The following is a 70,044-nucleotide window of genomic DNA, read 5'->3' as shown; positions in this document are numbered from 1 at the left end:
TAAAGAATGATCCGTAGATCCGGCCTGTTTGGGCTCTGAGTTTGAGCATACTGGCCTCATACAAATTTCGATCCAAGTAAAAATTAAGGATTTCAGGCATTTTTCAATGGCTCAAGTACAATGACTTTCAAATTTTGATACTTTTGTTTTAGATGTACGTAATATAACATAAATTAGGAAATTACTATTTCTACCAACTTTTTTCTCCCAACTTTATTCATAAATTAAAAGACATGATCCCCAGAAAAGTAGGAAACTTAACTAAAATACCCACAAGGAACCAAAGCACAAGTTGAAGCACGTACGCATGATTAATCTCTTAAACAAGTATACATCATGGAGATGCCAGAAAGTTTTCCCTAATCTGCTTAAAGAGGACCAACATTTTATCACGGTCAGGAAGATTGTCTTTGATTGCAGGCACTTGTTTGAAGTTGTCAGTCCATTCCTGCAAGTGAGGAAATGCATGGGCTTCCAATAGCTTCACCCCCATCACATCTTCAAGGACTCCAAGCCAATGAGCAATCCATCCAAAGGCTATATCCACCATTCCAATGTTGTCTCCACCAAAAAATTTCTTCTTTCCAAGTGTACCCGCGTGCTCTTCTATGGCTCTCAGCACCTCCAAGCTCTCTTTCTTGGCCTTCTCTTGTTTTTCGCCCGTGGTTTGGAAGACCATATAAACTGCAGGACTCTACTAGAATCAGGAAAGTAATTGTTATAGGATTAATAATGAGGATAATCACCTCTTACCAAGGTATCTAGCATATTATTTTGTCAGACCATGTATATATGAGCTAAATGTTTAATTAGATATTATAAATACTCATGTATTTCAGCACTTAATAACTTAAGCTTTTAGGATTAATACTTAGTACTGATCCTATATATCTAAAAAAAATTCAAAACCGACCTTTTGCCAATAGATCCACCAATACATCCAAATAAGAAATCAATTGTTGACAGTTTAACAAAATATCGTACCTATCAAACTAGTATATAAAGAGATCATCTTCTTTTATAGTCGATCTATATATAAACATCTGTTACACTTTTAGCACCTTATTGTTGGAATATTTTTGATCTAATTGAAGGGTCAAAAGGTAAATCAATATAAAATTATGGATACTATAGTTGTTGAATGTGCACATGTACCTTATCTTCAGCAAATTTAACCCAGAACCGAGCTATGGCTCTCTCATAAGGGTCAGTGGGCAGCAAGGGGTAGTGTGGCCATGTTTCTTCTATGTATTCGATGATGATCATGGACTCACAAACTGGGTTTTCTCCATGAACCAGCACTGGGATCTTCTTGTGGACTGGATTGTATTTCAGAAGTTGGGCACTTTTTTTGTGAAGATCTTCCTCTATGTAATCATATGGTATGCCCTTCAGCTTCAGAGCCCATATCACCCTCCAACTAAATGGACTACCCCATACTCCATGTAGCTTCACCCCAGCCATCTCTGAACTATATGTTTGACTCACTAACTCATTACTTTTATATATGCATGTGGTTAATTTAGCAAAATAGAAAAATGAAAATCATTAAGAATTTGTCAGTAGGTTCAATGGCTTGGGCAATAAGCTTTACAATTTTGATTAAACAACTAAAGGGTTGAATTCAAATAGCTTGTCATGCACCTTTTCCTTTTATATTGTTTGAGAGCATTGGTTTCAAATTGCCACTTTGATTAACCCAAAGACTGGCACAGAAGTCTACAGACTCTACAATAACTTAAAAGTGATTATTATTTTATATCATTTTCATAATGGTCATTTTAACTCTTGCCCAAAGATTACATTTTTTTTTTAACATTTTCCTCTTGATCTTTGTAATTCTTGTCTTTTTTATTGTACGACTTTAAAGTTTTGAATTAAGGCAAGGATAGTGCTAAGTTTTGAATTAAGGCAAGGATAGTGCTAAGTTTTGAATTAAGGCAAGGATAGTGCTAATAAAGAAAGATCTAAAAATTAGCCAAGTGATAAGGGTAAATAAGAGAATGAATTAAGATTAAAATAAATTTAGAGTTCATTATTTCAATCATTCAATGTAACAAAAAGAAAATCCAACTTAGTTTGATCATACTCATATATATTTCAGGATTATTCTCCTTTGTTTTTTCTCTATAACATTTCTAGTTTAATTTGGGGCCCAAGTTTTTGGCTTTTATCTATTTATTATAAGAAGAAAATCGAAACCCCCATAAATGATTAACCAATTTAACCAATAGGAAGAAAACAGAAAAAAACAAGAAACAAAACGTTAAGCAAATCCAAATCGATTTGTAATGCCAAACTTGCCCATTGCGGTTGGCCAAAAATTGAGCACTCGAGCTCCAATTGGCACTTGCCTTCTGGCTCATATACGCTACGCTGTCGGTCTACCAAAACAACACTACACCTCTCTCTCTCTCTCTCTCTCTCTCTCTCTCTCTCTCTCTCACAGTCACACTCACGCACAGAAATGAAGATGAAGAAGTGCAAGAAGAGGAAAAGAGAAAGAGACCCAGAAGAAGAAGAAGGTAAAGAAATAGAGGTTCTCTTAAGGGACCCATTGGAGGTCTTTGGTATGGACATAATGTTAATGATACTGAGCAACCTCGACGCGCGCAGCGGAGCACTCTCTCTCCTTGTCTCTCATGCTTGGAACGGTGTCGCTTTCAGTGATAGCATTTGGAGTTCCAAGGTCCCTTCTCTCTCTACCTTCATTATCTTTTCTTTTTTTGCTATTACTTTCGAATTTGGCTTTGACTTTCACTATGGTTACTGGGTTTGGAAATTTGAGAATTGGGTTGTGATTTTTCTTTTTTGCTTGTTTTGCTCCTGATTGGGATTTCTGTTTGAATTTTGGTTCTGTAACCAAGTGGGGTTCTTGGAGTCTTAATTCCTGCGTGTACTTTATGAATTTTAACTCTAATTTGTAGTGGGAAGTTTGCATGACTTCAATTGTGTATCTTTTTGGGCTGTGTTTAAAAGGAGGTGAAGAATTGAGTTCCATCTTGTTACAAATAAGGCTATGCCAAGTTGTGTTTTGTAGTGACATTCATATTATTTGTGTTACTGCATAGAAATAATTAATCTCAACATGTTTGGAGATTTTCGTAAGGCACTTGCTTGAATTTGCATATTCCGGGTTAAATACATATTGGGGCTGTTTTCTAAGTTAATTAAGGTTGTGTGTGTCAAGTGAATAGGTATTTGAATGTTGTGTTCAAGAAGAATATTTTTCATGTCAGCAAATATAGTGCTACAAATTTGTGTTGGCTGAGTGAATTTAATGGCCAATGCCACCCCTACACTATACAGCATACAAGAAAGTGTTTAAACGATTGAATTACCATGAGGTTCTATAGTGGCTGAGGGCCTGAGGCTGAAATATATTATTAGGTTCTATAAAGTTTTTTTTTTTTTGTTTTTTGTTGTCTTTTTATGATGTATGGAAAGGACTCGTAGGACCACAGAACTAATAGTGAGCCTCCTATGAAGTGTTTGAGGTGGTAACTGGTAAGTGGTTCTCATGGTGCAACTTTTGCACTTGAATGTGGTTTTGAAAACTCCTTTAAAACCAGCCTTTCGGCTTTCTGATTTCTAAACAAAAAGCAGGCATTGTTATGAAAGATATAGAGTGCTGCAAGTTTACAATCCAAAAGTGAGGATACTTAGAAGTCTAGAACACAAGGTAAACACCTCAGAGCAAGAGCAGAATTAACATTTAGTCCTGCATTTTTATACAATCACCTACTAATGATAGTGGGAGCTTCTAGCAGCTTTGAGGAAGTGAATAATAGTTTAAGGATTTTTGTCTATCTCTAGTATATGCTGCTTTCATCTTCTCTAATATTTTTCTGTCATGTTGAATATTTATTTTTTAAGATTTTAATTACTCAAACCAGACAGGGTTGGCAACTGGCGAAGCCTTTGTCAATATGAAAACCTAGCCATCTCAATTTTCACTCTAGAAGCCAGCTTATGCTGCTTGCTGCATAATTAGATTTCATCATTTACGAAGATGTTGCACTCAATACCACTCTTTCCTGGGTAGACACAATAAGGAATACTGATTTTATTTTTTTCTTTTTACTTCTTTAGTATGAGGAGTTGTGGCTTGGGAAAGCACACATGCCTCGCTTGTTGGACATCCAAGGATTGTCAAAGTTGGCCGCTTATTCATTATCTGTCGTGGATGGCAAGCGTGTAAGTAACTGCAGATTCTCTCCCTCTCTCCCTCTCTCCCTCTCTCTCTTAAGACTCTTACACAAATTCACACATGATCATGTACGCACCAAAATGTCTCTTGAGGGCAGTTTCCAATTGGTCTGGTCTTTGTTTGTCAGGCACGCATAGTGAGGGATGATTTGTGTGACCATGTTTGGGAGTTCCATTTTAACAAGGTATGCTCACCTTGTGTTTAGTGTGTCAACTATTATTAATGGCACGCTTGACCAATCATGTATGTAACTAATGTAGGGATCAATTTTTTGTGTTATTGCGTCCATTATGGAAATTTTGAAAGTGTGATGCTCAAGTATGCTCACTCTCAACTATCTTTATTACATGCTACCTTACAGAAGTTTCAAGGACTTTGAAGAGAAAAGGGCATTATTTCTCTTTTATGTTAGTGAGGAGAGTTTCCTGCAGATTTATTAAAAAATTCATACTACTATTGCCATTAATCTCTCTCCGATGGCAAATTATTGTATTTTCATTGTGACAGAGGAGACAACTTTCTAAGCTGCATTACCTTTTTACCTCCAAAGTATTTGGACAAGGCTCATGCAAGTTTCTACTACCTTAATAACGCTCTAATCATTTGCAAATTGGTTATCATGGTTCGCTGTCATGAATAGATTCGAATTTTCCATGTTTTCTAACAATTGTTAACCCGACAAATCTAAGATATACGTCCAGTAATAGCCAACTGATGAATCTCACTTTGCATGAGCCAATTAACCCTCTCTTTTGTAGATTTGACAAATGAATCTGAAAAAAGTATTTTTCCCTCAGACGGCACCAGAATACTGGCGAAATCTTGATCCTTATTGGAAGGGCATTGGCCCTCCCATGCGCCGCTACTTCCACCCTGATGGGAGCCAAACTGCAGATCATGGTGACGAAGTATGGGGCGGCCATGAATGCTGTTATTGCACTGTGACTAGTATTATTGGAAATGGACAAATCAGGGAACACTATGTAAGGATAAACAGATGGCCGAGGTTGATAGTGTCCAGAAAGAAGGACTGGAGCTGGGAAATGTCCAATGACCTCTATTGCTACTCCAGCATCCCCAACGCTGATAAAAAGGGTGGGACTGGACCACTGTTTCCAGTCATGTAGAAAGATTTTCTTCAATTGTACATTTTGTGTAGGGTCTGTTAAATATGTATCAGCTGCAGAATGGTATACCTATCTTCCAAAATATGATTTGCAGTTAGTTGTGTAAGCATTCATGTACAGAACATATTTCTTAGACATTATTGTGCTGGAAATTTTTTTATTAGTAAGAGGGTTTCATAAATGATAAATGTTGGGTTTTGTACTTTTGTACTTTTGTTCAAGCAGAGTGCTCTTTTGTTGTTTTTCATAGCAATCAATTGCGTACTTTTTTTTTCTTAGGAACAGTAATAACGGTAATTGATGCTGGTAGTTGATCAACCTATTTAATTGGGGAAAAAAGAAATGAACACATGTCAAATTGTGATTGGTTTGTAATTTCTCATAAGGAACTAAGCATTTTTCTTCTAGATATTAGACCATTTAGTAAAGATCCTTTTAAATTTATAATGAAAAAAGCTTGGAAACAAAATCCAAGCATTACTAAGTCATACAAAAGCCTAGAAGCGAATTCCTAAAGGAAAAATATTATTTCATTGAAAAAAAGAACTCAAGCGAATTTGAAAGTTCAATCAATAAACCCAGAAGCACCCGTTGTATTAACCTGTCCACCAACACTCGAATGTCCAAACTGGCATTCCTGCTTTTGGTCTCTTTCTATGAAATTGATAGTTGCTATGGCTTATAAAACCTCCTTGCTCTTCAGCTCTTCAGTTCAGATTAGACCATAACACCATGTCTTGCATTGCAAGTCACTGTTCTGTCACCTTGGTTGTAGCAGCAACCTTGACATTAACATTTGCTGCAGCAACATCCATTCTAAAAATGCTACTAATCTTGGCTGAAAGTTCAAGGTCCATGTCATCAGTGGCTTCACCAGTGACGATAAGCCACTGATCGATTATACACTGCAAATCCAAGGATGATAATCTTGGTGAGAAGACCCTTTGGAAGAGTCAAGAGTTCAATTAGCAATTCAAATTCAACTTTTGGATGACCACTCTCTTCTTCTGTGATTTCAAATGGGATACACAAGAGAAACACATTGACGCTTTCTACATTAATTTGGTACAACCCATTGAGTGCTTTGCAGCTACAAAGTGCTTTTGGTTGGTGCAAGAATCTGGTTTCTATCTTAGTGATGATATTAAAAATTGGGTTAAAAAGTTCGAATGGCAATAACTAATTAATTATAATATGCCATCAGAGTGTTGTGGTGTTTGAAAATTTAAATAAATATTTGAAATTATGGTAGTGGTGAAATTAGTTATTCTATCCTCTTTTTCAATTTTGATTTTCTTTTTCTTCAGAATATTTATGGAATATCAAAGTAAGCTATTCTTTTTTAGGTAACTAGAAAAAAATCCTTACACCCACTCTCTTATCGGGTATAAGGTTCTGAGGTAAACTGGATACGTATAATTGCTCGCATACCGCACCTATCAAGTAAAGTAGTGAACTCAACTTACTGATCAAAATTCTGTAGTAATTCCTTTGCCGCTTCCCCAAGAAACCCCATCTTCTGCCAATTGAGTAAATTTAAGAAATGAAATAGACTCTCATTAATTTTGTTAAGCTTTTCACCAACTCCAAATTCTGTTAATTCTGTTTCTATCTCAGTGATGATAATGTAAATTGGGTTAAACAGCACAATTGGCACGATTGATGCCATCAAACAAAATGTTATGGTGTTTGAAAGTTTAAATAAGTGTATATATGAAACTGTGGTGGTGGTGCTGCTGAAATTAGTTATTTGCGCCCTACTTTTATTCCTATTATCCTCTCCCAAAGTTCTAAGGTAAACTTCAAATATGCGCAATCAACAAGATTGTTCGCATTCATGAGATTTCAAATCTAGAATGTCTAAGTTTAGGTCTCACTTTATGTTCATCATTATCTAGGGGTCGCAAACTATTTTTTCCTTTATCCTCGGAAGTCCTGAACCAGTAATTATCCATCTTAGTAAATATAGGCTAGTTTGGAACCTGCAGATTTTTGGCCCTTGTGCTGGTGAAGGTTTATGACTAGTTTTCGAGATCTCCAAAACTGACACTTCAATCCAGAACATTTGGCATTTCTCCAAAAATATAGCTCTGAATCAAGGTTGCCTGTAAGTAATTTGATGCCTCGCTATCTCTCAGTCTGCTACTTTAATAGTTTCTGAGCACATTATGGAACTTTATTTCTATTTTGAATCAACAGATTTTTGGCAGATTTGCTTGTGATTATGACTTCAATTTTACAGTAATATCAGATTTCATAAAGAATTCCTTTTATAACACAATGAACTAAAATCAATGCTGGTAAACTTTTCTATCTGATTGATATCATCAAATAAAGTGCCACAGGCGTTTTAGGCATTTTCAAAATACACGGATGGTTAACAGTCCATCCCATAAAAAGAGAATGATATGAAGGAAATAAAATTAGTCTTACTGTTGTATTTGCAAACATATAAAGGAGGTTTCCTGGTGCATTTTTATTTCACAATAACAGGGCTATGAACCAATAAAAACATGCATTATGAGAACAAACCAACAGGAGTCAACCACAAATGTAACTGTAGTTGAAAACGTATCACCAAACTTCCGGACGCAGCTCGCCAGTTGCTGGGGGCATCCATCTCCCTGAGTTGTAGACATTCTCACCAACTTTCCAATTGGGCACGTCCTGCATAACTTCAGCCTCATATTCAAGATACTTTTTCCACTCTTTGACAAATCTAAAGAAACAGAACAGACAGACATGGAGATGTTCAGGGAGATGAATATTAGAGGCATGACACATGAATGGAAGAGGACAACCAATAATATTATCCATTACCTTTCATCTTCTTCAGCTTGATCGAAGCACCGGGAGTATTGCTCTACGAGCAGCATACTTTTCTTCCTTAAGAGCCCAACGGAACACCAATTTTTTGAGCAAATCATACATCATATATCAAGGAAACCCCTAATTGAAACAATCAACAAATAGTTGTCTCCCCTTACCCAGATAATCATTCACTTTTCACCATGAAAGGATAAGAAAAAGTATTAGTGCACCAACAAAACCAAATTGCACACATCCTGCTAATATTTCTATCTTCTACTCCAGTCCCACACCCACCCAAAAACGAAAGCCAAAGGCCTGTAAAAAATTCATGTTCAAATAAAGACAAAACAGTAACTGCTATATTGTCACAAAATAGGACCATATCATAATCCTATCCTATTAAGAGATCAAGTATAAAAATCTCTCTCCCCTCTATTACCACCAAGTCATTGAAATTTTTCCACCAATCAATAAGACTTAGAAGCTCATTAATTATATCATTGTCATCCCAAGGAACTATGATCACTCCTGAGGAACCATGAATACCATCTCATGGTCCCCCAGAGTAATCATAAATTATAAGAGGCACATATCCTCTGCTTACTTTGTTGCATATATATGACTTTCGGAGAGACCTTCAGGATTCCTTCTTCAACATAGACTACACGTACTAACCTAGAGATGTAACCAAGCCGAAGGTTCAACTTCAAAGGAATTAAGCTTTCAATTAGCAAGACTAAATGCTGTGGAAGCTGCCTGGCAAGGAAAATGGATCAAAAACATAACCAAGAACACATGCCACTTGGCTCCAAAGAATTTCAAATCTAGGGATTTCATATACATGGATTTCTTTTTTGACCAATCATATACATGGATTTCAAATGCATAGATTTGAAATCTAAATTCAAGAATCCATAGGGGCCCTTAGTGTGTACTCACCCATTTCAATCCCCAGAGTATATATTTTGTAGCCATCCGATCCGTCTGCATGCCATGTGTCAATATCAGAGTACGTAGTTGTTTGTGTAAACAATTTTTGGCCACCAGATCAATTGAGCGGCTGGGATTGATTGCTGCTATACATATATTTGTTTAGTCAGATACATATATATCGTCAGCATGCAGGTCACTTTGTCAAAATCCCTCTCAATTTGTCCAAGACAAGGTAAATTCACTGGGTTTTGCAGTCGAGATTTCAAAGTTTGCAACTCTTTTTTTTTTTCCTTGCTAAGCATCTGACCGGAATATAAATTGCACCTGTTTTACTTCCTGATATCTAATTGGTTTGAAAGTTGCATCTCCTGTTTCTTCTTCTTCTTCTTTTTATTTTTATTTTTTTCAATTTCCCAGATATCTAACTGGTGGTTTAAAGATTGCATCTTTTTTTGTTTAGCACATATTGTTCAAAATTTACATCAATTTCCAGATATCAAACTAGTACAGAAATCCCACCTGTTTAACATCCCAAATATCTAATTAGTTTGAAAGTTGCATCTTCTGTTTCTTAACTGGTTTAAAGATTGCATCTTTTTGTGTTTCTCATATCTAACTTGTACACAACTACACATCAATTTACAGGTATCAAACTATTATAAAATTGCACCTTTTTGTTTATTTTAATTTCCGGGATATCTAACTAGCTGGTTTAAAGATTGTATCTGTTTTGTTTCCCACATATCTAACTTGTTCAAAATTTGCATCAATTTCCAGATAGCAAACTAGTATAAAACTTGCACCTTTTTTTTGTTTGTTTTTAATATCCCAGATATCTAATTAACTGCCTTAAAGATTGCATCTTTTTTTCCCCACATATCTATCTTGTACAAAGTTTGATCCTTTTTTCTTTCCTGATACATAAGTGCGTTCTTGTTTGGTTTCCTTTTAGTGTCATCATTATTCTTGTTATGCTTTTTGTAAATAAAATTTATTAACCTAATGGAATTATGAAATTAAAAACATAAGATTACCCTGCAACATATCCTCCCTCTTTACTCGATCTTTCTATGTTTTGCTCTTTCATTGTTTTTTTGTTTCGTTGGTCAATTCATGTATAATTAGATGAAGTCTCAGTACAACTTGGGAAGGAGACGCGGAGCAAAAAGAAAAACAAATAACAACTTGGGAAAAAATAAGGGTGAGTACTACTTGGTGGACCGAATCAGTCAGTTGCCTGATGAACTTGTTGTTAGTATATTGTTTCTCTTGCCACTAAAGGAAGCCGCAGCTACTAGTATCCTTTCTAGGCGATGGCAGTATGTGTGGGTGTCTACCATGAATCTCAACTTTGATGCTAGATTTGATGTTGGTAATACTTATTCCAGCTTCTATAAACTCACACCAGAACTAAGAAACCAGGAAAGACATAGATACGTCAATTGGGTAAATCGTGTGGTGGAACAGCATACAGCTGGCACAACCATCAAACGATTCAGGGTTTGCTTTGATGTAGATTGTGTTTTTAAAAGCTCCATTGATAAGTGGATTCAATTTGCAATGAATAAGAGAGTTCAAATACTTGAGTTGGAGTTTCGTATAGAAAGTGATGATCCTTATCCATTTTCCCAAGAATTATTAGGCCTCGAGAAAGAGTCTGCTTTGAAGCCAAAGCACTTGGATCCGGAAATTCCAAGTCTACACTCTTGTGGATACAATATTGGATTTAAGTTCCTCAAAGTTCTTCATTTCCGACAAGTTGGTGTGACTGGAGAAGTTCTCGAGTACTTCTTGTCTAACTGTCCAGTTCTTGAACGATTATCAGTGAATTGTGCTACCGAAAGTTTGGTTAGTTTAAGAGTTGTCGGACCCTCGGTTGCGTTGAAGTATCTAGCTATAATATGTTGTTACGACGTCAAAAGCATTGAGATTTGTGATGTAAATCTTGTTTCATTTATTTATGAGGGAATGGCTATAAACCTGCTTCTCAGTAATGTACCGTTGCTTGTGGAGGTATCCATTTCTGAGATGCCTGTTGACTGTATCTTCTGGCATAAATCCATAGAGCTTCCCTTTACCCAACTTTCATGCTGTCTTTCTCAGCTAGAGATTCTCACGGTGGATATTGATTTAGCGGTTAGTATATGTTATGATGTGCTGGTTTTCTTTTCTTCTTTTTGGATCATGTGGTTCCTTACTCCATGTTTGGCTTTGCAGGTCTACAATCAGAATTATGTATTTCCTATATTAGCAAATCTCAAGCATTTGGAATTAATAGTTCAAGCAAATTATCTTGAGGATCATCGTCATTTAGCTTCTTTCCTGAAAGCATCTCCTTACTTGCAGAAACTTGTGTTGAAGGTATGTATTCGTACTTAGTACATTACATTGGTAAAACTTGGTATTTTAGTGAGCACTTTAGGGGATTTTGTTCATCTTCTATTTGTTCTATTACCAATTTTGAAGAAAGAAAAGTCCAAACAGAAAATTAAAAGGTTAAATTTTTCTGCGGGGGATTGAAAAAACATGCTAAATAGACTTAAATGGTCCTTGCGGTTCTTGTTGCGTATACAGTAAATTGTTTCCTTGGTGATGCAGGTGGAGTTGAGTAGTATACCGTTTAAGAAAAGTGAACTAGAGAGGGTTTCCAAATGCCACCATAATTACATCAAGGTAGTAGAAATAGTAGGGTACCGCGCTCGTCCATCTGTCGTTCAACATGTCATGTTCCTAATAAAGAGTATTGCTGCACTGGAGAAAATTGTTATTGATCCTGTCCGGCGTTGGTGTTGGCCTGATGGAATGTATAGGGGAATTGAACAAGTCAAAGAGGAGGTGGAAGCAAGAGACCATGCTATGCAACACCTAAAAGTAAAAGTGCCTTCAACCATTGAATTTGTATGCCTGTAGTAAGTGCAGTGCATAAATTATCTAGAGATTGTGTTGGTATTATTCAAGTGGTACGCTCTGATTTATTGATGTTTTATGGGGTGAGCAAACAAACTCAATTTGAGACATCAGACATGGGATCTTTGTTTTTATTTATATATCCATGTTTTTTGTGTCGTTCCGAACCGTTCATTTTTTACATCTTCATTAATAGATCATCCTTTAAAAAAAATTAGCTAAATCGGAAACAGTTTATCCGTTTGTTAAGCGGTCAAAGTTTAGGTGTTTATAGAAGAACAACAAGTTCGTCTATGTGTTAACGGTATTCGATTTGATTAATTTTTTGCATGAATAATTTATCAATGGAGATGTAAAAAGTGAACGGTTCAAATCGACAAAAAACGACTCGTGTGGACCCTATAAGGGATCTCTCATTTAACACTAATGAGGGATCCCTATTGGAAGCTACCAGTATATATATAGTCCTTCTTTAGAGAAGATATCCGCATTTTTCAAAATTTGCAGATGTCGACACAGTGTCGACATGGGGTAAACAATATGTTGACACGAAATTCCAAAACTTGCTGCAGCACATCATCTATGTTGACACACTGTCTACCACATGTTGGCACACACTCGACATCCGCAAATTTTGAAGAAAAATTATGTATATATATATGTATCTCTCTCTCTCTCATTTAGTTGTATGTTAATTTTGCTTTGGTCCATGGGGTGCTTGTTAAGACCAAAGGTCGGATCACCAATTCACCATATTGTCACTCAGTAGTCAGCAATGCACTTGCCACTTCGGCACGAAACCCGAACAGGAGTAGTTGATAATGAGGCCCCTTGTAATAGTCCGTATCCATCCGTATGTACATAACGGATGTGGGACTCGATACGATCGAGGAAAACTTGGGGTGTGATGAAAGAAATGATATTACCCTATGCACAACGAGCTAGTGTGGATTCATAGGTAGGTAAATGCATGGTTATGTCTTACATCAAAAGGTTGTCCATGTTTAATATGTGTGGCTCTTCTCTTGGTGAACATTAAGGCATAAAAGAGGGGAGATTGTGATACAAATGAAACTTACATGCATCGACTATGCAATCATGGATTGATTTTATTTTAAGAAAGGTTAATCACGATTGAAACGACATGGGTTTTCGGTTGATTTTAGTTACAACAATAAAGAGTCGAATAATAGGGTGACATATATAGGGTTGAAGGCACAAAAAATAGATTTACAATATTTGAATTTTAAAAAAACGCTGATTAGGAAATATATATATGTGTGTGTGGAAAGTTGGTGAGCTGGCAACCATGAAAAAAAAAAAGTGGGTTTTAATGGAAGAAATATAAATTTGTAGGGGATTTCCAGCCCTAATTGTTTATATTTTTTTTTCGTTTATTTCTTAATTAGTTTATTGGTCTTTTTAAAATGTGTTGTCCAAAATGTTGGTCTTCGATCTTATTTTTAAAAAGCCCACAAACTACAATGACTATTCCACCCGACCCACTTTTAAAAAATCTGGAGTTACAATAACGATGATACTATAGCGTGCTACAACATTTTTTGAAATGCAATTTTGTTTAATGCAATTTTTTTCTTTCTTCTTCAATTTTTTTTCTTCATTTCAATGCCAATTGGTACACAAACTACTAAAAAAAATCATAATTTAGATATTTTTCATTCCATAACATGTTAAATCAAGATGATGAACAATCACCTATTGCTACTGTCTGACAGTGACAATAAGATATTGTTATTGTTTGATAGTAACATATTTGCTCTCTCTGATACTATGAAGGAATCTAGACATTCATCTCAAAATCAATTGGCAATGGGAAGAGTAGCTCAAACTCTTATAAGCCACTATGCAAGGTTATACTTTTCCAATGTGGGATAACACTCCACATTCTCACAATTAACAGAGGCGGCAAAGCTAATCTTGCTTAACTAACTTCACAGCTAAACAAGCTTAGCTGTCTAAACTAATTAACTAGGCTGAGTCGACATTAGTCAACACCCTCCTTCAAGCTCATGCTTGGGGTCAAGCATGAGATTGGACCTTAAAAATCTAAGTTGAGAAGAATGAAGAGCCTTAGTACATCAGCTAGCTGTTCATTGCTGGAAATGAACTCAAGCCTCAAATCTCCTCGAGCTACTCTCTCTCTCTCTAACAAAATGGTAATTGATTTCTATATGTTTGGCTTTGAAGTGATAAATTAGGATTAGTAGAAAGGGCCATAGTTGATACATTATCACAATGCATCACAGGTAGAGATGCCAGAAACAAATGCATATCACACAATAGTGCACTGTCTAATCCAAGCTAACTCAGCTGCTGTGTAAACCATTGCCCTGTACTCAGCTTCTGTAGAGGACCTTGACACTGTTGGTTGCCTCTTAGAGCACTAGGAGATGGGATTATCGATCGCTAAGAAAAACTACATGTCTTGTTGTTGACCTCTTGCCATCAAGATCTCCTCCCCAATCTGCTATGAATAAGGAGATTGAAGCTCTCATGAAACAAGCTAGGTACATGGACTTTAGTTCCAGTCTCACTATGTCCTCCATGACTAGGTATATTTTTTTTTATTAATTAATAAAATTTATGCATACATGCAATTAAGGTTTTTTTTAGCCCCCCAAGTTCTAAATCATGGATTCGTCCTTGATCACGATTAAAACGACATGGGCTTTTTGTTGATTTTTTTTTTAGAGAAAGAAAAACAAAAGTGTGATCGCTTTCTTTTTGGTGCACTCGATCTCTCTTCGTTTCTCTCCCTTGGTAGTTTGTTCCTATATATTAAAACAGCCATCGAATTCGAGGCTTATATATCCACAAATTCACAATTAGCTACTACATGATCCATACCTTAATTTTGGATCTGCATGAAGATTTCAACTATTAATTAATTGTTAATTGTCATCAACTGGAATGAATCAAACAGAAAGCCCAAAGTTTAGTGCTATTTGCTTGGAAAAATTTCAGGCAAAACAACAACACTCCATATATATGGACCTCACTTTTCTCAAATAGCATAAAGTTAAAATCTATAGCTATTTTCAATCTAGTTATCGACCAATAAAAAGAATCTTGTCATGGCAACTATAAAGTGGATCATGTTGTCGCAAATTCCAACAACTAAAAAACTCAAAAAAAAAAAAACAATAATAAATAAACCAACAAAAAGACAAACTCTTATTAATTATTTATTGAAAATGTGAAAGTTTAATTTAGGTGGTCTATTCACTCAATTAACTTGATTAATTTCACTTTCAGTGATCGGACCCCAATTTTTGGTTTATGTGATCACTCACGAACTAGTCAACCAAACACAACTCAGACAGTCCAGTAACAAAAATATGAAACTCCACATTGACTTCTAAAAACCAAAAATCACTTCAGTAAACAACACAAATCAAACACACCAAGGATCAAGTGACATCCTATACACTCAGAGGATCCATCACAGTAGGCATCCCAGTGTTATCCACAACTACAGTAGTGTGTGATTGGCTAGACAATTAAATAAGGCATATATCAATTTCCAGCAAATAGCTACAGTACCGATTTGTGTTTAAATGTTGAGTGAATCAGTAATCATAACAACACAAACAAGGAAGACAAATGCACACAAGATGTTTACCCAGAAAAACCACAAAGGGTAAAAACTGGGGATCTATCCAGCTGACCAGGCAATCCAATAAATCAGAAGTTCAATACAAAAGAGGGCACTCAGCACACAAGCTCAATCACTAAGTCCTAGACTAAGTGGCAGCTATCTTACCCCTTTGTGCAACTTCCATTAGCAAGGCAATCGGTCATTCATGAAGAAGGCAGCTCCACTCCAAGCTCATCAACCCATGGCACCAATTCGCACCAAGCTCAGTGGTTTCATCAATGCATGAACATGATATGCAAATGTAGGATTCACAAACAAGGATCAACCTTCTCAAGCTATCGGCATGAAAAGATCAATATTGAATCCTTCAACTTAAATCTAAAATAAATGTGTTTGAAGAATGTATGAAGACATTTAAGCACTCAAACCCATATATAATTTTAGATTTAACAAAAACAAGTTCAGAAAATCTCTTTGTGATTTTTCAAGAATTAAAGACCATTTTCTGAAAATAATGAAGATGAGCACTTCACATGGAAAATACCCAGACGTGAAAACCCCAAGAATGCACACACCAAAATAGCTCATCAACCCACCAAAGATCTGACCAGCCAGCCCCCCTTATGCCCGTACACACTCACGCAAGAAGCATGTTCGCCCATGCCACGTGGAAGCCAATCAATGGCTGTCTACAAGAGACGGATTAAGGGCATATTCCCTTTGTCCTAGAGGGGTATCCTAGTATTTACTAAGGATAGAAATAAGCAGCTGTCAAAAGGAATTTTGCATTTAAAAATCAGAATGAAGAAGATGATGAATAGTGTGTGTGCGTAAATGGGAAAGATGAATCAGATCTGATTTAAATTATTTGAAAACATTGGGGGAACCAAGTCATGTGTTGTGCACATGCATGTCTAATACTAAACAGAATATGGGCTTTCAAAGAATTGGGCTTAAAAGGCAAAACCCGAAATGACCCACTGTAGCAACTGTGACTTAAGTAACAGTCACTGTACGTGAAAAACAGTGTTCATTATGATTAGTGAATGACTAGTCAAATAGACAAAAGTCTGTTAATTTCATGAAATTAATGAAGTGCAGTATACCTTGTGACTTGTTCATTCTTGACTTCTTCAAAGCAGCAGACCTTGTCCTAAATCTAGCCTAGAGCTTGTGAGTAAATAAATACAAATTAATACAATTGTTTTGACAAGGAAAATAGCCAACATTAACAAATCCTAGAAACTAACAATCTCCCCCTTTGGCTTTCCTTGACAAAACAATAACTCATTCACCTCACAAGACTCTCAACACACAGCCCAACACTTGTTATAATGTACCTGCAAGAAGAAGAACTTGCACAACACAAAATATGATAGTATGCAGTTTAAACGCAGCAAGCAATGGAGATTAAACAACAACCAATGTACATCAACCAATACATTCTCCCCCTTTTTGTCATGGAAAGACAAAAGGTCAGTCAGAATAGACAATTCAGTTCAGAAGCACAGAAAAATGGAGAGATATGCAAGAAAAATACATGCCGAAAGAGAAACATTTCATACAAGTCTAACTCCCCCTAAATTCTAACTCCCCCTAAATTCTAACTCCCCCTAAAACTAACTCTCCCTAAAACTGAGAACCGGCAGCAGCAGCATATAGACATGTAATATGAGGGACAGCTAGAGAAGAACCTAGGTATGCAGAAAAGTCTGAAATGCCCTTTAATGAACAGTAATCCAAAATGCAGAATGGCCCTTGTGAAATTGACTGTATTTGACGATTGTTAGACTAGTCAAACTGAACAAACTGCGTACTGGAACATAAAATAAAAAAGATAGAGGAATCCTTAGAGAATTGGAAGCAATGACACGCAACAGAAAATCTATGAGTTAGATGTGCTTCAGGGAATTTATTTTTGACAAAACAAATTTGACAAACCAACAAACACACTTGAAAAGAATTAACCACCAATGTCAACACTCTCATAGATATGGAAAATGAAGATTGCAAACTTTGTGCAAGAAAATAAGCATATTTGGGATATAGGGAGGTCAAAGCTAGCATTCAAGACTTGTTTAAGATGGAAAAACAATGTCAAAGACAACCAAAGAGGTTAAATAAGTTTCATCCACAACAAGAGATGAGAATTTAACCACTCAAGAGAATTTCTAATTTGGGAACAATTCTTGAAAGCAAAGTTTTTTTTTTTTTTCAACTCATGACAATGGCTTTGAGAAAGATATTTTCATTTGTTTTGTTTAGGCACATCCCAAGTTAAGTGCAATGAATTGGTCCAATTTTGCGACTCTTTACCCTAGAACACCATCAAAACACCTTGTGTCTCCCTAGGGCCGTGACTTCTTTGGTCACACTTCCTTTTTTTTGTTATTTTTGGATTGTGCACATTTGTTCAAATGAGGAAAATTTTAGCTAAGGATGAGTCACAAAGGAGAAATTATATTAAAAGGCTAAATTGCATCCTCAAACAAATTGTCTTTGAAAAGCATTTAACAAGTTTGATTGATTATGACAAAGTGTTTAAAAAAATCAAGGCTAACATTTGACAAGAAGAAGGGATTATGCTTATAGACATGACTCAAGTTATGCAAGAACCTTTTTGAATATCAAAGAGAGTGTGACACATAATGTTAAGACCTTTCAAGGTGGTTATTTTCTTTAAAAGAAAAACTACTTAACCAAATAAGAGAAACTTAAACAATGAAGCACATTTAACTACAAAGACTCATGCATGTGTACAAATGCCAATTGACTTCCGAAGACTAATGTGCTTTGGATTCTCTAGAGCTTTTGTAAAGATGTCTGCAAGTTGTTGTTCGGAAGGAACAAAAGTCAAGGTAAGAGTGCCACTCTCCACAAGATCTCGAATGAAATGATGTCTTATGTCAATATGCTTGGTTCTAGTATGTTGCACCGGGTTCTTGGAGATATCTATAGCACTCATGTTATCACAATAGATGAGAAAAGTTTTCTCATCAATTCCATAATCGGCTAACATTTGCCTCATCCAAATGAGTTGTGTACAACAACTCTCTGCTGCTATGTATTCAGCCTCAGCAGTCGACAAAGAGACAGAATTCTGTTTCTTGCTATGCCAAGACACTAAGTTATTCCCAACATAGAAAGCACCACCCGAGGTTCTCTTCAAATCATCACTACACCCAGCCCAATCGGAGTCACTAAATCCAACCAATTTAGTGTTGGTGTCATGGGTATACCACAACCCATAGTCAAGAGTCCCACTTACATATTTGATGATTCTTTTTGTTGCAAACAAATGGGATTCTTTGGGATCACTTTGGAACCTAGCACACACTCCTACCGCAAACGATATGTCCGGTCTACTAGCTGTGAGGTAGAGGAGACTTCCTATCATGCTTCTATACAAGGTTTGGTCCACTTGCTTACCACTTGGATCCCTATGAAGTTTGGAGCTTTTACTCATTGGAGTAGTAGCCACTTTGGAAGACTCAAACCCAAATTTTTTGACCAAGTTTCTAGCATACTTAGATTGGGAGATAAATATCCCACTATCTACTTGCTTGACTTGAAGCCCCAAAAAGAAATTCATTTCACCGACTAGACTCATTTCAAATTCACTAGACATTACATCAATAAATCTCTTAACATGAAAATCTGAAGTTGAACCAAAGACAATATCATCCACATAAACTTGAGCAATCAAGACATCATTTTTCAACCTTTTTACAAATAGGGTCTTGTCAACCGACCCTCTTTGATACCCATTGGACAACAAGTGATGAGAGAGTCTCTCATACCAAGCTCTTGGAGCTTGCTTCAGCCCATACAAGGCTTTCCTCAATTTATAGACACCATCTCTCATGTGAGGATCCTCAAAACCTTTTGGTTGTTCTACAAAAACTTCCTCATTCAAGTAACCATTTAAAAACGCTGTTTTGACATCCATTTGATACAATTTGAACCTAAGATGACATGCAATGGCACAAAGCAACCTAACGGACTCAAGTCTAGCAACGGGTGCAAAAGTCTCATCAAAATCAATACCCTCTAATTGAGAGTACCCTTGAGCAACAAGCCTCGCCTTGTTTCTAACTACATTCCCAAATTCATCGGATTTATTTTTGAATATCCATTTGGTTCCAATGACATTTGTGTTGGCTGGTCTCTCTACAAGAGTCCACACTTGGTTTCTCTCAAATTGGTTCAATTCCTCATGCATTGCACTCACCCATTCCTCATGATTGAGTGCTTCTTTGACATTTTTAGGTTCGACAATGGAAACATAGCACACATGAGCAAGTTCATTGGCCATTTGTTTTCTAGTCCTAACTGGCTGGTCTAAAGAACCTAGAATTACATCTTCACCATGGTTACACCTCACCCATCTTGGTTTTTCAGATCTGTCACTCAAGATTTTGTCATTTTGTTCGCTCTCTGACTTATCAAACTCAACAATTTTTGAGTCATCAGCAGGTTCATCACTACCTGATTTGGACTCTTCTTTAACCAAATTATCCTCTTTAGGATCAGATTGTGGGAACAATCCATCCTTATCTGCAGCCATTTCAATAGATGCATCATGATCATCTATTTTCACATTTATGGATTCCAACATAGAATTTGTTCGCAAATTGAAGACTCTAAAAGCTCTACTGTTGGATGAATAGCCTAAAAACAGACCCTCATCACTCTTGGAATCAAATTTCCCCAAATGTTCTCTATCCCTAAGGATGTAACATGCACTCCCAAACACTCTAAAGTGTGTAACCTTAGGTTTCCTACCCTTCCACAGTTCATAGGGAGTCTTTTTGGTTCCCGGCCTAAGGTAGACTCTATTTATGATGTAACATGCCGTGTTTACCGCCTCAGCCCAGAAATGTTTAGCAAGATTTTTGCTATTCAACATCACTCTAGCCATCTCAATCAAAACCCTATTCTTTCTCTCAACGATTCCATTTTGTTGGGGTGTTATTGGAGCTGAGAATTCATGTTTAATACCCATTTGACAACAAAACTCATCGAATTGAGAGTTTTCAAACTCAGTACCATGGTCTGATCTAATTCTGGACAGGGTTGACAGACTCATCATACCTTCACTTTTCAGCAGTTTCACAATCTTGAAAAAATGTTGAAATGTCTCCGACTTGTCCTTAAGAAATGACACCCAAGTGTACCTAGAAAAATCATCTACCATGACTAGAATGTATTTCTTTCCACCTATTGACAAGGTTTGGACCAGACCAACTAAATCCAAGTGAATTAGTTCAAGTGTCCTAGAGGTGCCTATGTCTTTGACTCTTTTGTGTGGTTCTTTGGTTTGTTTCCCCATTTGACATGGACCACAAACAAAAGTTTCGGGCTTTCCTATCTTTGGAAGACCTCTAACAACCTCATGCTTAGACAACTTGTAAAGGTCATGAACATTAATGTGACCAAGTCTTTGATGCCAAAGAGAGCTAGTGTCATCAATAGCTCTATTGCAAGTATTCTCAATTTTTCCAACATTGCCATCAAACACATAGCAATCATCCCTAGACCTAGGGGCATTCAAGATCTCCCTTCCTTGGGAGTCAACAATTCTACATCCACTCTTGGACATACACACTTCACCACCCCATTCATCACAAAGTTGGCTAATACTAAGCAAATTAGAATTTAGCCCATCAACAAATCTTACATTTTTCAATTCGGGTATACCGGGTATGTGTACAACCCCCTTTCCACTCACATAGGACTTCTCTCCTCCTCCAAAAGTCACACTACCACCATCATAAGGAGCAAGAGAGGTAAAGACCTCCTTATCTCCCGTCATATGTTTGGAACACCCACTATCTAGGTACCAAATGTTCCTCTTAGTGGCTGAAAAAGCATTCAAGGTTACTAGACATTTAGTGGAGCTCTTCACAACCCATCTTTGATGTGGACTTGGCTTATTTTTGGGAAGTGGGGTGACAAGTAAGGCAATTTTGGTTACCTCTTTGAGTAGATTGTTCACTTGCTCTTGTAGAGAAACATTTCTCTTTGGTTCACTTGATTTCTTTCCTCTAAGTTTGTTACAATTTGGTCTAATGTGACCCTTGACATGACAATGATGACAAACCGGGAGAAACTTTGTTTTTCTAAGTGAAGTAGAACAATCAATTTGTGTGACACTTGATGTAGCTTGACTTGACTTAGAATGAGATGCATTTTGACCAATGTCAATGAAACCTAGACCCTTTTTGACACTATGATCAGATTCTGACTTGACAAAAATGGTCTTTGTGTTGGATACACTAGGACTATTTTCACTAAAACCCAAACCGGTTTTGTCACCATGATGCTTTCCAATCCTAAGCATCCTATCAACCTTTTCAGCCCCAATGGTGAGCTCAACAATGCTCTCATTAGCTTCATGTACTTCTTTTTCAAGCTTCTCATTCAAAGATTTAAAGTAGATGTTGCTCTCATTGAGCACTTTGACTTGACTCTCAAAATTTTGTTTCAAGATAGCCACACTTTCTAATTCACTCTCTAATGACTCAATCTTCTCACACAATTTCAATTTAGCATTCTTTAGTTTCTGATTTTCTTCCTTTATGCTAAGAGTTTCGGTGAAAAGTAAGTCATACTTATCACAAAGTGCAGTGTAAGACTCATCATCAGGAACAGATTCTGAGTCAGACCCACCATCTACTTGGTCAATCTCCTTGATTGATGCAACAAATGCAACTTCATCACCCTCAACATCGGAAGAAGACTCACAATCATTTGAGTCATCACTCTCACTATCACTCCAAGTGATTTTCATGGCTTTATTCTTACTTGAAGAATGATTCTTTCTATTGTTTGCACATTCAATTGCTATGTGACCTATTCCACCACAAGTGTAACATTTCACATCTCTCTTGGTTGTTCTTCCTTCTTTAAAGTTAGGCTTCCTCTCTTGTTTTCTCTCAAATGAATTCTCTCCTTGAGGTTTGAATTTGAACTCCTTAAAGTTGTTACCACTAGTTCTAGCTTCTCTCCCTTTATTTCTAAGAATTCGTCTAAATCTTTTGACAAAAAGGGCAACCTCATCATCGGACATGGATGATTTTTCACTCAAGTTTTCACTCATCTCTTTGACACTTTGCAAAGCAATATCTTTTGACTTCTTGCTATCCCTTTCATCCATTTCAAGTTCCATCTCAAAAGTTTTAAGCTTTCCTACCAATTTACCAATTTTGAGTTCATCCAAATTTTGGACTTCTTGTATTGCATGCTTCTTAGATTGAAATCTCTTAGGTAGAGATCTAAGAACCTTTTGGACAATGGTAGACTCCTCATAAGGTTTACCTAGGGACATGGCTTCATTTGTGAGGGCTTCCAACCTTTCATAGAACTCGGAAAATGACTCGGACTCTTTCATCCTAATTTCTTCAAATTTGGCATGTACCATTTGAAGCTTAAGTGACCTAACTTGTTTGTCCCCCTCATGAACAATCCTAAGTTTGTTCCAAGCTTGCCTAGCCGTGACACAATGTTGTATGTGTGCAAATTGTGAGGAAGACAGTGCAGTGACAATAGCATTTCTAGCCTTCTTGTTGGAGCTAGAGGCCGTGACTTCGGCAAAAGACCATTCGGACCTAGGCTTAGGAGTTTCAATCCCATCAACAGTTCGTGTGGGAGGAATCCACTCAACAGTGAGATACTCATATGCTAACTCGTCATAGGCATCAAGAAAAATTTCAAATTTTTCTCTCCAAGCAGCGTAGTTGCTGCCATCAAAGAATGGAGGAGAGTTGCAAGATCCTGCAACGCGATCTCTTTCCATCTAGACACACCTAGAAAACAAACAACACCCTAGGATCTCTCTATTTGCTTTTAGAGTAGCGCTCTGATACCAATTGAAAGTTTAATTTAGGTGGTCTATTCACTCAATTAACTTGATTAATTTCACTTTCAGTGATCGGACCCCAATTTTTGGTTTATGTGATCACTCACGAACTAGTCAACCAAACACAACTCAGACAGTCCAGTAACAAAAATATGAAACTCCACATTGACTTCTAAAAACCAAAAATCACTTCAGTAAACAACACAAATCAAACACACCAAGGATCAAGTGACATCCTATACACTCAGAGGATCCATCACAGTAGGCATCCCAGTGTTATCCACAACTACAGTGGTGTGTGATTGGCTAGACAATTAAATAAGGCATATATCAATTTCCAGCAAATAGCTACAGTACCGATTTGTGTTTAAATGTTGAGTGAATCAGTAATCATAACAACACAAACATGGAAGACAAATGCACACAAGATGTTCACCCAGAAAAACCACAAAGGGTAAAAACTGGGGGTCTATCCAGCTGACCAGGCAATCCAATAAATCAGAAGTTCAATACAAAAGAGGGCACTCAGCACACAAGCTCAATCACTAAATCCTAGACTAAGTGGCAGCTATCTTACCCCTTTGTGCAACTTCCATTAGCAAGGCAATCGGTCATTCATGAAGAAGGCAGCTCCACTCCAAGCTCATCAACCCATGGCACCAATTCGCACCAAGCTCAGTGGTTTCATCAATGCATGAACATGATATGCAAATGTAGGATTCACAAACAAGGATCAACCTTCTCAAGCTATCGGCATGAAAAGATCAATATTGAATCCTTCAACTTAAATCTAAAATAAATGTGTTTGAAGAATGTATGAAGACATTTAAGCACTCAAACCCATATAGAATTTTAGATTTAACAAAAACAAGTTCAGAAAATCTCTTTGTGATTTTTCAAGAATTAAAGACCATTTTCTGAAAATAATGAAGATGAGCACTTCACATGGAAAATACCCAGACGTGAAAACCCCAAGAATGCACACACCAAAATAGCTCATCAACCCACCAAAGATCTGACCAGCCAGCCCCCCCTTATGCCCGTACACACTCACGCAAGAAGCATGTTCGCCCATGCCACGTGGAAGTCAATCAATGGCTGTCTACAAGAGACGGATTAAGGGCATATTCCCTTTGTCCTAGAGGGGTATCCTAGTATTTACTAAGGATAGAAATAAGCAGCTGTCAAAAGGAATTTTGCATTTAAAAATCAGAATGAAGAAGATGATGAATAGTGTGTGTGCGTAAATGGGAAAGATGAATCAGATCTGATTTGAAAACATTGGGGGAACCAAGTCATGTGTTGTGCACATGCATGTCTAATACTAAACAGAATATGGGCTTTCAAAGAATTGGGCTTAAAAGGCAAAACCCGAAATGACCCACTGTAGCAACTGTGACTTAAGTAACAGTCACTGTACGTGAAAAACAGTGTTCATTATGATTAGTGAATGACTAGTCAAATAGACAAAAGTCTGTTAATTTCATGAAATTAATGAAGTGCAGTATACCTTGTGACTTGTTCATTCTTGACTTCTTCAAAGCAGCAGACCTTGTCCTAAATCTAGCCTAGAGCTTGTGAGTGAATAAATACAAATTAATACAATTGTTTTGACACGGAAAATAGCCAACATTAACAAATCCTAGAAACTAACAAAATGTAAATTGATACATGATGATATAAGTTCGACCATTATTCGTTTAAGAAAAAAAGCAAACCATAGATAATGAATTGCTTGAGAATTAAGCAAATGATTTCTTGAAATATATTAGTTCCACGGATAACAAATGTTATAATTGTTGTCCCATCTGCATGGGTCATTTGGTAGTATACTACAAAAACAGTTGCTACATTGAGGTTCGTCTCTCGTTTGTTTATAGATATCGAAATAGTGAGATGCACCTAACCAATCAAATCTGCAAAAGAACAGTGTATTCGGGAAAAAGAAATTAGGTTTAAAATCGAACCCAAAGTGGTCGTGGGGAGGGAGCACTTTAACACCAAGATCATCGTCCTTGGATTAGCAGTGAGCAGTAAGGGTGACACCATCGCCCAAATCGTTTGTTACACCAACATGTGTTTTTCTTCCATCTACACCAAATATGGTTATGAACAACAAAGCAGCATTAGCTGCAATGTATTTCCTCTGAACGAAGCCATGATATATTTTTGAACAAGTTTTCTCTTTTTTGTGGTTGCTAGTTAGGTTCCATATGGTCTCACATTTAATTTGGTCAAAACGCAGAGAAGAGGGAATTAATAGCAATTCGCTTAACCAACTAGAAATAAATTTGGAATACGTTTTTTCCTACTAAATGAGCCGAGTAATTACACAAATTATAATCAATTTCCTAAAATCATGGATATTAATTGATAAAAATAATTAAATTATGTAGATTTGCACAATCAACGACAAAAAACATGGAAAGGGACATTATGGGTAGAAAGAAAAGGAAAAATTACAGTTTAGTCCTTCTAACATTTTTTATTTGGAAAAAAACCTTATGCCTTTTTTTTTTCCAAATAAAGTCCTTATTTTTTCTAAATAAAGTCCTTTAACTATTGCTTTGTCAAAGAAATATATCATTATTTTTTTATTTTTTGAAGGTATAGGGTACGGGTTAACTTCATACCTTCCTAGGCTATAGAATGAAGTTTGTAGAGGCTGCATGTTAGATTTTAACTCTGAGATGCATTTTTACTTCTTCGTCAAGTCCTAGTTTGTCGGCTTCATATTACGTTTTAACTCTGAGATGCCCAAAATCTCAGAGTTATAACCTAATATAAAGCCGACAAACCAGGACTTGATGAATAAGTAAAAATGCACTGCCGAACAATAAAAAATAACCGCCGACCACTTGGCGCGTGGTATATGTGAAAATAATATACTAATATTATGTAACATGGAATGGTTATAATATTATTGGACTTTAGTTAGAATTTTAAAAGTCATAACACTTTATTCAGTATATTATAAAACTAAAGGACCTAAATAGAAGTCACCCAAAAGAAAATAACAAATGGTTGACGTGTATGATAGCCAAAACCCTTAAAACAAAATTCAAAATGTCATGATATTTATCAAAAAATAATCAGGCCCTTAAATCTAAAAACTTAATTAAAAAAAAATCGTCACTTTTTCTTTGATGCACTCTCTCACCCTTTCAATTTTTCAAGCTCTCGACAACCCAAACAATAACATTGTACTGAAAAGTTTCATGCAGAACAACAGGCCTATGGACCTCACTTGTTCCTACACATTGCCTTGGCTTTGTACAAAAAGAAAAATCTAGTCATCGCGACTGTAAAGTGGATCCTGATCCTGTTATCAGGACCTCCAAGTCTCCAACAACTATCAAGCTCAATTATCAAATTAAAGAAAAAAAAAAAAAAAAAAAAAAACAACAAAAGAACAACCAAAGTCGTATTCTTTATTCAAAATGTAAATTGATACCATGATGATATGAGTTCGATTATTTTTCATTACAGATAAAAACCAAATCAAAGATAACGAAATGGTTGAGAATCAAGCAACTGACTTTAGAAGACAGATTTGTTCCACAGAAAACAAATGCACGATGTATGCCGTCCAAGTGCATTGGAAAGGCACCGCAAGAGCCGCCAACATGGTCCCTTTGTCATCATGCACAACCACACCCACGCCTCTGATATTGCGCCCGCTAGGAACTGCAGCCGTATACTCGTGCAGATACTGATCAGCTTTGCTCCCAAGCTGCCCCGCCGTCAGGATAGGCGACTCATGCAAAGTGGAATTTATGTCATGCCACAGCAAAACCATTCAAGTTCAGACCCTACCGCCGTGTTACAGACTGCCATGAAGAGTTCAGCAAAGGAGAGAGGTCTCCAGAGGTGAGATACAGCCCCCACACCTCCCTCGCCTTACCACATTCCCACAAAGAGTGGACAGTTGTTTAAATCTTCATGAGATTGAAATCTAAAATGTCTTAAGTTTATATCTCACTTTATGTTCATCATTATCTAGGGGCCGCAAACTCTTTTTTCCTTCATCCTTGGAAGTCCTGAACTAGTAATTATCCATCTTAGTAAATATAGGCTAGTTTGGATCCTGCACATTTTTGGTCTTAGTGCTGGTGAAGGGTTTATGACTAGTTTTCGAGATCTCCAAAACTGACACTTCAATCCAGAACATTTGGCATTTCTCTAAAAATATAGCTCTGAATCAAGGTTGCTTGTAAGTAATTCGATGCCTTGCATCTCTTTAGGTCTGCTACTTTAATACTTTCTGAGCACATTATGGAACTTTATTTCTATTTTGAATCAACAGATTTTTGGCAGATTTGCTTGTGATTATGACTTCAATTTTACATGCATTTTCTTAGCTTACAATAATATCAGATTTCATAAAGAATTCCTTTTATAACACAATGAACTAAAATCAATGCTGGTAAACTTTTCTATCTGATTGATATCATCAAATAAAGTGCCACAGGCGTTTTAGGCATTTTCAAAATACACGCATGGTTAACAGTCCATCCCATAAAAAGAGAATGATATGAAGGAAATAAAATTAGTCTTACTGTTGTATTTGCAAACATATAAAGGAGGTTTCCTGGTGCATTTTTATTTCACAATAACAGGGCTATGAACCAATAAAAACATGCATTAATTAAGAGAACAAACCAACAGGAGTCAACCACAAATGTAACTGTAGTTGAAAAAGTATCACCAAACTTCCGGACGCAGCTCACCAGTTGCTGGGGGCATCCATCTCCCTGAGTTGTAGACATTCTCACCAACTTTCCAATTGGGCACGTCCTTCATAACTTCAGCCTCATATTCAAGATACTTTTTCCACTCTTTGACAAATCTAAAGAAACAGAACAGACAGACATGGAGATGTTCAGGGAGATGAATATTAGAGGCATGACACATGAATGGAAGAGGACAATCAATAATATTATCCATTACCTTTCATCTTCTTCAGCTTGAAGCACCGGGAGTATTGCTCTACGAGCAGCATACTTTTCTTCCTTGAGAGCCCTACAGAACACCAATTTTTTGAGCAAATAATACATCATATATCAAGGAAATCCCTAATGGAAACAAATAGTTGTCATCCCTTATAATACATCATATATCAAGGAAACCCCTAATGGAAACAATCAACAATAGTTGTCTCCCCATACCCAGATAATCATTCACTTTATACCATGAAAGGAAAAAAAAAGTATTAGTGCACCAACAAAACCACACACTTTACCTGAAGGTAATAAGACAAAATTGCACAAATCATGCTAATATTTCCATCTTCTACCCCAGTCCCACACCCACCCAAAAACGAAAGCCAAAGGCCTGTAAAAAATTCATGTTCAAACAAAGACAAAACAGTAACCGCTATATCGTCACAAAATAGGACCATATCGTAATCCTATCCTATTAAGAGATCAAGCATAAAAATCTCTCTCCCCTCTATTACCACGAAGTCATTGAAATTTTTCCACCAATCAATAAGAGAAGCTCATTATATCATAATCATCCCAAGGAACCATGATCATTCCTGGGCAACCATGAATACCATCTCACGGTCCCCCACAGAAATCATAAATTATAAGAGGCACATATCCTCTGCTTACTTTGTTGCATATGACTTGCCGAGAGACCTCTAGGCTTCCTTCTTCAAAATAGACTACACATACTAACTTAGAGAAGTAACCAAGCCGAAGGTTCAACTTCAAAGGAAGCTTCAATTAGCAAGACTAAATGCTGTGGAAGCTGCCTGGCAAGGAAAATGGATAAAAAAACTAACCAAGAACACATGATACTTGGCTAGTTGGCTCCAAAGCCCAAAATTGAGTCCTCAAATGAAATGGTTACATAGACCAAAAAGTAAGCAGCAAGATGTAACGACAGCACAATAATTTCCACACAGTGGATTAATAAAGGCATCGGCCACAATTTCAGGGAAATGCAAGTGATGCATCCAGTATGAAAATCGGATCGGGTTGGTTTAGTTTTGAAATATTAAAGCCAAACCATCCACATTCAGGTATGAAAAATGTGAAGCAAACCAAGACTGAACTGCATAGTATATAACACAAACCAAATGAACTAGCAAGTAATCAGTTGGGATCAGTTTGGTTTAGGCTGTTCCCATTTTGCTCGCTGCTACTACGGGAATCGCTTTTTCTTTCTCTTCCTCTGGCCACAACTCCTACTCTTGGTCTTTATTTGAACACTTGTCCCATAGACATTTTCCACAAGGTGTCCAAGTTTATTTCTTTTGGGATCATATGACACACTAGATCAATCTGTACTATGGATTCTGCACACCTGTCAGCATTGCACCAATAAGCATATATCAAGATAGTTACCAGAGGTGAGGTGGTCCTTTATGGCATCAATCTGGTGTGTGGTCGGTCAGTTGGGTAAATCCAAGTGGAATGAGATATGTGGGAGGAGGAAGGTGAGCGGTGGTCACAAAAATATCTGCAACCGAGATCAGGCAAGAGGTGACAGAGGGGGCGGAGGCTGATAATTTAATACTATCCAGTCATAAGTCAGGCCATGAGCCCTTTAGGTACAATCATGAATGTCTTCACATCTCTTGTACGTGAGTATCAACTGGTTTTACCCTAACAGTTGAGCATGGTAACCCAAACTCTCTGAGCATCCTCCTCAGTTATACCTGAATTTCCTTTGCCCCATCATTCACATTACTCTTCTCACTTAATCCTCACTTGGCTCAACCCAAATTCATAATAATTGTTTTGTCCAACATGCATATCATTAATCATGTACTCATATATTTCCAAACAATGCAGGAAGTAATAGTTTGCAACAACTACTGTACCAAATGAGATTGAATGATCAGTTGGAGTCAGTTCGGTTTTTGGGTCAATAATAAGAAAAAAGAAAAAAGGCTTCGAACTCTCCATCACCTTCTTCTCATTCTTTACTACTTAACAAGAGGAGGGAAAACATCATCTTCCCTCATTTGCCCCATCATTCACAATGCTCTTATCACTTAATCCTCACTTGGCTCAACCCAAACTCACAATAATCGTTACATTAATGATCCACTCATATTTTTTCCAAACAATGTAGAAAGTAATAGTTTGCAACAACTACCGAACCAAATTTATAATTTAAAATCCAAAAAAATGATAACAAAGACCATATAATATAACCCCATAAATTATAACAATGAATCGGAAAAACACGAATTTTGCAACAGTTCCAAAGAATTTTAATGAAATTAAAAATACCCAAAAGATCCTCCACATTTCTATAGCTCATTTCAAACAAATACCAACAGAACCCTAACAAAGACCACTACCACTACCACTCCCTCACTCACTCACTCACTCACTCACTGAACCCATCACATTTCTGACCCTCAATTCCAGAAAACAATGAAAACCCAGATAACCAAATGTCGAAATAAACACAAAAAAGATCAAAAGCTCTGACCTTCGGATCTTGTTGCCCTTTCCGACCTCGTACATGCCCCAAGAGAAGGCACCAAAGGTAGCGAGGAATATGGCCACGGCGCTCGGACCCTTGTTGGGGATCCGACGGGCGTATCGGACAGGAGGGAATCCACCCGGTGGCGGACCGTCCTGGAGAACCGGCATGTCCTTCACGCTCGCCATCCCTGGCTTGTTTCTTATTACAGCCTCTGTCATTTTGGGAGCTTCTTTCTTTGAGTTTCTCTGAATCAGAGTCTCACTCTCACCCTGATGGGTCTGGTTGGTGTTGTTTGGGGGAAGCTTTCAGAAATTAGGGGTGGAAACAGAGTGAGGCAACGAGGCTATGTGGTGGTAGGGGTAACTATGGAAGACTGGCTTTGGAGACCAATTAAGATGCGGCCACGTGGTGATTGTGTTGATTTGGGTTTGGGGTTTAGGTCACCTCTAGGTGATACAAGAGATGCCCCTCAAATCCCAAAATTAATCTTTGAATTAATTGCATCAATAGTTCACTTATTTTTCCCAAAATCCCAATGTGGTCTAAAAACTAAATTTTATTGTAATTTGGTCCTAGAAATGTCTAACATATCCCAGTTTAGTCCAAACCATCAATCCATGTTGGATGTGCTACGTGCGTGGGCTAATTTTGAGGGACAAAATTGTCCATTGACATTTGGATGACCTTCCCCAACAGCTCACATACTTTTAGGTGCAGCAATATATGGCTAACTCGTTTTGTTGCCGCTAGACCTAAATACCCACATATTTTTTGACAGCTGATTGGGAGCGTTTGACTCATCTCATCTTCATCTTCCTCATAATGACCTCTAATCATGGCGGCACAACAAGGAGAAACTTATTGGAATCATTCCCGTCAATTTTTCAATTTCGACCACATCACAGTGCGAAACCACCAAACTTTTCTTCCTCTCGCCACGTTGAATCTCCTCATTTCACTGTCTCATCATTCGACTTTTCATGTACAGTGAATCAAAGAGTAGAAGCCTCAATGTTCCTCCATCATTTTCTAGTGACTCCAACGACGTATTAAGGTGGCTTATATATTAATGTTTATCCTATATCATTAAGATTTTTATGATGGTATAATTGGTTGGGTTGGAAAATGCCTAAATCAAAAAACCTAAAGTTGTTGCCTTGTTGGTAAGAGGTTGTGAAGGTTATAGATATGTGGTTGGATAATTTTGTCCTTCAAAATTAGCTCACGTGCGCAGCATATAGCCAAAATATAAGGACATCCAACATGAGTTGACGATTTAGACCAAACTAGGACTTGTCACATATTTCATGAACCAAAATACAACAATATATAATTCATAAACCACATTGGGATTTTGGAAAAATTAAGTGGGCTATTGTTGCAATTAAACTTTAATCTTTTTTTATTAGTCTAATGACCAATAAAAAGAGATTAAGTGGAAAAAGTAAGTGAGTTAATGAAAAACTTACTTGTCATTGGAAAATGTGCCAAATGAAAACTTACTCTTCATTGGAAAAAGTAAGTGGGCTATTGGAAGGAAAAAAAAAACCTTAAATATCTTTTCATTGGCCTGATAACTAGATTAATCTACTTAGAGCATCTCTCATGGAAAATTCTCTTTAGTAAGTTTTTATTTAATATCTCAAAAATAAAGTTGGTATTCTAACAAGCACACTCCCAACTTATGATCTAATGGTATTTTTCTCAACAATGGTGAAGAAGTCTCACAAGTTCAATTTCCTCTTCCCTAAATAAATAAAGCACATTCTCATTGCTCCAAAGGTAATGTTACCAATTAGCTTAGTTTAGTGTTATTTCTCCTCTCAATGTTGGAAGAGGTTCCACCTTTAAATTTGTGCCTCCAAATAAATAAATAATAATAATAATAATAATAATAATAATAATAATGTTCTATTTTTCTTTTGACTTTTGTAGGTTTAATAATATTTTAATAGACAAAGTAGAGTTTTATATTTGGTGTCAATTCTATTTGAGATCTCAAAGTTGGTAACATTTTTTACACTACTAAATTTTGTACCCTTACTTTTGGTATACTGTAGCACATTTTAGTCACCGAAGTCTTAAATTATAGTGTAGAAACCCCTGTTTCCGCCGCATAAGGTTTGGGTTGGTGCGTCCGGGTCCATAATGATTATGGTGTAGTATGTTTCTCTTTCCAAGGGGAGGGGGAATGTGTACCTTTCGGTTTTGTTAACGTTGATGGGGCTATTGTTTTGAGTGTTGTTGTGAGGGGACTAGGAGTTATTTGAAATGAAAAAGGCGAATTCATGAATGCTTGTTCAAAGCAAGTGCATGGGTTCATGGTTCCTACCTTCTTCTTCAACATTCTCTCTTGTGCTTCTTATGTAATTTGGATTGAGTATGAGCCATTGTAAAAAAAAAACAAAACAAAACTCACAAGTAAGCTTTATAAAACTATGTCATCATATGATTTCTCTTGTTCTTATTTATGTTTAAGAAATGCTAGCTACCTTCTCATTCGATCTTTTTTCTTATTATTCTCATTCTACAGTATAATCTTATAATCATAATTGTTTATTTTTTAAATTACTATTTAAAAATTATCTATGTAAATAATCAACCAAATCAAACATCAATTGATTATGTAACTGTTATCAAATAAATACAAGGTTTTGGTAACAATTAAAGTCACTATTTATTCGATAACAACATGACTAAATAATTTTCGATTTAGTTGATTTTAAGTAATAGAAAAAATGAACACTTCCAGATAAATTTATATAAATGATCTTTAAAGAGTGATTTAAAAGAGAACTTTATGAATACGAAACAACATTGTAAAATGAGAATAATAATGAGAGAGAAGATCAAAGGAGAAAGTAGATCGGAGAATATAGCTAGCATTCATCTTTTACTTTTATGAAAATTTTCTTAAAAAAAAAAAAAAAAAAGATTAAGTGATTAACTCACCAATATAGTATGATCACGTGTTATTGGTTTTATGTGGGCAGTGGGCTTTACTTGATACATTAGTGGGCTTTCACAAGTTTCAACTCCAAACACTTGCCTTTCAAACAAAAAGTACAGTGCTGACAGTGCAACTTGTGACTTGTGACAGTGTTGGGTAAAACCCTAAAACCCTACTACACACTGGGAGCTACTGCTTCTAGACTCTTCCCCGCCCTTAATAAGCATACGCTCACTCTCCCCCCACCATCCCTCATTCCCTGAACTCCTTCTTTCTCAGTCTCTTTCTCTGTCACTCTGTCACTCTACAATATCACTATGTATCGCTTTGCTTCAAGCCTCGCTTCCAAGGCTTGGTACTTTCCACCACCTTCCTTCTGCAATCTCTTCCCTTTTATTTTATTTGGGTTTTCTTCATTTTCTCAATTCTCCCATTTGAGTTCCTCAGAGAACGTAAAAGAAACGAAAACAACTGATTTTTTCATTTTTGAATGTACACTCCCACACTTTGTGGGATCTAATAAGACAGATCAACATAAAAATACAAAAGTTCAAATTGTACACTTTGTTTTTTCTCTGTGAGAATCTTATTCTTTCTTCTCTTTGGTTTTTGCGATTGTTTTTACTAATTTAGATCAATTTTCTATTTGGGTTTGCAGGGTAGCTAGGAACAGTGCCCATCAGGTTTGTTTGGTTGCTTGTATTAAAGGGTCTATTGGTTTAAGCAATGCAAAGCTTTCTCCCCTCAAGAACTCTGTTTAATGTGGGTTTTTGTGTTTTAGATTGGTGGTAGGTTAAGTTGGAGCAGAAACTATGCAGCCAAAGACATAAAATTTGGAGTGGAGGCCCGAGCCCTCATGCTCAATGGTGTTGAAGAGCTCGCAGATGCTGTTAAAGTCACCATGGGCCCTAAGGTTCTCTACCACATCCCACTGTTACCTTTCACATTGATACTCTGCCTTTTATTCTACATCTGCTGTTTACCTCTCACATTAATGTTATCTTTTGATCTTACAAAGGATTGAGAATTAGCTCGCATTAGGTGCAATCCAATTATATATGTTTGATGTATTTGAATCAAAGTCTTTATTAAATTTGTGATTTTCTTTATCTTGACAGTACAATGTATTGGGTGACGTGTATCTGGTGGTGTTTTACTCATATTTGATCCAATGTGGTGAATTTACTGATTCCTAATATATTTTGCGTGAAAGTTGGTTTCAAACTTAATGTTATGGTCTTTCGTAGACGTGTGTAAACACTGGAATTGGAGGCTTAGAAAATGTTTATTTATTAAAGAAGCTGTTTCACAGCTCTCACAGAAGGAAGTTTAAGGGCCACATGTTTCTCTACAACTTTTCTTTGTTAATAAACTACAAAGAAACGTTGGGAAACAAGATTGTGAATCTAAAAGTTAAAATGCCTTTCAATAGTTGTCTTATCTCTGTTTTCCTAGTCAGTAGAATATGAATTTAGCTATTTGCTTCAATTTTAATTGTAACGCTATATTTCCATAGCTACAATCAATTGTAATATTGTGTTCTTGTATTTTGTTTTTTAAACTTGTATGGTCACTTTTTGTTGTTAAAGGGGCGTAATGTGGTTATTGAACAAAGCTATGGCGCACCCAAAGTGACAAAAGATGGCGTAACTGTTGCAAAAAGTATTGAGTTTAAGGATAAAATCAAGAATGTTGGTGCTAGCCTGGTGAAACAGGTTGCAAATGCCACCAATGATGTAGCCGGTGACGGTAAGTTTTATGATATAATACGGGATTTTAATCATCAGTCTATTCCAAGATTTTCTTTTCTAAGTTGATTGATTTGCATACTTGAAAGCATGGTGGAAGATATTTTTTGGAAGTGGGATTGAATCTTATGTAATTCATCTACATTGCTTAAGTCTGTCTAGCTGGGCAATTACAACTTTTCAATATTTTGCAGGTACTACTTGTGCTACGATCCTGACCAGAGCTATTTATACTGAAGGATGCAAGTCAGTTGCTGCCGGGATGAATGCAATGGACCTCCGACGTGGTATTACTATGGCAGTTGATTCTGTGGTAACTAACTTGAAGAGCAGAGCACGAATGATCAGCACCTCTGAGGAGATAGCACAGGTTTGTTTGTCATTTTCTGGTCTCTTCTGTAAAGCCTTTTTTTGTCTTCCATCTAAATTCCTTTGGCTCTGAGGAATTTAAAAACATGAATTCTGACTCTGCTAGGTCGGAACGATATCAGCAAATGGGGAGAGAGAAATTGGCGAGTTGATTGCAAAAGCCATGGAGAGGGTTGGCAAAGATGGAGTAATCACAATCTCGGTAAGTTAACTTTCACTGTCATAGTTCTCTGTTGACTGGTTTGTTATCCCAGTTGCATAGTCTAAGTCATGCTTACTGCTTGATTTATATGCAGAAGTGGGTGATGTTTGCATCTTGTATTATTTATGTTGAGATTGAGTCATAATAGTAAATTATTCGTAGAGAATTGGAAGTGTCACTACTTGAATAATTATCTTTCCAAATGATAGCCAGCACAAAAACCTTACTAATGTATGTTTATTTTTGCAGGATGGGAAAACATTGTATAACGAGTTGGAAGTTGTTGAGGGGATGAAGCTAGACAGGGGCTACATATCCCCTTATTTCATCACCAACCAGAAAAATCAGAAATGTGTAAGTTTCTGTACTCAGCTAGTACTATGTCTTGAAACTGTCAGGGGACTGATTGTTAAAGTTACCAGTATCTCAAGTCTCTTTGTTGATACTGATCAAATTCAACCTTATTTGTGTCCATGTGTGTGTGTGCTGACAGGAATTGGATGATCCTCTAATTCTGATCCATGAGAAGAAAATCTCAAGTATTAATGCTGTGGTTAAAGTGTTGGAGTTGGCTTTGAAGGTAAGCATTTATCTGGCTAAGTCTGCTAGTTTCCTTTGATATGTTATGTTGACAAGTTTTTGGTACTCTTGCTCAGAGGCAAAGGCCTTTGTTGATTGTCGCTGAAGATGTGGAAAGTGATGCATTGGCAACTCTTATTTTAAATAAGCTCCGTGCTGGAGTCAAGGTTTGCTTTTATTCCTTTCTTCCCCTCTCCTGTTTGTAGTTTGATTTGTTTTCCTGTGTAATCATTTGGTTCTTTATCTAGGGATGCCAGCATCTTATAATCTATTGTGATTGCTACAGGTCTGTGCAATCAAAGCCCCTGGTTTTGGTGAAAATAGGAGATCCAGTCTGCAGGATCTTGCCGTTCTCACAGGGGGTGAGGTAAGTCTGATTTTCTTTGTTTTTGTTTTCTTAGTTTTGTATTAGATTTCCTGACATCATCAATGGCATCTCTTTTTGTATTTTCTTGACCCATAAATGGCTTCTTGCACTCTTGTCTTTTAGCTTATTACTGAAGAGCTTGGTTTGAATCTTGACAAAGTGGACCTGGATATGCTTGGAACTTGCAAAAAGGTGAGCTTTGGTATATACTAGACGTTTGTCTGCTTTGGCAGTTTAACCATGACATGAAATTCTCTGATGAGGATAATTTTTACCTTGGGTTTAATATATCTATTGACATGCAAGTCTCTTATGAGGAGATTTGTGTTAATGGAATTTTTTCAATTATAATATTTTTCCATATTTCCAGCTTTTTATCTTTTCTCTTAACTATTGGGTTAATGTTTCAGGTCACAATTTCAAAAGACGACACTGTAATTCTTGATGGTGCTGGTGACAAGAAGGCTATTGATGAAAGAAGTGAACAGGTCTGTGTTGCACCCTTGTGAGTAGTGTCGGTCCTTTAAATTTTAAACTGTTGACATAAATGGTTCGCCTTTTTGTTGTATATCAAAAGTTTAAAAGAAAAATGGTTTTCCACTTTGTTAATTGAGAATTGTCTCTAGCTATAATTTTGGATCTGTACTTGGCCTTTATTCCCTTCTATTTTGGTAACAGATTAGGTCAGCAATTGAACTAAGCACATCTGATTATGACAAGGAAAAGTTACAGGAGAGACTGGCCAAGCTTTCTGGTGGTGTTGCTGTGTTGAAGGTCTGCTCACTGTCTTATCTTATTAATGTCTAGTAAACTAGTAAAGGCTTCTGTATTTTTTTCATCACCTCTATATTCAGTCAATTTTGATGAGTGTTCTTATGATTTCCTCCTCATTCTACCCTAGGAAAAAAGTCAATAAATAATAAAAGTAATTCACAAATGTTGGTGGTTGAGTTTCTTTATCTTGTATTTATTGCACCTTCTTGGGAAGTGGTATCGTGGATAAAACAGTCGGGGAGATTTGCCTCTGTTTCAGATTGGAGGAGCTAGTGAAGCTGAAGTTGGTGAGAAGAAGGATAGAGTTACCGATGCCTTAAATGCTACCAAGGCAGCCGTTGAAGAGGGTATAGTACCAGGTAATTTATTTTGTTGTTTTACCCTTATCAACTTGATTTAAACACCAAATGAGACTTGAAGATGCAATTTCACCTTCAAATCCAGAGTGATCAAGTTATGCCACTAGGCGTAAAGGTTGCCACCTATGTGTCTATTCATTTTTCCTGATTTATCTGTTTGGATCAAAATTGATGGAGAATCTTACAACTGCCTTCCATATACAGGTGGTGGTGTTGCACTTCTTTATGCATCTAAAGAGTTGGAAAAGCTCCCAACTGCCAATTTTGATCAGAAGATTGGAGTTCAGATTATTCAGAATGCTCTGAAGGTCTGTATCTTCTGTTGGTGTCTTATGATTAACTTCATTTGAAGTAATGATATTTTAGTTGAGTTGTTCTTAAATCCCTGTTTTTTGTTGTGTATTAACCATGCAGGCACCTGTCCATACAATTGCTTCTAATGCGGGAGTTGAGGGAGCTGTTGTTGTTGGCAAGCTATTGGAGCAAGATAACCCTGATCTTGGCTATGATGCAGCCAAAGGTAGATTAGATACTTCCACATTGCTCTTCGTATTTTGCCCTCAAACAGTTGCCGAGACTATATCTCCACTCTTACTGATTTTGGCTGATTTTGCTTTTCCTATTGCTAAACCAGGTGAATATGTTGATATGGTTAAAGCTGGAATAATAGACCCATTGAAAGTAATTAGGACTGCTTTAGTGGACGCTGCAAGGTAAGCTGGAGAGCTTCTCTCTGTTTGCTAGTGATGTATTAGCTTCAGCTCTGATTCCACATCCATTGATTTTTTGTGGCCTTTTGTTTGCAGTGTGTCGTCTCTGCTGACAACCACTGAAGCTGTTGTAGTTGAACTTCCCAGCGATAAGGAGGCCCCGGCGATGGGTGGCGGCATGGGTGGCATGGGTGGCATGGGTGGCATGGATTATTGAGGGTCCTTCCATCCTACACTCAATTCAACAACCCTTTGACTCCTACCAAATCCTCATGTAAAACAAACATCGGGGTGTGTACCCTATTATCTTGATTAGTTTTGGTCGCAAGGCAACATGTGTAGTCATAGTGAGAGATCAGCATTTAGGTAGCTCCTATAATTCAGGATGATTGTTGTTGCGGGGAAGAATTCGAATGTACTCAACCATTCTTTTCAAATAAAAACTTTTCCCTTCCCGGAGTAATTTGGGTATTGAAGGTTGGCAAGTTTGATGTTACATTTTTGGCCATATTTCATCTTGTTCTTACTTCAAACATCTATGTAAGGTCAGTGTCAGATGTGCATGCATACGAAGTTACGAAAAGGGAAGCTTCTATGATAAGATCCTGCATTGTGGTATCCCATTTGAGAGCTTTAGAAAAATTGTCACTTTTCTGAAGTGAATCGAACGGATTCTCAACCCGTTCAGATTTTATGATGTAAAATCGATGTTTAAAACTTGATGTTTAAGTTTTGCGAGTTAAAGCAAAACATAAGTCTTGAAGGGGTAGATAGGCAAAAAACTATTAAGGGCTGATCAAAGCAGAATGGAATCTCATTAAAGAAGTGGATTCAGTTTATAACAATGGCAAATGCACTGAGAAAACCTTGGAAGTTCCTGCATCCAACACAGCCAAATTACATGCAGAAGTGAAAATGAAAAACAAGAGATTCATTGATTCATTTAACTCTTGAAAATACAATACAAATCCAAGTAGTTGGACTACAATAGCACATTCTTCAGGAATCACCTGTGACTTTAACATAATATAAAAAGGTACACAAAACTAAAAATTTCTGAAAAGCAATGAAAAATTTATAGGTCAGTAATTTTCAAGTAGAAGTGTAGAACAAAGAAATTGTAATAAAAAATAAACATGGTGCTACTGGGACATTGATTTCAGTCTTTTCAGATCACCACTACAAAGGAACAAGTTCTCAGCATCATCTGCCTTTCCTCCGACGATTTTTCAATGCAGAACAATCTGGACAATACCATTTTCCTTTTGGTTGTTCTTTCAGACCAACACAACCAAAATGGAACCACTCTATCTTGCACTGTTGGAGGCAAAGACTTATACCAGATAAATAGTGTATAAAAGGGGTGTCTGAAAGAAGAGAAATATAAAAAGGGGGAAATTACATACACTGGGGTTATCACATGCAACCATCTCCCCATAGCTAACTTGGTTACATAAACAGTACGTGGGTTCATTTGGATCCACTGCTATATCCAAATTCATACCAGTAGGATTGGCAGCTGCAGTTGCTGCCTCTGTTACTGCTGCTGCCGCTGCTGTTGCCTGTCTTGTTCTGCAGAAAAAGGAAGTATATATCACTAGGTCCATAGGAAACAAAATGATAATATCATTCACATCTCCCACCTAGAAGGCTCAACATTCTGTTACCTTTAACATTCTCAAAACAATGAATGCTCTCTCTGGGAAAGTAACCCCAAAATAATAATAATTAACAATGACAATAAACAATTATAACTCATCTGTAAATAGACTTTTTTTGGCCCTGTAAATAGGCTAAAACTGTGGAATAGTGTGTTCATAATTACAATTAATCAATTCCATCATATAGATTTATGAGCAAGCCACCAATGAATTGTAAAAATCTTGGGTTAGTCCTGTAGCTATTTACCCCTCACTAGAGGCAGATTAAATGTAAAAGAATAAGAAAAGGAAAAAAAAAAAACAAAAACAAAAAGAAAATCATGGGCTAAGTCAGTGATGGAATTACAATATGTAAGGAGTCCCATTAAAAATCTTTGTCAAGACTATAAACTCTCAACTTTCTTCCTTGCTTTGTCACAAGCTCCTTGTATCCTCCCTTTATCTTCCGTCCTCATTATCTATTTTATGCTCAGAATAAACCATCTCTATCCGTTTCATGGTAGTCTTGACTGTGTAAAAGTCAAAGATTCAAGAAGTCTAGTCTTGACTGTGTAAAAGCCAAAGACTCAACAAGATGGAAAAGAAATAAAAGTAGAGTACCACGCCGAAGTTCTTCATCAAATTTTTTCAAATATTGATCAAGTTGTTGTATGTGTGTATCCACCTGAACATTACTTACAGATGGACACTGTCAGCAAAAAGCACATTAATAATGATAAATCTTGTTGGTTTTATTATTTCTAAGAGTTTAAGTTGTTGGGATATGACCAAACATTGTTTTATATTCTAACCCCATTAAACAAAACTTGGGAGGTTGCAGTGTAGGGATTTGAACTCAGAATGAGAACTCCAACCTCTCAAGAAATGGAACTTTTTCTCTTTTTTGCTGGACAATAAGGGGTCACAAGCCAGGGCACAAACCCTGGAAGGCCTTGTAGAGACCAGTGGATTTATTACCACCAGGGTGTCCCCATAACTCCACAAGAAATAGAATTTTCTTGATAAGTAATGCTAGTCTAATAATGCATCTCAACATATTTCTGACAAAGGTTTGCAAGTTCAAATCAATGCCAATATATTTATTTCTTTACTTGCAAAAGTATGTTAACTATCAAGTTGTAGTTGTACTCAGGCCACAGGGAAAGAAAAAAAGCACACACTTTGTTTGAACTTTGTAGAAATGTTATGCACTCATTAAAAATATATACACATTATTTTTCATAAAAAACGACTACAAAAATTGCAGGGAGTCAAATGCATAATCTTGCATGCAGGGCTCCATCTACACATGGATAAAGTTTTTAGTAGGGTCTAACCTGGGAGAAAACATATCTAAACAATATAAAAGACAAGAAAATAACTTGCATGTCCTCGTGATAGGGACAGACTGGTGTCACGGCAGAGAGAGAGAGAGAGAGAGAAGAGAGAGAGCCAATGATAGGCAGTAGGGATGTCACCTCTCCCTATCCTAGTGATAGAGAAGTTTCTCTCATAAGACAATAGACACGCAAACACATACTAAATAAAAAGCTATGGGGACAACAGAATTCAAGTAAAAGCAATATTAATCACTTAAATACAAAAGAAAAATAAACTCCTATTACCCAAAACCATAAAGAACAAATATCTAAATGATGTTATGGATTGAGTTAAGTGATATTTGATTTAATTTATTGATAATCTTCGTAATGTTCATGAGAAGAATAAATTAAATAGAAGAAAAGAAAAAATAAAATATTTTTATAAGTGACACAAATGATCAAAGACATTAGTATCCTTTAACTTATATTCATATTTTTTCTTCCAAAACTTTGCAGGAGCCAATCACTGGTGTAGCTAGGAATTTTATTTATTGGGATCGAGTTTTAACTCCTAGTTTTAACTATAGTTTTTCTTCCAATATCTTAAATATATATATATATATATCAATAATGAATCATTTCATATCAACTCAAATTTTTCTTTGCATTAATAGTGTTTTTTGAAAGCACTTAAATTTGTAGTTTTTATGCTATCTCATTAGTGATTGACGATCACTTTTTCTTTAAGAAATCACATTTAAAGCGTTAACAAATCTTGTATAATTTAGTGGACATATTGGCACATATAAATATGTAATTGACACAACATCAAACTATAACTGTTTTGTTATAAAATAATTTAATGTATTAATTTACTATTAAATAATGCACTTTTAATAGTTTTATTAAACAAATAATATTTTTCGACTTTCAAAAAATTTCACCAAACCTTGTGAAGATAACCTATAAAAAATAGACAACATATAAAATTAATACTTATTATATGCTTAAAGATAAATAGAAAAAGTTATTGTGACAATTAACACACTGACCTCCCTATGACCTAACTCGTATGAATCTATTGTAATTATAAAGAATAATGCTATACTTACCACATTTCTTATACCACATTCTTATACCATCTCACGTGTCATTACTTTATTGGACAAAGTTTTTCTTTTTTTTTTTGGGTTTTTCTTTTTATTTTTTAGTATCCAATGTATGAATGCCATGTAAGTTGCCACATAAGGTGGTATGAAATTATGGTATAAAAATGTGGTATATCTAGCACTACTGAATTATAAAACAGTAGTGCTAGACATCCCACATTTTTATACCATAATTTCATACCACCTTATATGGCAACTTACATGGTATTCATGCATTGGACACTAAAAAATAAAAACAAAAATCCAAAAAGAAAAAAAAAAAAAAAATTTTGTCCAGTAAAATAATGACACGTAAAATGGTATAAAAAGATGGTATAAGAATGTGGTAAATATAGCATTATTCATTATAAAATTAACATTGAATATTTCAAGCCTACGTGAAATATGTAGTTGTTAAAGTAACCCAATTAAAAGAGTCATATAATTACTCTTCCTTCACCCAAATTCAATCCTCTCTTTCCCATTTATTTAAAAAAAAAAAAAAAGTCCACATAAAATATATGTCACATTCACAATTATACATTTTGTAAATGGCTAAAGAGATTATTGACAAATAAACTTGGGTAAAAGAGATTTTTTTTTTTCTTTTTTGATAAATGGTAAAAGAGAAGGGAACTCAAAATGATTAATCCGAGAATACACATTAAATCTATCCAAGTTTGTGTCAACTTCATTGTCAATATATTCTAAAAAAAAAAATTCATTATCAATAATTAATAAAAAATGCATCAATATAATTAAATTATTTATTAAAAAAAAAAAAAAAAAAAACTATAGGGGTCGGTTGACCCCATTGCCCCCACCATGTCTTCGCCATTGGAGCCATGGCCCCTCTCAGTCCCTTGTACCGCCATGCATGTGTACTCTTCTAGCAACAGGTTGCTCAAAACTTGTAATCCAAACGGAAGTGGTATAAGCAGTCATGATGCCATTTGTATCTGTATTTGCCGATGGACATGTACCAGAAACTCAACATAGGAGGGGCCACTGGGACTCTGGTCTTCGACCATATATGAGAAGAACAACATTCCTGCAGGGGAAAAAAATACAGAACATAATCAAACGAATTAATAATAATATTTTAATTCCTTTCTAATAAAAAACCATGTTAGGTAGTTTAGTATTTAAGCCCTTACCTGATGGATCTCCTTTCTTACACAATTTTAAGCTGCATGAAAAACAAGACAAATTAGAAATAATTGCTTCAGATGAAAACATCAAAAACTGAATTCAAATGCTCAAATTTATTTCTTCCTTGGGAATAAGAATCACTAACAGAAAAAATATCATACCGGAGGTAGGAACATCTCTGGCTCCGTATTTCATTTACCACATCATTCAGCTTCTTTGATAATGGATTATCATACTGCTGCAGCACATACTGAGGGAGCAAACTCACAAGTTATACAACGATAAGTTGTACTGAGAAATTATCCAAGCAAATAAATTCTACCATTGCACAGAGATTACAGAATCCTCATTTAGCAAAATCTCGACAATCATATATATTATATCATATAACCAAAATCATTAATGAAACAGTAAGACAGTATGAAATAAAGCACCCAGCCCCATGCATTCTAGTAAACCTAAACAGGTCCCCAGGAGTCAAGTACAGATGCTTGACGCCTGAGGCTTGAGGCTAAGATAGTAATTTACATTTTGTTCTAATTAAGGACAATAATGTCAGGAAGAAGATAAGTACCCAAAAAAATGAAGTTAAGGCTACCTGATTAGGAAGTTCATCAGCAGAGGTGATTCCAAACAGTTGTTGCAAAATGCCAGAATCCACCAAGTTCCCAATATATATTAAACAGTCCTCACCATTCTCGAGAAGATAAATCCCCTCATCACTCACATGTTCGCTAGAAAGTGGAATCATTGGAGGAATAAGAGAATCATCATCATCCTGTCAATTAACAGGAAGCTACCAGTTATTTAAAATGCAAAATTTCAAAGAATTGAACGAGAAGTCAAATGACTCACCTTTTTCGAATCGAGATCATGGATAGCCACCATCCTGGGGTACACCAGTGGAACTGCCAAAGGTACAGAAAGGGAGGAAACATGGTTGATCCAGAAAGACCGCTCATCTATTTTTCCATCTGCTCGTAGTCCTGTACTTTTAATTAATGCTGAAAAAGAAACAAAAGCATGAAATTTATCAATAGATGTACAAACTTTCTCTAGGAAGCTGACTGATATACTATGTGCAATATGTCTGCGTAAGGGAAGAGGCATATGCTTTTCTTTAATAACATAGTATCAATCAGAACAGAAAATGCAACCAAGAAATTATGAGAATAGTTCTGCAATCTGTCAGACTTTGAGTTATCAAGTACAGCGGAATTTTAAGAAAAAGGAACAGTAAACCAAGTAACACTTATTCGACCCAAGGAAAACACCCAAGTAACACATTTCAATGACATGATAATCCAACCCTATAAATTAGCTCAAATACAAGAGTAAAAGAATATGGTGTTATATGCTCTACACAAGATATTATTAGCACAAAGTAGTGTTTAATAGCAGTAAGTAGAAGCAACAAAAGACATTTTTATATATCACTATAGATACATAAGCAAAAACGTGCACTCATATAAGTCAGTACGAAAAATACCAAGGGTATATAGAGGCAGGAGCTTCAGTGCTTCTGGAAGAATAAGCTGTCCAGAAGAGGATACAGTAGCACAGAATTTACGATATGAAAGCAAACTGCTGATACAAAGATTTGTCACTTGTTCGCGTACACGCAAGAGGGGACTTGAAGGAATTTCATTTGCCGCTACAGATGATATACAAAAAGGACTTATTGTCAGAACTCTTCAAATGAAAATTGACATAATGTTACAACAAACTCCATTCCTAAACAATCATAAATTAGCATGATGCAGCAAGTGAAAGAAAAGGAGCACAGAGAAGATGATTTTACATCTGCATTTCAATCTGTCAGATGTGAATGATAAAAATTGATGTTAAATAGTGATTGTCAAAAAAAAAATCACAATTTTAATCACTGGATTTAATTGAGGAAAACAATCATTAGAAATTGGGATGATTAGCATACGAGATACTATAAGAGAAGAGAGCAACAAAGAAGAATAGCATAGAATTGTATACCTTGCTTCATGAAACATGCAAATTGAGTGTCCAAGTCAGCAGTACGAAACAAATTACTTAACATACTTGTGCATGGCAGAGACAAAGTTGTGACTCGAATTCTCCGTTGACCATACACAGTCGTGTATAACAGGGCACACTTGAAAAATATAAATATGATTAAACAATGAAATAAATATATAATTACAGAGATAGGTAATGTCATCACTCAGTAATAACAGATACAAGGAAAAGCTTAGAAGATAGTATATTATAGCTGGATCATTGAAAACCTTAGGCAGAGAGCAGAGAAATTAAAATTTACCTGGAAAGCACATTCTGAGCCATCCTGTAATTTATCATCATGCTTTAAGGTCACCATAATAGTTTTGTCACAGTCAATCTGCATGATAGAAAGGATTGGTTACGATTTCAACAGATAGTATTAGAGCCACTGCCACCAAACTGAAAAGAAAAAAGGAAGATAGAGAGAGATAGTGCAATAACTGCAACAGAATGAAAATCAGAAAACAGATAATTAGGTATTCGAGATAAGGTTAAGCAGCAAGGGCTGGCTTTGTTTTCAGATTGTGAAGAAGATGAGAGGATAGAGAGAGAGAGAGAGAGAGAAACTGCAAAAGGATAATGAAAATCAGAAAACACATAATTATATAAATGGGCTATGGTGAAGGCTGTTAAGCAGTAAGAATCAGATTTGTTTCAGATTGTTAAATCTTCATTTTAGTGTTATTGTGGGTCAGCATAACCAGAAGTTGGGCCGCATTCTACTTCCACGGAAGATAAACAATAAGTAAGAATTATATTATAATTGTGTTGGTAAACAGGTATTTTGTAGAATATGTACAAACCCCAGGTAGGTCAACATCTGTCGGGATGCGTTTGCAGAAGCTTCCATAGTACTCTTGAACTTGAATGCCCTACAATGATGAAAACAAAATTATCTTACTACTATAATCAATTTAGGAACAAAAGGCCAATATCATACATTAGTGGAGAAAGAGGCTGATCAATTAAATTACCTGGCTGCATCTCACACGCATCACCGCCTCAAAACCTTGGGGCCTTGTGACATTCCATCTAAGATCATTGTAGAGTTTTGCAGGATCTGAAAGAGCTGAGAAGGGGTAATAATAGTAAACCTGAAAGATTGAGGAAAACATGGAACATTAAAATCTCAACACAAAAGTAACAAGGAAAGAAGACAATCCATATAGTTTCTAAATGGGTAAATGATATGCGTCTCAAAACTGATTTACAACTTTATTGTTCAATACGAATATGTAGTATCAAAAACAAAACAAAAAATGAAGAAAACTTATTAGTGATAACCATCAAGAACATCAGAACAGGTAGAAATTGTGGTGTCAGATGTATGGGTACTGACTAGTGATATAAGCAAATTTGTTAGTACCTGTCCTCCAGTTGTTCTTGGGATGGCAGAGATGGAAGCAATGTCTAGGTATGACTGGGTAGTGATAAATAAATCGACACAAACCTGGAACATTTCATGAAAAAAATTAGCCCAAATAAATTATGCTCAACAGTTACCATAACCACTAGAAATCTCAGTCGGCCTAGAATTCACATTGATATGTTAAATAATATGGATATAAATTCCCAAGCTTTTACCTGATATTCAGCCAATTCAATTGCCATTGTCTTTAAAGTTTTGTCTACTGGTTGGAGTAAATTATTGGCCTCCTGAAATGCAGTTAGAGAAGGCAAACATGATTCCAAGACTACAAAACCAGTCATTTGAAAAGACTATTCAAAAGATAATAAACCAACTGAACAACATAATCATTCTTATTATCATCATTTACCATGTTTTGGGGGTGTCAAATGTTTTAGACAATGACACAACAACAGAATTAAGCTCCTAATGAGCCTCAGATAGTAAAATCTACGGGGATATAAATAACTCCATTTGGCATATGTAAATGAACTCTGCAAATTTGGATGACAGAGCAGAAATGCTAAGGCCCAATATGTCAATTGCACCCAAGTCTATCAACATGGCCACCTAATTTGCCAATCTTCTTGAGGGTTCAGAAATTGGAGAAAAACTCTTAAAAAAAAGGATATATGTTATTGAAAAGCAAGATTTGATAGCTGGAAAAAATCCAGTGGAGGCACCCACCTCCTCTCTAATGCATTGACAAGAGAATAGCGAGCAATTCTAACCTAAATATATGTCAATCTCATACAGGCAAAGCAGAAACCATGCCATGTGATATACTCTAAAAACAAACAGATGGTGAGCAAATATATGCAGGGTATTTGTACCTTCTCAGCTGCAGATACATTAGCTCTTCCTTCAGCCTCTCTAGCAGAAAGGGCTCCAATTCCAGTTGATGCCAACACTGCAGACAACAAAAGCATTAGCATACTCTGAGATGCCAAGAAACCAGATATCCTGAAAAAGTAAATGAATATGATAAATGTGGAAATGGCTTTGCATACAAAATAATCTCTAGTAAATGTCAAAGAAATTGGTCTATGGTATACAGGAGAAAGAATGATAAAAGTGAAAAATATTGATAGCATGAATATTCCTTTAGACATGACTCCAAAGTCATGGTGAGAATGCAGACACTCCATTGATAAGTTTGAAAAATATTTTCTACGTTGGTTTTTTTTTACGGTTAGAAAGGTTTTTAATTCTCAACCAATAAACAAAAATGTTATTGAGTGAAGCTTCATGCAACAAGTAAGCAATTTTCCAAAAATTCTTCTTATGACACTACTAACATGTATGGAACTCTCCACCGTCTCCTGAGATCCTTCAACAAAGCAGAATATTTTTCCTTTTTTTTGGACACTAAACTAGCAAGCAATTGGAACTCCAAGCATGTTGTTTTTGCAATCATATATAGACTTGTTTATAAAGATAAAATACATAATGGTTGCAGCATAAGAAGATATACGGTTATGAGCTTACCTGACTGAAACACCAAAAGTTTCCCTCCAATACTCTTCATTGCCAAGAAAGCAGCCTAAGGAAGAAAACACTATGAATAATGAAATATATGCTATTAATTTACACATACCAATCCATACTAAAGAAAATATATATGTGCAAATCATACGGAATCAAGATTCCTGTAGCAACTAGAGGCCACAACAGCAACAAATGAGCAGAGAAAATACATATCAGTTAAATGTTCTCAATGTGATTAGACATAAAGTGCTCCTTGTAATAAAGACACTTCAAATACATTTTGAACGTCAAAACCTGTCTGTAAAAAATGATAAGGATAGGGCTCAATGGCTCGACCAGTTGACCAACCGCAGTCAAACTGTTATGCTGTTCTGATTATTCATTAGACTTAGCGTACAAAAGAATGATTTTGGATTATTTAGCACATCATTTTAATTATTACATGTATATTTTTTTGCCTTAAGTTATTCAACTAAAATGAAATTTCAAAAGCATCCTGGCATTTGTCTTTCAATTTAATTCACATCAGACAAAAGAACCTAAGAAGGCACTAGATGCGCGAAAACAACATGTATAGCCAACTCATAGTAGTTGGTATAAAGCTTCCTTGTGTCAAGCATATTATGTATATCAAAGCATGTTTCCATGAATTGTTTTCATATCCGTTTGTACTTCTGATGTTCTGTGTTTCCAAGTGAAATAGCATACTCCAAGCACCATGAATAGTTGTGTATACACAACAGCGTCACACAATACAGCATACCTTGATTGCTGCACCAAAGGCCGATTCAGCAGTTTTACTATTTTGAAACATGTTTGGAATACTTTCCAGCAATTGCTCCAAATGTTGACGGCACTAAAATTCGCAAAACAAAAATAATTTTAATAAGAGGCATGAATAAATTCAATAAATAAGAGAGCAGATTGACTTGTGGATGCTTGTTAAAGATCAACGGTTCATAGACTTCGCACACTCTACATTTCATAAAAGGTAAAAATAACAGCTGCTGACCTCAGAAAGCTGAACAATTACATCAGTCTCCAGAGGAGTGTAAACATCTTGTACATCAGGAACAATAAGCATCAAAGGCTGCAAACATATTTTGAACTTCACAATCAGTGTTAAACCTTTGCAAAATAATTGTTCAGAGAAAACAGATGTAAAAGCTATCCAAACCATTAAAGTTCAGATGGTATCCAAACCTATAAACTGAAAGGAATAGAACTCAAACAATTAAAGTTCAGATTTAAGAAAAAAAAAAAAAAAGAAGAAGAAGAAATTTGCCTACAAATTTTCTTTTTAGAAATACAAAATCCAAAGTCAGTATTAAGAAACTGCATCTCTATTTAACTGCTATTGTCCCCCTTGCAGTTTTCAGGCTATCCCACCATTCCTCTTTTCAGGACAACCAATTCAAGAGAAAAATTCCAACTTTTTAGGACAATCAGTTCAAGATTTCAGATTTCCTATGAACAAGTTATATAGAAATATAATATTATAGGTCCATTGACCTGCTATATTTGTACGGAAAAAATAACTCATATTGACCTGCTGCAGTGCACGTTTCAAATTGTAAAAATGGATTGTTGAGTCAAATGTTGCAATGCCCACCATTGTTCGAGGACCTTCCTGCAACAATAAATGCATCAACACATGAGTCATCTATAATTCTAACTGTTGTTGTTTCATTTAAAAATATGACTAAGGACTATACTGCCTTGGGGAAATGAACCAAGAAAATATGCATACATACATTCTCATGAAAAAACATACATATACACACACACACATACATATCTGAAATATATAGAAATGTATATCTGGTCACAACAGGCCTTAGCCGTTAGGTTACAACTTAGAAGGAATGAAATATGAAGAAATAAATTGTACATTTAATTGAATACGTAAGCAAATGAACTCTAGTTAATATTTAATGGTCATCATCTCAATTACAATCCTTGCCCTTTCCCTAATCAAATGGGGTCAGCCACATGAATTATTGTGAATAATAAATGAAAAACATTAATCAAAGTTAGTGAAATAAACTCCAACTTTGTGCTTATCTGCTACATCAGCCAGTCAATCAAAATGCCATTCACTAAACATACAAAGAATAAGATTCAGAAATCCAACAAGAGCAGATATGCAGTACTTTAACACAACATGTAAATGCATAGAAACAATAGAAACATGTAAATACATTCACTAAACATAGAAACAATAAGATTCACAAAATAAAGAAAACTCGACATTAAAGACTAAGGGGGAAAAGAAAAAGGACACATGTAAATGCAGTTCATTATGTCTAAGCATTTTTTATTTATAAGAAACACAATTATATTAGGGAAAAAGCGAACTACAAACAACACGGAAGAGACGTACGTCAAACAACTTTTTTTTTTTTTTTTTTTTTTTGAGAAACAGAAACCTTTCATTAAACAAATGAATGAGTACAAAACAGTGGACAAGGAGTCCACCGAAATACAAAAAGAGAACTACAAAACTAGGAGCCCTCAGCAGAAATGCATCAACTACCATACAACAGCCCCTTAACGATAAACCCCTCATCTACATCCACTATAACACTGATGTCCCCAATCTAAAAATATTACAGAAAAATATGACTCCCCAAATTCTGAAGAAACAGATGCTCATAAAGACGCCAAAAAACAAACACTATCCCCCTTAGCATCCTCAAAGACCATTCTATTCATTTCCATCCAAATAACCCAAAAAATTGCCATCATAGCACATCTCCCCAGAACCACACCCCTTTTCTTGCCTCCAAAAATTTAAAATTCTCACATAACAGAGAATTGCAGGAAGCAGAAATATCCCAACTTAAATGCACCTCCTGGAACAATCGAGACCATAATGAAGAAGCCACAGGGCAGTGAAGAAACAGATGGTCCAAACTCTCAGCCCCATTCCTGCACATTATACACCAATGGGGGGATAGAGAAAAGGAAGGCCGCCTCCTGTGAACCATATCACATATATTAATCTTCTTCTTATGAGCAATAATCCAAACTCACAAACGTACGTCAAACAACTAAAACAGCAACAAAAATACCAAGGCCCGAAAGGCACTCATAACAAAATCCCCCCCCCTCTATCCCAAAAAATCAAGGAGAATTACACTAAAAGGAATGTTCTTAAAGGATTTTGACAAGGAACCCAAAGCGAAGCAAGCAATCTGACACTAAATGCATAGACAGACCATCATCAGGCCAATACAACATAAGAGGCACAATCACATGCTGTATAGGAAAAAAATAAAAATGATTTTGTATATAGACAAAAGGACTCACAGGAAGATCAGCAATAACTTGATTGATTGCACAGCAAGCTGCAGCAGTTGCACCAGTTTGTATGGCATTCATGGATACGTCGATGAGGAAGAAGTAAACAGCTGGCATGGGATCACGCACCTAATATTATAAAAGCCAAATAATAAAAAATGAGGTGATAAAGAGAAGACCAGATAAAAGAATTATAACTCTAATGAAGTACGCAAAAGTAGTTCATTTGTTCAAAAGCCTTTAAGAAACAAACAAACAAATGATAGGAAAAAACTCTTCTAATTGGGTTTCAAAAGCAAATGTACATTAGTGGATAATGTAAACAACTCAATAAGCAACACTTCTGTTATGCAAAACTCTATATCGGAAAAAATGAAAAATAAAGTGTTAAGTGTTAACATTATATTCATTCTTTCTGTTTCCATGATAAGTAAGACATATAATATAACTAGGAATACGGTGTTTGGGCATGAAACTGTTCCATGTTAGAATGATGCTAGATGCCCTAGACTTTGTATCAGGACCAAAAAGCCTTTTAACTTTAGGCCTGCAAGTATATTCAAACTTTTTAGGCCAAGAAGTTCACCTAGTCTCTTCACCTAGAGAGAAGATAATATATATATATATATATATATATAGAGAGAGAGAGAGAGAGAGAGAGAGAGAGAAGGTGGAAGCAAGGCTTGACTTAGTCCAAAAGTAATAGAAGGTTTGCATAAGAATGCAGGCAAAGACCATTGGCAGGTGCCCCAACATGCCAGGAATTTCTTGCATTTTCTTCTTTAAAAAGGAGATCTGGGCAAAGACCATTGCATTTTCTTTCTTGCATGTAACTCTATTAAAAAAAGTCCAAAAGTAATAGAAGGTTTGCACTGGAATGTAGGCAAAGACCATTGGCAGGTGCCCCAACATACCAGGAATTTCTTGTCATTGTTACAAAAAGGGCTATACTGGAGAAGAAACATGGTAATCAGAATTTAATAAAAAATGCAGAACTCATAAATCAACAAACCATGTATTCTTTTGAAGCAACAAATTCGACTGTTCCTCTACATAGCTCAGGCCTATCATCAGCATCTCTACGTCTACCATCTGGACCTAGATTGCAGTGGTAGTCACGAGGAGTCTCATCAGTAAATCCTGGAGAAGAAATGGCATACACTGTAAGGTCAACGCTTTAGAAACTTTTACATAAATATACATATTGCAGATTACATCCTAATCCAGAGTCCAAAGTCTTCAACATGCCAAGAACAAAAACAGGAATGATAAATTACATACTCTCAAGAATGTATAACTGTTAAAACATGACCTTGTAAAATCAGTAAAACATCTATAAAGATTGCTTGAAAAGCTGCAACGTTTCCACACCATGTTTTATATCACAGATAAGAATTTCAATAACTTACAAACCAAATACCACAGTGAACAACAAACAAACGAAACCAAAAGACAAAAAATAAAGGACAAAAAGGCTGCTTTGTATAAGTATGACACCACCAAATTTGTAGTGTTAAATAAACGGAAATGAACAGATTACATAAAGAGCATACAAATACAGAGAGAAATCTTACTCACCACACAAATTACAGATAAATTGCCTGCCTTGGTCAATGAACTTCATGAAAGGATTTATGTAGCCTTTGCAACGAGAACATCGAACAGGACCACTTTCACCAAAATCCACAACCTTTAACAATAAGATTCAGTAATAAAATTATGGCTCGATGCATCTTTTGATTGCTTAATTGATTAAAAAGAAAGATGCAATTAACTTTTGGAATTTATCCCATACACAATTTAGAGATAATTATGGTAGAGTTTACAACCTCTTCAAAAGAGAGAGTTTCAACTTTCAACTACCAAACTTTATATGATATATGACATTTAATTTTTAATTGACAAACCTGAAAAACAATAAGAATATAGCTTATAGAAGGGTCAATTATAGGGGAAAAATGAAGCATTAGATGAAGCAGGAATTGTATCTGACCTAGAGAAAAAGGAGGATTAGGAGTTGGAAATTTGATTTAGGCTTTATATTGAAAGTGATTGTAGAGGTTTCCTATGAAAGAAAAGTCATATGACTTGCTGTCATATGGAGTAGATATGGTCTTAATGTTAGTGGGTGGGATTCCAATGCGGTGTCCAGGGGCTCAAATCAAAGCTCTTGGAAATAAAATTCATAGGAAATTGATTCTTTTTCTCACAATCTTCATCTTGTCGTGGGGAAGGGGGAGAGAATTAGATTTTGGGAAGATTAATGGGTTGGGTAATTACCTTTGTGTTTATTTTTTCGCACCTTTATAGATCGTCATCTACACATAATGTTCAATTTCCAACTTGTCGGTCTCATCTCTATTTATTACACTAGAGTTTTAATATCTGAAGAAGTTTAAATGACATTGAAATTGGTTGGCTTTCTAATTAAGAGTAATTAGAAGGATAGGATAGTTTCTTTGTTTTGTTTTGTTGGTGGATTTATTGTCCACTGCTGGACAATGATATTGTACCTTACTGACTTTATTCTAATAAATTCTTCGTTTCTTATTAAGAAAATTGAACTCATGATTCACATATCAATTAAGAAATGAACCTTGTTTTTAGAAGAAAGAAGCAAATAAAGCTAAACTATTATATCTACAATGACCAGCAATGTTGTATATGGAGGAAAAAATAAATCATGAATTACTTGGATTGGTTCCTCAGATGGATGAGGAAGGGCAAAAGGTTCGACCAGCAAAGCTAACGGCATCCCTGATGTTGTCAAGAGATCAGCAGTACATGGTATCTGGTAAATTGAAAAAACACAACAACATATATAAATAAATTTACTAAAAAAATGAAACACTCCATTAAAATTGAGATCCAAAAGTGTTTAAGTAAAATAATAAACAGAAAAAACAGCCAATCCATGAAAGTTAGACCCAACCTGATTAATGGTGCACCTCATGTAACGTGGACTGCAATTCCCAGTGTCTCTTACAATATAATCACTTGTAGCAGGCTTCAAAATAATAAAAGCAGTCAGAAGAAAATAAATGATAGACAATATCCAGTCTTAACCTGTCTTAATATTACTTTGCAGCATGAATATGTGCAGCGACAATAGAAGTGAAATTGCATTAGTAGTGGGAGGAAAAAGTAGAAAAGTCATAAAGTATGAATAAATACAGCTAAAGCAAATATTGCAATCAATTTTCTTCTCTGAAGTTCATGGATGAAGAAATACCGGAGGTGAATTTGCCTGAGCTCCATGACGAGTTTCATGCAGGAGAACTGAAGAACTTGGTACAGGCCGAGGAATTTGATTGGGATCAATCTTTGATGACCCAGCCAAAGGAGCTCCAGTTTGACCGACAGCAGGTGAGATGGTAGTCATGGACTGATTTGGTAGTGGTGTTGGTGGCATTCCAAACATTCTAGGTGGTTGAGCAGAACCAGGAAATTGTGCAGGTGGAGCCACCTAAGGCAATTCAAATATTTCAAAATCAAAACCAAAGTAAGAAGAAATGAATTCATGGTCATCCTTTTCTCCCTAAATCAGTACAACAATTGTCCACCATAATGGAAAGAAAAGAAATTGAAATTTCTGTTATCCTAGTAATTTAAAACGGAAAAAAATAAATAAGAAGAAGAAAACAAGAATATTCATAAAGATAAGGCCATAAGTTGCAAAATTATGCTTGAACATGTGAAATCATAATGTTTTAGATAGTATATTATAGGAAATAACTAATATTGATGCTACAAGTATCAGTTAGAAGGGTTGATGATATTTTGTATTATAAATGCTCTCACTTAAAAACTTGAAAGCATCCACTAGGAAGAGTTTGCTTCACTTAAAAATAAGGCAGAGGATTGTGATGATAAGCTTTCAGTTGTACACAGTAGTACACACTAGTGTGCGCTTCTAAGCTCACACCCATGAGCTACTAAGTTGTATATGACATGAGTTTGTACGAGCAAGTTGCCATACACTTGTATACATTATAGTTCACAAACATCAGCTACTAAGTTCACTGCATGGAACGGAAACAGATGATTTAAATCATACAAAGTTTCAGCCACTTGAAAATTGCTTGAGGTGAAATCCAGTTTCAGTAATCTTATATTGGAATACGTTGGTCTTGAATAGGAAAAGTTCCAAACACTACTGAAAGATAAAATAAAAAATAATTACCATTATACCTTAGTTCTTTCTTTTATAGGAAAATTTCTTTTATAAGATTTCTTTTATAGGACATATACCTTAGCTTTATATATTATATGCCCACTTCTTTTTTATATTATTAGTCAGCTTAACGACAATATGATATTAGATATATTAATAATAATCCAAAAACAAAATAAGGAATACAAGCGATGATATATTACTCACTTGTCCTTGTTGCATTGGCCATGCCTGTGAGCCATAGGGAGAACCTGGAGGTGGCCGCATGCTTTGAGGTGCTGCCGAAAATGGTGGTGCTGAAAATGGTGGTGGTGCTTGCTGAGCAGTAAGGCCTGGTGGAGCACTAACTGCTGGGCCACCCAGCACAGAGTGCATGGTTGGAGTTCGAGCAGGAGCCACTGCTGTTGGCGGAGGTCCAACAGGAGGTTGAGGTGCATTTCCAGTCAGAGGGAAACGGGGCCCACCCGGCATAGCCCCGGAAGCAAACTTTGGTGGCCCATTACTCATCATTCTACCCGGTGGTGCACTTGTAGGGGGTATGATCTGACCACTAGCCAAAGGGAAAGACCCGGGACCTGGGTGAGGACCTAATGCTGGTGGCAGCATTGGAACTGGACCACTCGATAAACCCGTAGTCTGGAAAGGACTAGAAGGTGACCCAGGAGGCGGTCTAGACACAAAAGGTGAAGGCTGGCTAACAGGTGGCCCAGTGGGTCTTACCGGGGAGGTGGCAGGGGGCAATGTTGCTTGTGAGGGTCCTGATTGAGGTGCTGCAGGTCTCGAAAGTGCAGCTGGGGGAGGGCCAGGCTGAGGAAATGGCAGTGATGCAGCAGGAGCCCCAGCAGGAAGGCCTGATGAATGAAAAGGTGGTGGCTGTCCAAAAGGGGATGGTCTAGGGGCAGAATTGGGCATGGCAGGTTGCTGCCTATTAAGATTCAAATTCTGCATATTATCAGATAATGAATCAGGGTTTCTCTGAGCATTGTTAGGGTTGTAATTAGGGGGTGGTGGGGTGTTACTGTTATTGGGCCTAGGTGCCCCTGGAGGAGGCACAAGGGCTGCCATTGATCAATGAAATCAAAGACCCAGATCCCCTTTTTTCTTCACAAAAATCTTAGCTTTACCAAATCAACAACCCACAATCCAAATCTACAAAAACAAAAAGAAAATAAAATCAGAAACCCATAATTCAAATACCAAATCAGCAAATTGAAAAGTTCATATCTTTGCATGGATCACTCTTCTTCTTCTTCTCACATAACCTCAATTCAACTCAAAGACTAATCACAGTTAATGAACTTTGACATAAAAATACAAATACATATACAAATACATATACAATTCCTATAACACTCCTGACGATCGAATTTCACAGCATTCTTCCAACGCAATCATAACTAAAATCCAAGACGTAACATTTTCTTTGTGAAATAAATTGTGGGTTTTGGTCATTATTGGGCAATGAGAGGAAAAGTCACCTGGTGGCGGTGGTGAGTTGTCGCTGCTGCTTCTGCTTGGTTTCTCTGCGCACAGAGTCCAGTAAGTAGAGGACGGGTATGCGCATAGGAGTATAGGACCCCCGGTTTTTTTTTCTCCTTAAGAGGCGCTCAGATTAAGAGAGAGAGTGGCCGGATCGCTGGACTTTGCCGGCAGGGGTCGGGGTATGGAGAGGGGAGGGGGGCTGATCGGGGGTAGGGGGAGGTCGGGGGTAGGGAGGAGAGAGAGAGAGAGAGACTTTTGAATCTGGTGTAAAAATAATAATTGTTTAGGTAGTTTTTTTAAATTTTTAATAATGTATGGTAAAAAAATAAAATTTTATTTACAGTTCAATCCAATCTTGTGTTGCACCAAACATGGGACTAGGGGTGGGTGGATGTCGATAATCGAATCGATGGGACATGACCGATCACCAAATCGCCACCAGCGGAATGGCAACTTTGCAACCGCCGTCGCTACCGACAAGGTCGATTACTGACGACTTCGATGCAATTGTTGTCGGTCGGTATGGTCGGTAACCAAACGCAAGTACTTCATCGAAATATTCACCCTCTCTCTCTCTCTGCAACTCCAACTCCGGCGTGCTGCAACTCCAGGGCTTCACTTGCGAGACACCATCGCACGCAGCTCACCTCACCCGAAGCTTCGCCTGCGAGACACCACCATCGCACCCACTCCCCAGAAAAAGAAGAAGAGAAACTAGTAGAGAAGAGGAGGAGAAGGAGAAGAAGAGGAAGACGATCAATGTCGGTCAGTTCGGTAAGACCGAACGGTTCAGCTTTCCTAGATCGCTGCCACCTTCGGTTAGGTAAGCGCACCAACACCGACTCATCGGTCCATAGTCGGATTGGTTGCGTCGGTTGCCAATTGCGGTGCGGTTGTTCGGTCATTCCGACCTAGCCCTACATGGGACAACCTTTTCTATAATCATGTCTTGTCTTGTCCATAGAATACAATCATGTCCAGTGCAGTCATGTCCTGCCTTCCAAGGCCTTGCGTTGTAAAAAATATAAGAGCTATGATAAAATTAAAATAAAATAACAAAACTATGTTGGGACAAGAAAGAATAGGAATGCAAATAAACACCCTATGTGAAATTTTAAGATAATAAATTCCTTGTGTTTAGATTTGTTTATATTGGTTAGTAAGTGTTTGATTTTATAAGCAATATTATGAGTTTGCCACGTGCCATATGTACTAATCATGGTTAAGTATATTCAAATGTTGTAATGATATGAGAGGAAAATATTCAGGAATGAAAAGTAATTTTTTGGGATAGTCTAATGGAAATAATAAAATTTTGTGATTTATTTCAAACATTAAAATGGAAATAGTAAAGAGAAATTTTATTCAATAACCCATTTAAATACCCCTTAAACTTTTTTGACCCCCTAATCCTAAAACTAACAATAATAACCATTTTTAACTTAAAATATCCATAATACCCTTTATATAAAACCTTTTTTTTTTATTGTAGTTTTTTTTTCTTTCTCTTCCCTAGCCAACCACTGCCCCTTCGCCGCCCCAGCCGTTGGCGCCCCCATCCCCCGTTGTTACAGCAAACCCAGCAAAATCCAATGAAACAAAACCCACGTCACCCAGCAAAATCCACAAAAAAAAAAAAAAAAACCTAGAAAATGATTGATTCTTTGAGAAATCAAACCCATCAAAACCCAGAAAGTTTTCAGATCTGGTGGAATTTGTGGTCGTCATGTGGCCATGTGGCGACTAGAAATCCCACCAGACCTGGCTATAACACATTCCACTAGATCTAGGTTTTCAATTTTTTTTTGTTTTTTTTTTTCAAATTTGGGTTGGGAGAGAAGGGGAAAGAGATAGAGAAAGAAGATGATGGGCCACTGGTCGGTGCCCACTACCATCTTCCACCTCCCCCACCGACATCTCATCTTTGTATATCTTTCTCTGTCTCTCTTTGTCTCCCCTTCCCTCCCAACCCATTTAGAGAAAAACTTAGATTTGAGTTTTCAAATTTTTTTTTTTTTAAGATTTGGGTTAGGAGAGAGATAGAGAAAGGAGATGATGGGTCATTGGCTAGTGAGGGAGGTCGCTCTCCATGACTGCTGCAGGAAGAAGGTGGAGGAGGGTTTGATTGTTGCAGCAACTTGTTGAATTTTTTGTTCATACATGGTAGACTGTGGCGACATTTTCATTTATAAAGGGATATTTTGGTCTGTAAAATACAAAAGAGTCATTATTGTTAATTTTGAGACTAGGAGGTCAAAAAAGTTTAAGGGGTATTTAAAATAGTTATTGAATAAAATTTCTCAATAATAAATCATTCATTAATCTCAATTCATAATTTATTCCAAAACATTTGAATGGTATTATTGAAACCATTCCATCATAGGATAGTTAAGAAAGATAGTACAATTCATAATGCTATTCTACCAATTTGCTCAAACAAATGAGGCCCAACGGTATTTCTATACACCTTTTTATGGGAATTCATTCTAGTTAATTAAGGGTCAATACCTTAGTTCATTTCTTTTACAAGTCAACCAAACATCACTTTCTACCTTTACAATAGACCTAGTAGACCTAGCTAGTTGATTATGCTTGCGTTCATATAGAAAAATTATTATGTATAATCGTAACATCGTCACATGATGTAACTAATCGACATGATATAATATAGGTGGACAATATACTGGTTTCTGTTGAGAGAAATCTCACATTGAAGATGTGATGCCTTGCTAGTGGCTTATAAGGATTTGGGCTACTCCTCTCATTGCTAATTGTTTTTGGGATGGATGGCTAAATTTCTTTATGGTATCAGAGCAGGGTATCCACGTGACGCGCCTAATGGCCACACGTGCTCCCACGTCACCCAATATAAATTGTCTACGTGTTAGGCTTAAATGACGCCACACATGCGGAGGCGTGTTGAGAGAAATCTCACATTGAAGATGTGAGGCCTTGCTAGTGACTTATAAGGATTTGGGTTACTCCTCCCATTGCCAATTGGTTTTGGGATGGATGCCTAGATTTCTTCAGTTTATACTTGTAGGGTATAATATTAATAACGTACACTCATATTATAACATGTGATGGTATTACGGTTATATAAGAAAAATGGGGTGGAATAGGGAAACATTCTCATTAGAGGTGTAAAGGAGTCGAATCAAGCCAAATACTATAGTCTTAAGCTTTGCTTGTCTAAAATATATCGGGCTTGAGTTTGGCTTAGTATGTTTTTTATGTGAACCGAGTTTTAAAAAAATTGAGCTTGATACAAACTTGAGCTGTATTGAACTAATTTACATAATCTTATCTTATGGTGTACCCATTCTACAAGCCTACAATTGCAAGCAGTGGCGGAGCCACAAAGGGACCCTACGGGACACGTGCCCCTCTCAAATTTTCTCCATGTTTTGGGGTTTGTGGAAGGGATTCATTTGATTAGATCATTTGGGTCTGATGGTTTCAAATTGGAAGAAACCAATAAGGGACTAAAGGGAGGGTTCGCTTCTCCTTTTAAATTTTTAGAAAAAACAATATTATATGTTGATGGGGTACATGGTACTTGAAATGTTATGTACAAATTGTTTAGGTATATTCCGGTTTAACACTTCAACTCTTTTACTTAAATAATTCTAAGAAAATCAATAATTTCCCAACTCTCACATATTTTTCTACTATGAAAATCATAAATAATCAATGACACTATCAAATAGGAGATCAATAATGAATGATTACACAATTATATGAGAGATTAACGGATGAACCATTGCATGATTGTGTGTATTGAGAAATACATTTTTCATAGTATCATAGTAGTGGAAATGATGTTATTATGCAACGATTTCAAAATATAAAAAATTTGAAACTTAATTTCCTATATGTAGACATTTTTTTGTCTATGTTATGACTTATGAGTTTAAAAATTTTCTTTATTTTGTATAAGGTGCCCCCATAGGTATAATTTTCTGACTCTTTTACTGATTACAAGTCTGCAATTAGCTTTTTTTTTTTCATTAATTTGTTTGTAAATCATCCATTAAAAGAAAAGATGATTCATTTACTTGGCATAATAATTATCTATGATATTCTTAATTCTTTCTAGTACACAAATTATATATGACATATTTAATATATGACCATTATAATCTAAATATTTGTAAACTTAAACGAACATAATAATTGCTCATGAGTTTTACAAGCCGAACACACCAAAGTTCAAGATTGACTTATTTCTTAAACAAACAAACATCAGCTTAACTTATTTCTTTTACGAGTCCAGCTTAAATGAGGTAAACCCAAACCGAATAGATACGAACTCAAGCTGTATTGAATTAGTTTACACCCTAATTCTCATTCCTTGTTTGGAATCTGGCCAAACAAACAGGGCCTTAATTGAGACTCTTCGAAGTTGAGCTTGGTTGCATGGGCCCAAAATACAGGCAAAAATAGGCATAATGGACCTCGAGGAGAGTGAGGGAGCCCGTGCAAAAACCAGTAGATCATTGTTTTACATAAGATAGCAAAAGCCCCACTACATGGGCCATGCAGGCATGCATGCATGAAAAGATTCTGACCAACCATCAAAGAGAAGCAACATTTCGCACATGAGATGAGATCATGAGAATCCAATGAATCTCTGCAAGACAAAATCCACTTGTTGAAAACATCAAGGCAACCTTGGTAAGTGGTTTTTTTTTTTGGTTAAATAATTACTAGATAGACCACAAAAAATTTTAATTATTAAGAAATAGGTTATTAATGTAGATTAAGCTAATATAATATTAATTTTCATGTAGTTGTTTTATTTATATAACCAAAATTTTCTATTCAAGTTTAGTGTAGATCGAGTAGTAACACGCCTGCGTTATCTCAAATATGCGAAATTATATGCCAACATAAAAAATTCTGAAATACTGAGAATTGTAAAATTTTTCTTCTTTTTGTATGTGAAGAGTAGGAAGCACTATTTTTGAGATAGGGCCATTTATTAAACGACTTTATCGGTACTCAACCCAAAATTCATGCCAATTTTCACCAACGCATGCATATTCTATCTCCTCACAACTTCACCAACACACCTAAGCCCAATTATGGAGTACCTAATGCTACACTGATATGCTTTTATATCATGTTCAGATCAAGAAGGAATTAATTAGAACAGAAAATGGTAACAAGAAAGAGAGCAAAAAGAGGAAAGGATAACAATTAATAAACAAGCAAACACAAAGGGTTATTATAATTTTATAATCTCAAAACATGCATGTAATAACCAACTAAGCACAAATTAAAATGGAGCAAAGTAGCTTATTATATGTAGTGAATAAGCCGCATTAAAAGTTCATACCCTTGTGTTGAAATTATGTCTATACTTTCAAGTTTTCATTTGTCTTTACCTTCCAAATTTTTTTTTATATATTTCATTTGTCTTATCAATATAAACTTTAAAAATATTAAATTTTGAACTCAAAATCTAAAACAATGTTTTTTTAACACAAGTACATAATATCCAAAACATAACAAATATTCCTATTTTCATTGACCTAGTCACATAATCACAAAAATTTAACCGGTAAGAACTTACTATTAAGTTGCTTGTGGTGCATTTGGTACAGTAGGAATAGGCTATAGCCAAGCTCGAGATATATAAAATAATAGTGATGGAAAATGGAATTCATTTATGAGACCAATATAGTAAATTTAACTGTTCATAAATTTATATTTTAGTATGAGAAAAATAAACCCATAAGATTTTAAAAATATTTGTATAATATGTATCAATATAATACGTTTGGAACCACAGAATTTTCAAGAAAAATGTCAGAAAATTCAAAACCCAAACTAATTAATGCTTCATAAATCTTTTTTTTTTTTTTTGGCCAAGAATGCTTCATAAATCATAAGGCAGCCGGATAATATATAGCAAGGCTACCTCCGCCGCTTCAGTGGCAACGGTCACTAAAACCCCATGAGAGGGGCGCGTACTAGCTTTGGGCCCACACGCTCTAGAAACCTGGATTATATCAGACCCGAAAGTTGGGCAATCAAAGCACCCAACCAACCATGTCTTGACCTTATTTGTCTTTCAGTGACACCTTCAATCCTTTTCCTTCCAAATTCAAAGACCATCTTCAATCTTTGTTCTCTATATTTTGCTTTACACAAGTCTTTGTCATCAATGCTCACATTCACACACAGAAAACATTTATTTATTCATCTATTTTGCAAAGCAAGTTTTGTACACATAATTTAAGATAGAGACCCTGTTGTTGTTGTACCTCATTAGTACCTTTTGTGGGTTTAGGAGGATTGTTTATCAGTATTTATATTCTGGGTTTTTTTTTTTTTTTTCTAGTTAAATATTGTTGCTTGTAAGGCGTGGAAATGAGCTTGAAAATGATGAGCTGCATGGAAAAATGGACTATGCAGAGGTTAACTGACTTTGAATGCATGCTTCATATCAATTGTCAAAAAGAGACAATAAAAAGGGACAGAAACAAAATTATATAGTGAACCAAATATACATTGGTATGCAGTGCCTGTTAGTAATCAGGAATGTAAAACTATATATTATATGTTGAATTCTTGAAGATTATTCTAGGGGTTTCTATTGATGTTAGGAGGAGGCATCTTGACATCAGAGAAAAGGACATTAACAAAGGGTTTATGGGATCAGCGGCTATGAGCACTGTAGCAATTTAATATGATACAGCTGCCAGCTTCCAGTGACCCTTTTAATTATACCATACTCATTATACGTGTGCATAATTTGGCAGCCTACTTATTATATAGGAGTGTGGCAAAAGACCTTGCCACTTCATTCTTGCTGAGCACTGAGCACTGTCAAGCCTCACACTGTACTCCAAATATGGGGTGAAAAGTCAGTTCTTTCACTTCTTTGCTCTCTACAAGTTAACTGTTTGTTTCTTTCATTATCATTAGCTAATTGCAACAAGCATTGCTATCATGAAGGGTTTGCTTCTATTTATTACTTGATTTCTTTTCCATTGCTACTGGCTACTTCCCAGTCCATTTTTGGACATATAATCTCTTAATAAGGGCATCGTCTGAAAGGTTCCTTCTCTGCCTTAACACCTCATTGTTCTTAGATATTATGATTAATGTGGAAGTTCTGTTCTCAGTTCTGCTGGGATATTTGAATTATTTCGAGCTAAGTTGTCACGTTTACTTAGTTTAACTAGTGAGATGTAAAATGGAAGTTGTTGGTTAAGTGAATCACCTCGAGCTTCATCTAATTGTTCTTATGCATGGATGCTTTTCTTTTTCTTTTTTCTTTCTTTCTTGGGGTGTTTTCCTCTTTCCACATTAAAGGTTTTATTCTTAAATTGAACTTATATTTTGATATACATTCCGGTCTAGGTAAGGGAGTGTAACAGTAAAATACATTACAGGTTATACAATGTATATTCTACCATCCAAAATTTGATCTTATAATATTTAAATCATCTAAGTGGAAGCATTCTTTTACTTTGTATTTGACAGAGGAAGTTTGTCAATCTAACAGACAATCTGCATTTTTGCTAATTTGTAACACATTGATGGATTTTTTATTGTTTCCTTTTCAATTACATAACTTTCTCTCTGCTATACCTCCAGTCTGAGAACAAAGTTGTTGAAAATTAAGTTAAATCTTAGTGCTTAAAATTGCAGAATGAGTGCATCATCTGAAGCAGTTGAAGCTATGGCAGAGGTTGTTCTTTGGGAAGAAGTACCTGAGACATTGGAGCAAAAGAGAACTGATTACTTGGAAGAAAGGAAAAAGTCATTGCGAGTCCGTTATGCATATGGCGTTCTCTTCTTAATACCAAATCTCTGTGCTTGGTTTGTTCGTGACTACGGGCAAAGGGTTTTACCTGAGCTCCATTGTATGTAATTGCTTTTCCCTTCTCAAAAGATCTGGATTTTCTTCTTACTTAATTTTGGTCCATGCCATCATCAAATTTTATGCAGACCACAAGCTCCTAATTCAATACTGTGAGTAATTTACTATAAAGCCAATATCAGATGTCAAGTCTATGAGTTTCGTGCTAGATTCTTTGCGGTATTTATCTGATGCTAAATCCCAGAGGCATGTTCTTTTGTGCATAAACAACATTTAACTGGAATTGCTAATCATGTCATACATTATTGGAGATGATTCATTTACACATAATTGGGACTAGAAAGGTATATATAGTGATGTCTTCTTGTTTTGCTTCTTAAATTTCTTTTGCAGATTTGAAATCTTGTGGAATTGGGGGAAGGGATTGTTTTCATACACTGGGCGTTCTTCGTGTGAGTTTAGGAAGCTTTGTATCTTTCTTCTAGTTGTAGACATGGGATGCTCCTTTTTTATAGAGGAAACTTATATGTTGAGTCATAAGATTCCTATAATTAACTTGAACCCCTTATATGTTGGCTAATCAAGATAGCTACGCTCTTAGGTCTAATATTCATAACTGAAGCTCAGATATGGTTGGCAGGTTAGGGAAAAAGATGAGTTATCATATGATGAATAAAGAAATAACTTATGCCTATAACTTGTATTATCCTTCTTTTAATATATATTTAATATTTACTTTCGGCTACATATTTGCTATCTGTATTTCTCTCCCCTTAAAGAACCAGCATCCTTAACATTGAATTCAGATCTTTTTCTTTCTGATGTTCCTCACTACATCTAAAACAAGAAAACTATATGAAGCTCGCAATGCATGGCATTCCGGATGGTGGGGATTGAAGTTTTTCATATTGCTTGTATCAATGGTGGCACCGCTCTTCTTCCCTTTGGAATTTATTCAATTATATGGTATGTTAATTTGAATCATATATTCCTTTTGTCTTTATCATCTCTAGTCCTTTATGCACCAGTTGAGAAAGAAACACAACTTACTTGGCCCATCTGAGGTTAGAATATGGGGGAATAAATTTCTGTTTCTGTGTATTATTCTTCTGCATCATTAGTGATCTATACAAGTTGTCAAGTTCAGACAATGCTCACCTAGGACAGAAATAGGGGAAAAAAAACCTAATTACATAATCTATGCCTAATCACATAAGCTGCTTACTCTGGTTGTTCTGATTTCCATGGATAGTAATCATTTCCTTCAAATAAACCACTTATGACTTATCTCATTCTCCTTGCTTGATACATCTTGAAAAAGAATTTATAAATTAACAAGCTCATTCCTGTTTTCTTACAGGTGAATTTGCTCGTGTCGGTGCAGGGTAACCTTTCGGATTCTTTGTTTAAATGCTTTGAAAAGTATCAAAATATTCTACACCCGCTTGAACTGTTAGCTAGCTTGGATAGAGCCATATTTAGTTCTTTGTTCTAACCAGCTCCACAATTGCATAAAACATTGGATCATGATTAGTGCAAGCGCAATGTCTTCATCATTACACATACACTAATTTATTGCAAGCTTCCTTTTTCTCTTATATATAAGGATGGTGGAGCACTGTGAAATCTCAAATTTATAGTACAATTTGTTTTTCTTTGCCTCACTTCTATCATACTTTGTTTTTATCACCTTATTCAGATCAAGGTGCAGCCATGTAGCAGAAAATATTATTAGATCGTGAACTTGCACATTTATTTGCTTTGAGTGTTCATCCCATTTTATGATTAACATATGGTGTGTGCTTTCCATGACAGGGTTTTTCTCCTTCTCCAACTTATAAGTGTGATCCAGTTTATTACATGGTGGAATAAGTACTGGATGCCGGACGAGGAAAAGAAGCAGAGGTATGACTTATTATTAACCGAAAAAAATTCATTACCTAGTACAACATAGAAACAAAGACTTCAATAAAGATTACTATAAGGACATAGACCATTTGTCTAACCTCAGAAAACATTATCTTGCTATAAGCCTGATGCTCCATACCAATCTAAATATAGGCCCTAGCACTATAAACAGGGATCCAGATCTTCATTAATTTCTTGCATGCTGTGTAATAATATAAATCTATCTTTTGTACTATAATTCTCAGATGTAGTTGGTGGCAGTGTAATTTAAGTACGTTTGGTCCAAGCTCACTTCCCTGCAAAATTTGCTGTTAAATTATCCATGAAATCTTAGAGCAGAAAAAAGTATTCGCACAATCAGTGTATGCCAATGTGGGTTATATGTGTAAAATTCATATATATTGAAAGAAGGATAGTTGGATTCAAAAGCAAACAGGACTATATTCTCTAATTTTAACATAATTTATGGGACTATACTTGTTGCTTTAGCTTTTTTATTATTCTCTTGGTAATAAATATGCTTAATAGAGATCTTCTTTTATCTTCTACAGCTGCTCCCTTGGATTATTCATGTCTACACTGTTTTACATTGCTTCTATGTGTGGAATTGCATTTATGTACTCATCATATGGGACGAAATCCTCATGTGCCCTCAACATTTTTTTCATCACATGGACTGCAATTCTACTAATCGTAATGATGGTTATATCCCTACATTCAATGGTATATGATGCTCTTTAAAACACTTCTACTTGATGTATTATTAATTGCATATCAATAAGGATTGGCGTTCCTTTTTTCATTACTCAAAGATTGCAGTTTATAAGTTATATGCATTCTTTGTTCAGGTAAACAGAGGTCTTTTATCTTCAGGAATTATGGCTTCGTACATTGTTTTCCTATGTTGGTCTGCTATCAGAAGGTAAGGATTTATAATTTTAGACATCTTTATTTCTACATGATGAAATGAGAAAGGCATTAGCATCTGGATCTCTTCAATAGGCATTCATAATCTACTATACCTTATTCTTTGCAACTTAAAACTTTCCTCAAGACATGTGAATGCCACTTTTCTGGTTTTAATACATGGATTTTCAGTGAACCTGCCAATGAGGAATGCAACAGACAAAAACAAGGGAATGGAAATGGTACTGATTGGACTACCATACTAGTAAGAGTTGATTTTTTTCGTTAATTCTTTTTGTTCTTCTTTTTGGTTGCCTCTTTAAGTTCCCTTGATTGAATAATTCAATGTGTAAAAAGAATCTAGCATTAAAAAATTAGCATAGAAGAATCAGTTATACTGGTCAGTTTTGGGTTGACATGTGCATAGTACTATAAATGTGAACAAACCATTGCCACCCACAGATAAAGTAGACTGGGAAAAAATTCCAGCTCTAGAAAACTAATTATTTCACTATCCTTCTAAGTTAAAGGAAAGTATCCTCATTTTCTAATCATAATTAATTCTCCAGACACTGATGAAATGACTGTTGGCCTAGTCCACATCGCCAAGGTACCTTTGGGATGTGCAATATATAAGCATATTGGCACGCTTTCTTTATAAGCCAGTTTTTAAGGATAAGTTCTATCCATGAGTTTAACGATGACATGTACCAAACTTATTCAGTTATTCTGCATTAATCTCTGTAGTGGTAATATTTTGTGTTACACTGTCCTACTTGCAGGGCTTCCTGATGGCAATATGTGCTATTGTCATGGCAACTTTTTCAACTGGGGTCGATTCACAATCATTTCAGGTGAATACTTTCTCTATCTAGGCTTAAATGTTCCATTAATTATTTGAGCCACTGGAAACAAGTATGAAACAGATTAAGACTTCAATTGGTAAGTCTTAAATATTTAAGGCTGTTTCTTACTGACAACTAAATGCGACCAGGATTTTGATTCCTGTTATTTAGCAAAAAAATAAAAAGTACTTCTCATTCTATCCAGTTTCGCAAAGATGAAGTTCAACAGGATGATGACATCCCTTACAAGTATGGATTTTTCCACCTAACATTTTCCTTGGGGGCCATGTATTTTGCAATGCTATTCATCAGTTGGAACCTCGATAACTCAGCTAAAAAGTAAGGAACCAAATTACATGTTCTTGAAAATATTCGTTTCATATAATTTCGATCTTTATACATAACACTCCAAACAATCAGGT

The 70,044-nt window shown here is 36.0% G+C and overlaps 8 protein-coding genes across 8 annotated transcripts in view; 4 read left to right on the top strand and 4 right to left on the bottom strand.

Annotated features, from left to right (window-relative positions):
- Positions 1-334: 334 nt before the first annotated feature.
- LOC147293697 (glutathione transferase GST 23-like) lies at positions 335-1,464 on the bottom strand. Its single transcript, XM_086233512.1, has 2 exons — positions 1,156-1,464; positions 335-694 (listed from the first exon to the last, which is right to left on the bottom strand). Exons 1-2 carry the CDS (start codon positions 1,462-1,464, stop codon positions 335-337), a joined length of 669 nt encoding a protein of 222 aa, XP_086089638.1.
- Positions 1,465-2,410: 946 nt separating this feature from the next.
- Positions 2,411-5,539, top strand: LOC147293696 (uncharacterized). The gene is made up of 4 exons (XM_086234106.1): positions 2,411-2,689; positions 4,093-4,197; positions 4,338-4,394; positions 5,008-5,539. The coding sequence occupies exons 1-4, from the start codon at positions 2,468-2,470 to the stop codon at positions 5,335-5,337; spliced, it is 714 nt and encodes a 237-aa protein (XP_086090232.1). The 5' UTR covers positions 2,411-2,467; the 3' UTR covers positions 5,338-5,539.
- Positions 5,540-10,346: 4,807 nt separating this feature from the next.
- On the top strand, positions 10,347-12,067 carry LOC147293695 (uncharacterized). Its single transcript, XM_086233666.1, has 3 exons — positions 10,347-11,217; positions 11,299-11,442; positions 11,680-12,067. Exons 1-3 carry the CDS (start codon positions 10,420-10,422, stop codon positions 11,989-11,991), a joined length of 1,254 nt encoding a protein of 417 aa, XP_086089792.1. The 5' UTR covers positions 10,347-10,419; the 3' UTR covers positions 11,992-12,067.
- A 15,822-nt stretch (positions 12,068-27,889) lies between these two features.
- On the bottom strand, positions 27,890-31,288 carry LOC147293694 (NADH dehydrogenase [ubiquinone] 1 alpha subcomplex subunit 13-A). Its single transcript, XM_086232865.1, has 3 exons — positions 30,921-31,288; positions 28,419-28,490; positions 27,890-28,317 (listed from the first exon to the last, which is right to left on the bottom strand). The coding sequence occupies exons 1-3, from the start codon at positions 31,133-31,135 to the stop codon at positions 28,173-28,175; spliced, it is 432 nt and encodes a 143-aa protein (XP_086088991.1). The 5' UTR covers positions 31,136-31,288; the 3' UTR covers positions 27,890-28,172.
- A 2,769-nt stretch (positions 31,289-34,057) lies between these two features.
- LOC147293693 (chaperonin CPN60-2, mitochondrial) lies at positions 34,058-39,450 on the top strand. Its single transcript, XM_086230693.1, has 18 exons — positions 34,058-34,222; positions 34,526-34,550; positions 34,649-34,780; positions 35,457-35,616; positions 35,810-35,985; positions 36,091-36,186; positions 36,436-36,540; positions 36,680-36,766; positions 36,843-36,932; positions 37,052-37,132; positions 37,256-37,324; positions 37,543-37,620; positions 37,811-37,906; positions 38,166-38,265; positions 38,470-38,573; positions 38,680-38,785; positions 38,900-38,978; positions 39,072-39,450. Exons 1-18 carry the CDS (start codon positions 34,185-34,187, stop codon positions 39,190-39,192), a joined length of 1,743 nt encoding a protein of 580 aa, XP_086086819.1. The 5' UTR covers positions 34,058-34,184; the 3' UTR covers positions 39,193-39,450.
- A 728-nt stretch (positions 39,451-40,178) lies between these two features.
- Positions 40,179-43,960, bottom strand: LOC147293692 (PHD finger protein ING1-like). Its single transcript, XM_086231113.1, has 4 exons — positions 43,910-43,960; positions 41,237-41,324; positions 40,382-40,572; positions 40,179-40,292 (listed from the first exon to the last, which is right to left on the bottom strand). Exons 1-4 carry the CDS (start codon positions 43,958-43,960, stop codon positions 40,179-40,181), a joined length of 444 nt encoding a protein of 147 aa, XP_086087239.1.
- LOC147293691 (protein transport protein SEC24 C-like) lies at positions 43,686-58,335 on the bottom strand. Its single transcript, XM_086231806.1, has 25 exons — positions 58,123-58,335; positions 56,852-57,793; positions 55,703-55,936; positions 55,403-55,477; positions 55,163-55,261; positions 54,049-54,160; positions 53,483-53,610; positions 52,480-52,599; positions 50,717-50,797; positions 50,180-50,257; positions 49,931-50,023; positions 49,168-49,222; positions 48,513-48,589; positions 47,856-47,927; positions 47,638-47,721; positions 47,246-47,365; positions 47,075-47,143; positions 46,531-46,608; positions 46,227-46,365; positions 45,727-45,891; positions 45,093-45,241; positions 44,836-45,015; positions 44,399-44,487; positions 44,243-44,274; positions 43,686-44,136 (listed from the first exon to the last, which is right to left on the bottom strand). Exons 2-25 carry the CDS (start codon positions 57,707-57,709, stop codon positions 44,027-44,029), a joined length of 3,297 nt encoding a protein of 1,098 aa, XP_086087932.1. The 5' UTR covers positions 57,710-57,793; positions 58,123-58,335; the 3' UTR covers positions 43,686-44,026.
- A 7,457-nt stretch (positions 58,336-65,792) lies between these two features.
- Positions 65,793-70,044, top strand: part of LOC147293690 (Serinc-domain containing serine and sphingolipid biosynthesis protein) — a 4,945-nt gene continuing 693 nt past the window's right edge. The window contains exons 1-11 of the mRNA XM_086233120.1: positions 65,793-66,006; positions 66,357-66,433; positions 66,770-66,929; positions 67,324-67,348; positions 67,779-67,868; positions 68,423-68,594; positions 68,720-68,793; positions 68,970-69,042; positions 69,560-69,631; positions 69,828-69,961; positions 70,043-70,044. The exon at positions 70,043-70,044 is cut by the window's right edge and continues 72 nt beyond it. Coding sequence (XP_086089246.1) covers positions 65,793-66,006; positions 66,357-66,433; positions 66,770-66,929; positions 67,324-67,348; positions 67,779-67,868; positions 68,423-68,594; positions 68,720-68,793; positions 68,970-69,042; positions 69,560-69,631; positions 69,828-69,961; positions 70,043-70,044 — 1,093 coding nt within the window. The remainder of the gene's footprint in view (positions 66,007-66,356; positions 66,434-66,769; positions 66,930-67,323; positions 67,349-67,778; positions 67,869-68,422; positions 68,595-68,719; positions 68,794-68,969; positions 69,043-69,559; positions 69,632-69,827; positions 69,962-70,042) is intronic.

Source organism: Dryas octopetala, chromosome 2, assembly GCF_963921425.1.
Source record: "Dryas octopetala chromosome 2, drDryOcto1.1, whole genome shotgun sequence".
NCBI lineage: Eukaryota > Viridiplantae > Streptophyta > Magnoliopsida > Rosales > Rosaceae > Dryas > Dryas octopetala.
Note: the sequence above shows the minus strand (reverse complement) of the source record. Positions and strands in the feature narration are given on the sequence as shown.

Bases quoted from the DNA above. Each gene is read 5' to 3' on its own strand.
- LOC147293697 (XM_086233512.1), bottom strand. From the start codon at position 1,464: ATGGCTGGGGTGAAGCTACATGGAGTATGGGGTAGTCCATTTAGTTGG. The intron at 695-1,155 runs GTACATGTGCAC...TGATTCTAGTAG, and splicing joins TTAAATTTGCTGAAGATAAG to AGTCCTGCAGTTTATATGGT.
- LOC147293696 (XM_086234106.1), top strand. From the start codon at position 2,468: ATGAAGATGAAGAAGTGCAAGAAGAGGAAAAGAGAAAGAGACCCAGAA. The intron at 4,198-4,337 runs GTAAGTAACTGC...TTTGTTTGTCAG, and splicing joins CTGTCGTGGATGGCAAGCGT to GCACGCATAGTGAGGGATGA. The intron at 4,395-5,007 runs GTATGCTCACCT...TTTTTCCCTCAG, and splicing joins GGGAGTTCCATTTTAACAAG to ACGGCACCAGAATACTGGCG.
- LOC147293695 (XM_086233666.1), top strand. From the start codon at position 10,420: ATGAATCTCAACTTTGATGCTAGATTTGATGTTGGTAATACTTATTCC. The intron at 11,218-11,298 runs GTTAGTATATGT...TTGGCTTTGCAG, and splicing joins CGGTGGATATTGATTTAGCG to GTCTACAATCAGAATTATGT. The intron at 11,443-11,679 runs GTATGTATTCGT...TTGGTGATGCAG, and splicing joins TGCAGAAACTTGTGTTGAAG to GTGGAGTTGAGTAGTATACC.
- LOC147293694 (XM_086232865.1), bottom strand. From the start codon at position 31,135: ATGACAGAGGCTGTAATAAGAAACAAGCCAGGGATGGCGAGCGTGAAG. The intron at 28,491-30,920 runs GTCAGAGCTTTT...GGTGTTCTGTAG, and splicing joins AAGGGCAACAAGATCCGAAG to GGCTCTCAAGGAAGAAAAGT. The intron at 28,318-28,418 runs GTAATGGATAAT...CTGTTTCTTTAG, and splicing joins CAAGCTGAAGAAGATGAAAG to ATTTGTCAAAGAGTGGAAAA.
- LOC147293693 (XM_086230693.1), top strand. From the start codon at position 34,185: ATGTATCGCTTTGCTTCAAGCCTCGCTTCCAAGGCTTG. The intron at 36,187-36,435 runs GTAAGTTAACTT...TTATTTTTGCAG, and splicing joins ATGGAGTAATCACAATCTCG to GATGGGAAAACATTGTATAA. The intron at 37,907-38,165 runs GTCTGCTCACTG...CCTCTGTTTCAG, and splicing joins GTGGTGTTGCTGTGTTGAAG to ATTGGAGGAGCTAGTGAAGC.
- LOC147293692 (XM_086231113.1), bottom strand. From the start codon at position 43,960: ATGGCGGTACAAGGGACTGAGAGGGGCCATGGCTCCAATGGCGAAGAC. The intron at 40,573-41,236 runs GTACTCTACTTT...CTATGGACCTAG, and splicing joins TGATGAAGAACTTCGGCGTG to TGATATATACTTCCTTTTTC. The intron at 40,293-40,381 runs GTATGTAATTTC...TGCCTCCAACAG, and splicing joins TTGCATGTGATAACCCCAGT to TGCAAGATAGAGTGGTTCCA.
- LOC147293691 (XM_086231806.1), bottom strand. From the start codon at position 57,709: ATGGCAGCCCTTGTGCCTCCTCCAGGGGCACCTAGGCCCAATAACAGT. The intron at 47,722-47,855 runs GTAAAAGCTTGG...GAAATGTTCCAG, and splicing joins TTGAATTGGCTGAATATCAG to GTTTGTGTCGATTTATTTAT. The intron at 47,144-47,245 runs GTAATTTAATTG...TCATCATTGTAG, and splicing joins TGCGTGTGAGATGCAGCCAG to GGCATTCAAGTTCAAGAGTA.